At 35.6% G+C, this 60,993-nt stretch overlaps 1 protein-coding gene across 1 annotated transcript; it reads left to right on the top strand.

The window, feature by feature from the left end:
• Window positions 1-11,656: 11,656 nt before the first annotated feature.
• RASSF9 (Ras association domain family member 9) lies at window positions 11,657-42,924 on the top strand. Its single transcript, XM_030323334.1, is given in 4 exon segments — window positions 11,657-11,992; window positions 38,487-39,550; window positions 39,553-39,596; window positions 39,598-42,924. Coding segments are annotated over 4 exon segments (1,308 nt in total). The 5' UTR covers window positions 11,657-11,945; the 3' UTR covers window positions 39,751-42,924.
• The last annotated feature ends 18,069 nt before the right edge of the window (window positions 42,925-60,993 follow it).

Raw genomic sequence — 60,993 nt, 5'->3', positions numbered from 1 at the left:
AAAACTACAATGAGCTATCACCTACCACTTGTCAGAATGGCTGAAATCAATAGTGCAAGAAACCATAGGTATTGGTGAGGATGTGTAGAAAAAAGAACCCTCTTACACTGTAGATGGGAATGCAAACTGGTACAGCCACCATGGAAAAGAGTATGGAGGTTCTTCAAACAGTTAAAAATAGAATGACCTATGATCCAGCAATTATACTACTAGGTATTTACACAAAGAATACAAAAATAGTAACTCAAAGGGACACATGCACCCTGATATTTACAGCAGTATTATCTACAATAACAATCATGGAAACAGCCCTAGTGTCCATCCACTGATATATATCTGATATATATATATATATATATAGGCCATAAATAATGAAATTTTTCCATTTGCAAAGACATGGATGGAGCTAGATAGTATTATGCTAAGGGAAATAAGTCAGTCAGAGAAAGACAAATACAATATTCGTTCACTTATATGTAGGGGTGGGGGGGAAAGGAGAGAGAGAACCAAACCAAGAACAGACTCTTAACTGTAGAGAACAAACTGATGGTTACCAGAGGGGAGGTGAGTAGGGGGGGTGGTGGGTTAAATGGGTGATGCGGGTTAAGGAGTGCACTTGTGATGAGCACCGGGTGTTGTATGAAAGTGTTGAATCACCATATTATATGCCAAAATGAATATTACATGTATTTTAACTAACTGGAATTTAAATAAAAACTTTTTTAAAAATCGAGATTTTCATGAATTCTCTTGAAAAAAATTAAAAAATATAGAAATAATGGACCCACATTCTGCATAGTGATGATCCACTAGAGCTATCCAGGCCACTATATTCATTAGTATCACGTGCTTAACAACCTCAGGCATTGTCCTTAGCAATCCTTGATATATAGGGTAACTGGAAGGAAAGTGATTACTGCTATCATTTCTTCAAATTGTATATATATCTAACTTTTTATTTTTAATATTCTTGGAGTTATCTGTAATTGGAGTGACATTTATTTAAACATTCTCCTAGACTTACATGAAAATCTATAAGATCTAAGTCACTAGATTGGGGTAGCAGTGGAACGACATCTCAATATATCTCCTATTAATCATTTGAGTAAATGCCTATATTCATCATGAAATCTAACATCAGCTCTTTTTCCTTCACTTCCCTCCTCTTCATCTATAAAAACAAAGCAGACCTGCTAACAGAATACTGGGAAGGGAATTTTGAAAACGTGAATAGCTTACTTGCAGCTCTTTTTACCTGCCCGTGTTGCTCTTGCTCTCACAAAGTTTTGGCCTCAAAGACTGGATCCACAAAGTCACATCTGTGCCCACTGCAAACAAGCTCAGATCTCTGAAAATGTAGAAAAGGCAACTTTGAGAATCATACATTTCTTCCTAACCTACACTAAAAAACTTAGCTAGAATTTGAAAAGCTATGGCATCTGTGTCTAACTTTTCCAGAAGGAGTCTTCTCTTACAAGGCTGCATAGAGTACTCTAGTGAGGAGGATACAACCTGCAAACTTCCTGACAGTCGGATTTGAATCACTCTTAGCAACTCTGGTACCCTTTCAGTCCAGAATGGCACTTTTATTCATTGAGAAAGTCTATAACATTGAGTCTCAAAAAGAAGGTGTGAACCAAGAACCCTGAACAGCCCAGGAGGCTTCCAGATCCAGATGCCAACTCATCCACCTCTTCTCCCAGAATACTATTTGACATTACAGGAAGTAGGTTTTCTTTCTTTTTCCCAAAGGGGAAAAGATAATGTGATGTTCTTCCTAAAGGAAGAAGTTCATATGCTTCATGTTATTGCTATATTAGTCTGGTTGAACTGTCATAACAAAATATCACAGACTGGGTGGTTCAAGCAACAGAAATTCATTTTCTCAAGGTTCTGGAGGCTAGAAGTCCATAATCAATGTTATAGAAAATTCAGTTCTGGTGAGGACTCTCATCCTGGCTTGTAAACTCCCACCTTCTCTCTGTGTCCATATAACCCTTTCCTGTGTGTGCTTGCAGTGAGAGAGAGCTCTGTGTCCCTTTCTCTTCTTATAAGGATACTAGCCCTATAGGATTAAGGCCCCACCCTTATGACTTCATTTAACCTCATTTAGATAATTCCTTAATGCCCTATGTTTGATTAAGTCACATTGGGGATCAGAGCTTCAACATATTAATTTTGGGGGGACACGGTACAATTGGTATTAGTGTTTTGACACATATGAAGCTAATATGCTCTCCATATCAGAGGAAAGGTGGCTGCTGGTATAGTGAATTAAACTTGCACTCACACAACCTTTAATAAGTTTAAAAATAAAACATTCCTAATCTAATTAATACACATTTTATTAAATATCAATTAAGAAAAAAAATCCGAAGGCGAGGCGAGTAATTGTATTATAATTTTAAACCATTATTGTTGTCAAATCTATAAAATAGCAATACTAATACTTCCTTCTCAGACTTACTAAAATTTCTCTCAACTATCCTTAATAGATTTAATTGCTTCCCTCCCATGTCACCACTGTACTTTCTGAATAGCTCAATTCAAGCAATGATCCTTTATATTGTAATTGTTTTTCCTGTTCTAGTCAAGCTTTTTAAAAGCCGGAACTGCGCCTTCCCATCTTTGAATAGTAGGTTTTATATCAGTTGCTTCCAATACTCTAGTCATCCAATAAATATTTATTATATCAAATAATTAGTTAGCTTCAAGTCAATGTGTTTTTTAAAACATGAACAATACATGGTAAGAAGTAATGAGTGGTAAATTTAAGATTATGTTTGGATCTTTTCAACAGTAATAATTTAACTATTTTTAACCTTTGTTAAAAACCATTAACATCTAAGGGTGCCTGGGTGGCTCAGTCGGTTGAGTGTTGGCCCTTGATTTCAGCTCAGGTCGTGATCTCAGGGTTTCTGAAATGGACCCCCACATCGGGCTTGCTCAGAGCTGACAGTATGAAGCCTGCTGGGATTCTCTCTCTCCCTCTCTCTCTGCCCCTCTCCCACTAGTGTGCACTCTCTCTCTCTCTCTCCCTCTCTCTCTGCCCCTCTCCCACTAGTGTGTGTGCTCTCTCTCTCTCTCAAAATAAATAAACATTTAAAAAATCATTAGCATCTGTTATTACACAATATTCACTTCAAATTACCACAAATTAATTTTAATCTCTCACATGATGCATATCAAAGGGGAAAACCAGATATAAGATTTTTATTTTGGAATTAATAATATTTGAAGTAAACCCCATGGTCTTAAACCAACAAATGATTATTCTTCGTAACATATTTAAGTGCTCTATATTGAAGAATATTTAAATTATTTTCCCTGTAAAAATGCTTACTCATCTTTAATATTTACTGATGCTATCTATAACCTAGTCAGACCTGAAGACTGATCACCAACTTTAATTCCTTACAAGTAATAATTCTAGCATTTTCATGTGTGAATAGTTGAAGAGGTAAGAAAAGAAAATTAGTGATCTTAATTCTGTGTAGGAACAATCCATTCTAACATAATAATCTTAAACTGAATCATACAAACTCAAGGTGGCAGGAACTGCAGGAGATCGAGCTAACCTTTATTGGTCAAGTACTATGTACTTGGTCAAGTATTAAGTGTACTATGTATGCAACCTATTGCAATTTTCACAACAATAATATTAGGTGTGGATTCTATCCATTTGAGGTTAGTTAGGAAAATAAGGTTCAGAGAGTTGAAATAACTCAATGCCCCAATATCACAGAGCCACCAAATAACAGAGGCCAAATTCAAATTCAGATATGTCTGATTCCAGGACTCATGATCTAAGTCAGTAGGAATGACCTCATATGGCAGTAGTTCATTCTCTTAGTACATTTATTCCTTTCCTGAGGGAAGGGAATATTAACTGGAAGTTTTCTACTATCAAGTTCTGAGCACCCATTGTTATATTTTTAAATTTACATCAATCATATAATCAGACATATCCAATAGCTTTGCCTTTATTCAGCCTCTCTCCTTTGGAAGTATGTACCACGGTCCTGAATTGTTTTATCCTCACTTAGTTCATACATACAAGGTGTGTCTTTTGTCATTGTAATCTTCCAAATAGCAATATATTGCAAAACTACCAAATGTCAAATTGTGCATGATTTAATTATTCTCAGCTCCATATCCTTCTGTGTTTCCTCCTGTGCCAACAGGGTTAGAAGTCCACAAACTGTATTTCAGAGACACTTTGCCAAACTAAAGGATTAAGTGACAACTTACCCTTAAATTCTAACATTGAGAAATATTAGCAGAGGTTTGAAAAGCAGGAGGAGACAAGAACCATGCAAATATTGGCCCTTCTCTGTTGGAGTACCTACTTCAGGGCTTTTGAAAAGAGGAGACCTTCTAACAGGAGTGGAAGGTCAAAGAAGTTTCTCTAGCGCCTAAGAAGTCATTGCTGGCTCATGGGTTCCAGCACAAATATGCCAGCAGCTTCTTGGTATTCTGCTTCTGTTTCTCCATTCTTTACAACACCTTCGTAACCAATTCTCTGAATCAACCTTTTCTTGGCCTTAATACTTAAAGTAGTTTAATATCTTAAACTAGTGGTTTAATATCTTAACTAATATTTTAACTTAATATCTCAACTGGAAACATATGGTAATACCTTTTCTTTCCCTATCTATCCCATATTTGTTAAAGGAGAGTTATGAATTTTAAAATCATTAGTCTTTGACACATTAAAATTTAAAGAACAAATATCTAGTTTGTTTGCACATCATATATCTTTATAAGACTTGCTGTTTTTTTTTTTAATTGTACTAATGTTTCATGAATTCATGAAAATTCTTATCAATGGATTACAACTATTTCCTTTCTTTGTAGAACTGGAAATAGAGGATATTTAGCCCTGTGAAATTCACACCCATGTTATTTAAATACTTGCAAAGAGACTGAGTATATACAGTTATATAATTTAAAAAGAATACTGAGAATTGTCTTTCAAGCCTACTACTGTGTGAAGTGTGAAGTTTGGATATTCATTTATTCTCTTCTGAACTCAAAAACCTTTTCCTTAGTAGAAAAATGAGTCCTGGCATGGATGAATTGTAAGGTCTGCTTACAAAAATCCCTAGATTTTTATCTTGTTCTGTTTTATATGTTAACTGAAAACCTGTATCTGAGTTACTAACATAGTGCACAAGTTCTATTCTTGGTTCTACTCTATGCTAACACATGTTCATGAGCAAGAGCATTTTTTCTGAGGTTCAAATTCTTCATTTATATAATGAGAGATTTGAAACAGAGTTGATCTGTTTCTTACCTACCCTAAAATCATCTTTGATTACAGTTTAACTATTCTTTGTTCTGAGCAATAGTGAAATCAGTTTATCCCATGGCTCAAACCTTGGTTTACTTATTTATAAAATTGAAATAATATGTTCTTTTTACTGAGCAGATTATAATTATGAGATGTCAGGCATAAAAGTGATTTGTGCAAAGCACTACAACAGGATATAATGATTCTATTATTTTGTGTAGTAAGTGAATGTATATTTGAGGGTGTTCATACGTTGACATGCACCTATCTAATTTTATTAAAGTATCTGTGTTTCACAACACTTTGAACACTTTGAAGTTGAGCAATTTCCAGTAGCAACCACCCTTATACAGATTTGTCACTTTATCTCATTAGAGTTAATAAAAGCCAAGGCTAGTAAGTGAAGAAATTTGGCCTTTTATTTAGGACACAGGTATCTGGACAACACCCAACTAGTCAGCTATTCAAATACTGTTTAATTAATTAAAAGCTTGGAGCTGCCTATTGAAGCTGGATGACTAATTAGACGCATTATTATATAAGTCCTACAAAAGCTTAGAAGTGCCATTCTAAACTTTTCTGGAGAAGCAAAGGAATATAGAACTCAAGGGATGAAATGGAATCTCTGCTTCTGGGCTTTTCCTAAACTACACAAGATACTTATTTCTAATCTTTTAGATAGGTTATTTCACAACCCATAACACCAACCCCATTAATCAAAACATTGTGAGAAAAGTCACATCCATTCCAATTTTTAAACATGATTTCTATTATCAGGAACAACTAAGACAGGAGGGAAATTCAGAAGATGGATACTCATTGGAGCCGTCACAATTATATTAATAATAATGGCTCTGGAGTTCAGTTTAGCTACTTATTCTCTACTAACTTTTGGGGGTGGTTTTCTACCTTCCACTATAAACAATGCTCTAATGAGTAGAGTGCCCTTTGCCATGTCTTGGTAGTCCAGAGATTCTCATTCCAGGTCTGATTTTACTCTTCTGGTCAGTTTTAGTTATTTCTGAGTCTTCAGTTGTCAAAAACAAAAACAAAAACAAAAACAAAACAGGCTCCATATCTATTCTTCTGTTAATTGAGAATGGGCTTTTGAGTAAATCAGATAAACTGATTGATTATAGCAAGCCATGTAGTGTGTTATTTCCTCACAGATTACCATGTAAGTGGTGACAAATGAGCTCAGAGTTAAGTATCTGTGTATAAGCCAAGATCTAGCATCTCAGCTTTACTGTGTTTTTGTTTTTTTATACAGGCCCTGGGGAAAACTGGCTCTTACCAGCACCGATGTGTATGATAACTATACCAGTAAGCCAAAGTAATCATTAAAATGTGAAGAGTAAATTTCTGGTAATAAGAATACAACACATTGGCACAAAACAGTATTTTCAAAAAAAAATTATTTTAAATTTGCATCTAATGGAAAATGAGAATGCATTATTATCATTTTTTTTTCATTTTGGAGATCAGAAAATTGAGGCTTCAGTTAATTAATTTATCCATGATCTTTACCAGAAAGTGGCAGAGCTATGACATGGATCCCTGTCGACGTAGCTTCAAAACTTATGACTTTTAAATCCCTATATCTACTACTCTTTAAATGAAATCATATGTGCTAGAGCTAAAAGGCAGACAAGTTCACATAATAACAGAAAGCCTTGATGTGGTTATGAGAAATGAGGTGGGGGGCAGTGGAGGGAGGGGGATTTGGAAAAAGGTGGTCAAGAGGTACAAACTTCCAGTTACAAGATAAATAGGTACCAGGGATATAAAGTAGAGCATGATGATTTTAGTTAACATTGCCGCGTAATATACATGAAAGTTGTTATGGGAGTAACGCCTCAAACTTCTCATCACAAGGAAAAATATTTTTCTTTTTTGCTTTCTCTTCTTATTGTACCTATTGAGTTGATGGATGGTAACTAGACTTATTGTGGTAATTATTTCACAATATCTGTAAGTCCAACCGTCCCGCTGTATGCCTTAAACTTAAACTGTGATGCATGCCAATTGTATCTCTATACAACTGGGGAAAAATTCAATTAAAAAAAAACTTTCTAATACAAAGAGAGGCTGGGTTTATTAGACGAAGAGTTGACATACTTATTTTCTGTTTCTTCGTTTCTTTCTTTCTTTGCTCTTTCAAAACAGGTTTTCCATTAGAATACATATTCTCATACTGTTTAGCTATTGATATCAACTCAGCCACAGAGTACATAATCTTCCTTTGATTGGAGAGTATTCATTCTTTCGTTACATATAATGTACCATCTTCCATTGTTGATTTTTCATATGTTAATCTAAATATGTAAGGTAATAGCTCATTATTTTGCCTGAGCTTCATATTCATAGATGAGTGCAAGGACATTCTAACTATTCTATTCTCTACCATCAAAACTCATTTTTACACATTACACCTTTTAAGAAAAGTAGAGATTGCAGAGGTAAGTAACCATCTTTCTTCTATGAAAACTAATATTGGTTCAGAAAAAAAAAACTGATGCAAGCTTAGAGTTATTAAAAGTATAATTTTCAAAAAAACCTGAAATGTATGGGGTGCCTGGGTGGCTCAGTCAATTGAGCATTTGACTCTTGGTTTCAGCTTACTTAGGTCATGATCCCAGGGTCATGGGATCAAGCCCTGCCTAAGGGTCCTTGCTGGGCATGGAGCCTACTTGGGATTCTCTCTTTCTCCCTCTTCCCATCTCCTCCACACATGGTCTCTTGCTCTCAACAATAAATAAATAAATTTAAAGAATAAAAATAAAAATATGCTGAAATTAAAATAGGTTGGGTATAAATTTGGTTGATGTCCAAGACACCTGAGTGGCTCAGTTGGTTGAGCAACTGACTTTCCCTCCGGTTGTGATCTCTCAGTTCACAAGTTCGAGCCCCATGTCAGGCTCTGTGCTGACAGCTCACAGCCTGGAGCCTGCTTCAGATTCTGTCTCCCTCTCTCTTTGCCGCTCCCCCCGATAGTGCTCTGTCTTTGTCTCTTTTTCAAAAATAAACATTAAAAAAAATTAAATTGGTTGATATCCTATAGAGCAATAAAACCATAACCTGAACGAAATTCATTTGCAATATACCTTTAAAAACAAAACAAAGCAATTTAACACCTAATCTCACAGAGTCTGGGCCCAATCAATAATAAATAGTGAGTTTAAAAAAATGTGTTATTCCAGAGAATTGCAGAATCTTTGGGAGGAACTCTTAGACAATACTCCACTATATCACTAAAAGGATACACTTTTATTAGTTTGCCTTATTTTCAAGTTGAGATAATTTTTCACACTATTCTCTACCATGTACAAAAAATAGTACTTTGTCTAATACTATGTGTCAACATTTTGTAAATAATATATCATTTGGTTGTCAAATGAATGTGAATAAGCATAAGGTTTTTTATGAAAATGATTATTTCCTTGGGAAAAATTCATATGATATTAAACTTGGATAAAGGACTTCGAATATTTTGAAGGTTATTGATACATATAGCCAAATTCATTTCTACAAGGGATAGGGCTATCTGCACTACTCATGAGGAGTAGTCCAATCTGACCATCATACTGACAGAGTTGGGCCTCATCATTTTAAAAATCATGCAATTTGGTGGGTGCAGAATAAGACCTCATTTCAATCTATCCATATAATATCTGATTACTTATAAAGTTGATATTTTATTTTATTTTACTTTATTTTTTAATATGTATTTATTTTGGGGAGAGCACAAGTGGGGGAGGGGCAGAGAGAGGGAGCTAGAGGATCCGAAGCAGGCTGGGCACTGACAGGCTGACAGCATCTAGCCCATGTGTGAATGTGTGGGTTTGAACCCACGAACCATGAACCACGAGATCATGAGATCATGACCTGAGCTGAAGCAGGACACTCAACTGACTGAGCCACCCAAGTGCCCCTAAAGTTCATATTTTAGAACATGATTTTATTATTTTTTCTAATTTGTTACTTGCTTATTTTTCGATCTAAGTATTAGTGCCCATGTTTTCTATTCCTTTCAGCTTCTAATATCTAAAGGACATTAACACTTTGTGTTTAATTCTTACCCATCAAAGGGTTTGTCATAATAGTATTAATAGAATATTTTATGTGAGGAATAATAACATCCTAAATGAGATTCATCTGTGCTAACTTGAAACTCAACATAAGATTATGCTAATAAAGATGTAATGTTGTTTCCTCTTGTTCCATTAAAACTCTCTTAATGAAAAATGAAAACTGTATATACAAGTAATGTTAATAAGGGTGGAGAACCGAAACTACAGGAAACACAGAGATATTTGTAAATGCAAAATTCTTTGTAAATTGACTGCAATCATTATATTAATCAGTAACTATTAGAACTATCAGTAACAATTTAGAACAACTGGACAATCATCCATAATAGTTAAAATCATTGTTTTTGTGATGTGTTTGTAAAATAAAATAAAAAACTGAAACTAACGTATACTCAAGATTATTTATGTTGTATATAAAGTGTGTGTGTGTGTGTTTGTGTGTGTGTATGTAATATATATGTATAAAACAAAACATATCATTTCTGCTTTTAGTAGTTTAAAGGCTTTCTCTGGTAACACTACCATAGATCCATTTAAAAGATGAGTATATTTTTGGGGTGCCTGGGTGGGTCAGTCAGTTAAGCCTCCAACTTCAGCTCCGGTCATGATCTCATGGTTCGTGAGTTGGGCCTCTGTGCTGATAGCTCAGAGCCTGGAGCCTGCTTTGGATTCTGTGTGTGTGTGTGTGTGTGTGTGTGTCTCTTTCTGCCCCTCCCCTGCTCATGCTCTGTCTCTCTCTCTCAAAAATGAGTAAACTTTAAAAAATAAAATAGAAGATGAGTATATTTTCTTAAAATTATCCATTCTTCCAGTAATAGAAGAGAAAGTCATTGAATTGAGGGATTAGCTGTTGTAATGTTTTCTAATTTATAACAATTGGAATTTATATATAATATTTATGTTCAATTAGAAAAAATACATAACAAATTTAAAATAAAATAACGTCATATAAAATGCATATGTGTTTATATACATGTAGAAATATATAAAATATGGAGAACTGGAGAGCAATTATGATAGTAACTATTGGGGGGGAAATGATTTTTTTGAGCTCTGTGAAATCTTGTCTAAATCAATGCATATAAAACTTATAGAAACATTTAGGATCACTTTTGGTTGCTGTTGTTGGGAGTGAGGAGGATTCAAAGAAAGTGTATGCCTGCTTCTTTGCCAAGGTCCAGAGATCCGCTAGCTTGAAGTGTGAGCCAGAGGGAACCCACAGTCCTTAGACTTCCTTTCCCTGGCTCCCTCCCCTAGCCTGGGAAGCCTAGCTGGCGTTGGTGGGAGGAGGGGAAGTGATGGGGCCGGACCAGGGTCAGCAGGAAAGGAGTTGGTGGGGGGCCCGAAATCCTAGCGTCGATGTCCTTGGGGAAATTATGCGGGCCCTGGCCCCTGGACGGCGCTTTCCCACGGCGGCGTGGCGGGAGCAAGGGAGTTCGGTGGTCACTGCACCTTGGCCTCCCGCACCCGCGTCTAGTCGCCCAGCTCTGCCAGGTTGCGCGGGTCGTGGGTTCGATTTCGCGTGGGAACAGGTGATGCCTCCTCTCACCGCTAGACCTTCACTGCGCGCTTCAAGTTCCACGAAATCCTCCAAGTTCACTACTTGAGAGGCAGGAGCACACAGTTGGCTGGCTCTTCCTTCAAACTCACACAGCCCCCAAATCTCAGTAATGTTAAAGACGCGGCAGGGGTCGGTGTAAACACCCCAAATCCCGTCTGGTTCTGACTGCCCGTGCTGTGATCAGCCCTGGAGCGCTTTGGTCTTTTAGGTCCTTCAACTTTCGGAAAATGAACTTGAAAAGTGTGGATGCGTGGGGTTGGGGGAAACTCTTAGAATCTTGAACTCGGGGGCTCCTCTGAGTCCACCTTGATCCAGTCTCCGGCTTCGCTCCTCCTCCACGCATTTTAGAGCCCTGAACCCCCTCCCCCCCTCCTCTGGGCAAGGGATTTTGTGTCGAATCGGTAGACAGAAAGTTCTTGGCCCCCACTCTTGCTTGCTACGATCAGATTACTTCTCACAGACTGGAGCTGGTTGGGAGGTGGGGTATTTACTTTTAATCCTTTTATATGTGTTCAGTTCACCTTGTGTGGTTGGGTGTGGAAAGCGGGGGAGGGGGGTTTCCCAAGGGAGTGAAATTCCCATTCCATGGGTATTACCATGCCCGTGGGGTTGGCAGTTCTTAAAGTTTAACAAGTCTGCAAATAACTACAGAACACAATAGAGCCCCCCTCCCTTCCTCTCTCTCTCTCTCTCTCTCTCTCTCTCTCTCCTCTCTCTCTTTCTTTTCCTGCTTCCAAACGCCTTCTTCGAGGCTGAAGCTGGGCAGGTCTCCAAAGGTGCAGCAGCCACAACAATCCAGCAGTTCAAAGTCAGGCAGCAATTGCACAACTACCAGCAACTCTCTGAGCCTGCTGCTAATGAGCTGAAAGCCAGGACCGTCTGAGGAGGTGAAGAGGAAGCTTCCAGCCCTCCTCCCTCCAATTCGAAATCCAGATATCTCCACCCCCCACCCCAGATAACTCTGAGATACGGTCCTTGCTATTCGCTTGCCTGGGGGACCATGGCTCCCTTTGGAAGAAATTTGCTGAAGACTCGGCATAAAAACAGGTAAAGTTCAGCGTGTGTGTCCTCGGGGGCTTCTGTGTGAAAGTGTTATGTTTTGTTGCAATTAGATTGTGATGAAAACTGTTAGGGGGGAAAGCTCTAGGGAATAAGGTTTTGTATTTATACTCAACTGGTGAGGTTATTATTCCAGTAACGGGGATCTCAGTGGCCTCAAGGATCACTGAAAAGAACAAAAACAAAACAAAACAAACAAACAAACAAAAACATATGTATTCTTTTTGTTCCCCCTTTGACCAGTCCTGGTTCCACAACTAGCATCATCAGAATCTCTCTTTGTGTTGCAGGGCATATTTGAGAGTAGTGGGAAGGCACCTTTCATTTTGGTTCAGAGTTTTAGCATATTATAGGAAGGGTTAAATTTTTGATGAAGATAGAACTAGAATTTATTGGCCACTAATTAGAAGGAAAAACACAGCTGTAGATACAATCCGGAAACAATGCTTTGGCTCCCCTTTGAGTGGGGCATTCCTGAAACCTGGAAAGTTCCCAAAGTGAAAATACTTTGTAGAGAAACTTTTTGTGAACTGATTCTTTCAAGTATCTTTGGGAACTTTAGGTGGTTGTAGGCACCAAAGGAGGATTCAATCAGCTGTCCTCCTTTGTCTGCATTATTAGAATTTTACTTTGGTTTGATTTTTTTGCTATTTCAAGCCTGCAATGCCCATAGTGTAAATGTGTAAAAAATGTATTTCTCTCTTTGTTTTTCTCTGTCTCTCTGTCTCTGTCTCTCTCTCTCTCTCTCTCTCTCTCACACACACACACACACACAGATTTTCATTGAGTTAGTATGTGTGTTTCAGCCCTATTAAGTATTTTATTAAGACTTCATATGTTACATTTTTATGCCAAAACAATTTGAGGATCATTTTAGACATGGGCTTTACTCTTTTAAAATGTATTTATTTTGGAATAAAGGCTTTTCAATAAATCTTCTTTCCATCATGCCTGTTTGTACTTGTCATAATTTACTTAGGGTAAACTTAAAAGCATACAATTACATGGTAGGAAATGATACAATTATTTTAAGGTGTCTGCATGATAATATATAGTGATACAGTTTTAAAGTAAATCTCCATACTTTGAGCTTAAATATCTACCTGTTTTTATTCCAAATGTATCCATGATTTAGTTGATTAAGTTTTCTGAAGAAACTAAAGCAACAATAATTAGTATACAAAACTTTCTAAACCAGTTTTATTTGCTAATGATTTGGTAATGTGTCACAAATATGGCATTTCTGGTAATTAGTGAAACTATAGGTTACAACAAAGAAATATGTCTGATTATTTAAAAATATATATTAGTAATGGCTATTAAAAATAAGTTTGTATTTTCCTACTGTCAATGCATTAAAAAATATACCAGAAGGCTTCTCTTGCCAACAGAAAGTCTTCCTGCTTTTTAAGCGATTATTTAGTAGCACTGTTTGTGAAGTATGTTTGTTTAAATGCGATCAAAATATATAAAAAATCACTTGGGGAAAAGTTCGTGGTTTTATAAAACAAGTTGTGTTTTTGGCATGCTTTCTGAATACTAACTACCTGTGTAGTTCAGGGTTGTTGCATGTGTGTGCTTTTGTTTTTGATTTTGATTACTATTAATTCTAGAATTCTGTCAATGGTAAGCCAAATAACAGTTCAATATCACCTTGTGTGCACCCCTGAGAGTTTGCCCAGGGAAGTGTGTCCACTTTCGCTATCTCAATTTTGCCACTGTACCCTCTACCATTAAACTAGCTTTCATTCAGGGAGGTGTGTATAACAAACAGTTTTTAATATGATATTTTCTATACAAAATTGTGAGAAAAATGGAGAGAATAAAAAATGAGGAGTTTAATAGTATTTCAGGTTTCTCTGAGGAAATGGAATGGCGTTCCCAGTGGTGATGCTTTATTGTGAATGTGTTTTGATGAAAGCGGTAATAGGATATGTGTAAGTTGCTCTAATAATTGAGTGTTTCCTGTTACGAATTTGTATTTTTCCAAGCCTTAAGAGAAATTTAAGCCACAGCAGTGGTCAGAAAGATAAAATATGGATATCTCAAACTAAGCAGCACATAAACCATGTGGTGTTTTGAGATAGAATAAATATATATATTTTTTCAGTGTCCAGTATTGCTATAGATGAGATATTTTTATGTGTTTTTTTGTTCTATTTTTTTTTAACCTTTTCAAAGGTGAAACTACAGGTGAAACTTAGTTACATGATTAAGTCTATCATTTTGTTTACTGCATTCCATAATGGCTTAAATAATCTTACTTGGACATATAGGAACTAAATATCTTTCCTTATATGACAGGTGACTCATCCTTTGATAGCAAATATGATTGGTGATAAAACATTCATCTGATAAGCCATTCCTCAAATATATAGTATAGAATTCCTTGTAGAATGCAGAGGAAGAATTCCAGTGTTTGTGTATCTCCTGATACATAATTTCTACAAGTAAATTTCTACAAGTAAAATTTCTACAATTTGACCATAAATGCATCTTTGTCAGCAGGGAAAAAATACAGATTACTAGAAGAAATATCAGGAATTTGAGATCATGAAATTTTGGCAAAGTTTTGTATCAAACTTTTCCGGATCTGTTCTCTTTCTGTCTTTTCAAAGCATGAGGCAGAAAATCTTATAGAAAATATAAACTGTAAAGCTTAGAGAGGGCAGTGCCGTATCTGTGTAATCACCATTGTGTGTTGTGCGTAGGACAGTGCCTGGCATATTATGGATCTGTAATACAGTTATTTATATAATTTTATAAATTACCTTATAAAAACCTTGTTACTATTTTATTCTGTGCTCATCATCTGAGGTCAGCAGGTATTGTATAAAAGTGAATACTTCATAAAGGGTAAAATCTAAAACCCAAATAAATACACAAATAATTTTATAGATTTGGACACCAAGTTAATCCTACCCCACCAGATAATCTTTTCTAAATTTTTAGAAGCATTTAAATTTTTTAAAAAATGAGGTAACAGTCTCTTGGGAATTTGAGAATAATGTATGATCACAAATGATTATATTTTGGCACACAAAAATGGAGCCAGCCGAAAATCTTGATGTTCATAATCAGAATTAACCTTTTAAAATTTCTAATTGTAGTAACAATGCCACAAATGTTTCATCAGAAGGAAGAAATAACTTTTGCGGTTAGGATAAAAGTTGCTGGCAAGATGGATGTTTTCTCTGAAATTAGAAGTATGGTTATTTGTGAATTCAGCAGAATGGAAAGCTATCATGTACTATTTTATCTAACCTCAAATAAACACTTAAAATGTTCCTGAAATTGGATTAAGAAATGCCAGCTATTTGAGCATGTGCATCTTTTTAGTTCCCAGGAGTTTCTGAAAGAGATTTCCCCTGATGATACCTGGTAACTTAAGTAGTTCTTAGTTGGCAACAGACAGCCCATTAGGAACAATGACTGGAATGCTTTATCCCTGGCAAAAATATACCGAGAGCAGGGAAGGCAGTGAAATTGAGCTCTAGGTTAAATCTTGAATTGTTGCTCAAACAACTATCAGCCAACTTAAAAATCCTCTACATAAGATCTTGTATTATGTACTGTATCAGTTCATGAAACATGTCAAGGTGAAATGTTCTTAAATGGACTTTTTGAGAAAAATGTTTAAAATTATAGCTGGTTAACATTTTGATTTAAAGAACATCTTTATTAGCTGGACCACATTACAGAAAGTTTTGCTGTTATTTGATTGGTATGCAGTTCCAGGAGATCTGATAATAGTTCTAAAAATTCACAAAAGTGTGTCTCTCTTGTTTTCATTTTAGTTCTGAAAATAGAATAAAGTTGAGGAGGGGCATATATTTACCTCTTCCGGGTGTATGAGGATACCAGTCTTTGATAGGGAATTTCTTTGTCTCTAGCATATTGGGTTTCTGAAACAAGGCAATATGTTATCTGTACTGTTCAACATGCTTCTGTGCTCTAATATTCTTTAATGTATGTTTTCTTAGGAGTTTTTAAAGACGTGTTTTTGGCAAAAGACACACAACACATATAACATTTCCTTTTTTAAAAAAATACGTTGTGATTGTCATTCCTGTGTAACCTGTTATAATAATACACTTTCTAGACAACATTTGCATATTTGTTTATTATCATTTAAGAAAAATTATTAATGTGAATGGTCACCCAAGGGCAAAGTAATTACTTCTGTAGATAGAATAGAATCTTGGGTACATGTTCAGCAGTGATAAGCAACATATTTTAAGAATAAGAATGATCAATGAGGATAAAATATGCTGACAAACAAGGGAAATTATCCTCAATGGTTTATATCTGCAGGCTAGAATGCCCTCTGTTTTTATGAATAAAGTGACTTAAGAGATCTATAAAAAATTCTTGTTGAGTATACTCAGTAAGAACAGGGACCTAGATAATCAGTGAATGGGTTCTCAAATATCTGTTGATTGAATAAATGAATTCAACATATACTCTTCAAATACAGCTGGTCCCCATACAGTACTTGGATCAGAGTACATCAGTACATTTTCACTGAGTGGACACATAGATAACTTAAAGAATGAATCCTTAAATTCAAGGTTGCCTTCTCATTATACCTGCTCCTAGGCTCAGCTCCTCTCTTTCAAATGGTGAATGACCCTATTTGACAAATAGACTTTACCAGGCTTCTGATAGAAAACAAACCAAGTGGCAGGGTAACTCATTCTTCTCAAGAAAAGCTCTTATTTCCCTTCATGTTCCTTGAGTGCAACCATGTATGTATATGGGTGAGGTTTGGCAGATGATGGTGAATGGCTATTATAGATATCACTGCAAAGTGTGGAACATTGCCTCCTCTTTTTGAGATAACAGGAAACTATGATTGGGAACTATTTGTTTTCTTACATGATATGAGGATTTATTCTCTTTGTATGAGAAAATTGTAGTTCATGAGACAAACGGAAAATTCTAGAACTAGGCAGAAAAATAAGAATTCCAGCAGGGGCACCTGAGTGGCCCAGTTGGTTAAATATCTGACTCTTGATTTGGACTCAGGTCATGATTTCTCGGTATCATGAGATCAAGCCCTAATCAGGCTCCTAGAACTTGCTTGGGATTTTCTCTCCCTGGATCTCTGCCCTTCCTCCTGCTTGTGCTTTCTCAAAAGAAAGAAAGAAAGAAAGGAGGGAGGAAGGGAAGGAAAGAAGGAAGGAAGGAGGGAAGGGAGGGAAGGGAAGAAGGAAGAAAGGAGGGAAGAAGGGAGGAAAGAGGGAAGGGAGGGAAGAAGGAAGGAAGGAGGGAAGGAAGGAAGGGAGGGAGGGAGGGAAAAAGGGAAGAAAGGAAGGAAGGAAGGAAGGATTCCAGTAGGCATTGGGTTATATCTCCCATTTGCCATTACTAATTGTGTGCCCTAGGGCAAATATTTAATCTTTTTAATGCAAGAACAACAATAATGATAGCATGCAAAGGAAAATCCAAGTTTGACAATTGGAGGAGGATTGCTCTTTAATAGAATACACAATTATGAGTAAAAGTATTACTAAGATCATTCTGGGGAAAACAGCTATGCAAATGAGGCAGCACTTATGTTTAAGCTTCATTAGCTGGCTTCAGGGTAAATCCACCTTTGCTAGTTCTTCTTATAACACTATGTGCCACTGTTCTGAGTGGTTTACATAATACTTAAAATAATGCTGTGAAGAAGGTACTATTATTTTTCCTATTTTCCATTTGAGGCAATTAAGACACAGAGAAGTGCAACAAATAATAAGTGGCAGAAACAGGATTCGAATCCATGCACCTAACCATTATTCTGTATGGCCCATTTAGGACTTAGTTTTCTCATCTCTAAAATAGTGTTAATTCATAGACAAATGGAATAGAATAGAGACTCCAGAATTGGACCCACAAAAGTATGGCCAACTAATCTTTGACAAAGCAGGAAAGAATATCCATTGGAAAAAAGACAGTATCTTTAACAAATGGTACTGGGAGAACTGGACAGCAACGTGCATAAGAATGAAACTAGGCCATTTTCTTACACCATTCATAAAAATAAACGCAAAATGGACAAAGGACCTGAGTGTGAGACAGGAAACCATCGAAACCCTAGAGGAGAAAGTAGGAAAAAAACCTCTCTGACCTCAGCTGCAGCATTTTCTTACTTGACACATCTCTAAAGGCAAGGGAATTAAAAGCAAAAATGAACTTTTTGGGACCTCATCAAGATAAAAAGCTTCTGCACTGCAAAGAAAACAATCAACAAAACTAAAAGGCAACTGACGGAATGGGAGAAGATTTTTGCAAATGACATATCAGACAAAGGGCTAGTATCCAAAAACTATAAAGAACTCACCAAACTCCACACCTGAAAAACAAATAATCCAGTGAAGAAATGGGCAGAAAACATGAATAGACACTTCTCTAAAGAAGACATCCAGATGGCCAACAGGCACATGAAAAGATGTTCAACGTCGCTCCTCATCAGGGAAATACAAATGAAAACCACACTGAGATATCACCTCACGCCAGTCAGAGTGTCCAAAATGAACAAATCAGGAGACTATAGATGCTGGAGAGGATGTGGAGAAATGGGAACCCTCTTGCACTGTTGGTGGGAATGCAAACTGGTATAGCCACTCTGGAAAACAGTGTGGAGGTTCCTCAAAAAATTAAAAATAGACCTACCCTATGACCCAGCAATAGCACTGCTAGGAATTTACCCAAGGGATACAGGAGTGCTGATGCGGAGGGGCACTTATACCCCAATGTTTATAGCAGCACTCTCAACAATAGCCAAATTATGGAAAGAGCCTAAATGTCCATCAACTGATGAATGGATAAAGAAATTGTGGTTTATATACACAATGGAGTACTACATGGCAATGAGAAAGAATGAAATATGGCCTTTTGTAGCAACGTGGATGGAACTGGAGAGTGTGATGCTAAGTGAAATAAGTCAGGCAGAGAAAGACAGATACCATATGTTTTCACTCTTAGGTGGATCCTGAGAAACTTAACAGAAGACCATGGGGGAGGGGAAGGAAAAAAAAAAGTTAGGGGAGGGAGCCAAACCATAAGAGACTCTTAAAAGCTGAGAATAAACTGAGTGTTGATGGAGAGTAGGAGGGAGGAAAGGGTGGGTGATGGGCACTGAAGAGGACACCTGTTGGGATGAGCAGTGGGTGTTGTATGGAAACCAATTTGACAATAAATTTCATATTAAAAAAAAAAAAGAAAAGCTAGATCTGAAAAGTGAAAAAGTAATCAATCTGAATTGAAAACAATTGAAAAATAAAATGAAAATTAAAAATAAATAAATAAATAAATAAAATAGTGTTAATTCTAAACCACCTAGTGTGAGACTAAATCTGATTATATTTAAAAGACAGCACAGTACTAAGATAGTAATGAAATCTCAGTAAATATTCACTCCTGTTCAGGCCTGCAGGATTGAAATGCTATGAACTATATCTCTTAAGTTTTTAATATTTACACATGGTATGATATTTTGGGCCTTGAAATCTCAACTCAGAACTTCTGTATTACCACTGATGTCTTTTCCTCCTTAGATACAAATAAGTATATTATAAATTACTGAATATGATTAGAAATGAGTTTACCAAAGTTGTACAAAACTATCTTTGCCGGGGCACCTGGGTAGCTCAGTTGATGACTCAGTCAGATGTTTAGTCTGACTCTTGATCTCAGGGTCCTGAGTTTGGGCCCCATGCTGGGCATGAAACCTGCTTAAAAAAAAAAAGAAAACAAAACAAAACTATTTTTAGAGCTTGATGTAATATTTGAATTTGAACAGCTTTTAGGTTCAATCCTCACACTTCTTTAGAGCCAAATTAATGAGCCATTAATGATTTTGCAAGGTGTAACATACCATAGTTTAAGGGATGTTTCCTTATGTGTCTTTGAGAAGTTTTCATAAAAAGAAAGGATACATAATTTAAATATTTCTATCTTATCTTTGTCTAATAAAATGAAAGATTGAGTTAGATTTTTAAATCCCTTTAATTTCTAAACTTCTATGATTTTAAAATGTCCTCTGCAGAGTAGAATTTAATTCTCTTGCCTTGCTTTTACCTTAAGATAACTTTTAATAACAGCATTAAAAGAAGGATTTTTTTTTGTGCGTGTATAATTTTATTTTACCTAAAACATGATGCACTGCCACATAACCTCTACCACAAAATGTTGCCTTATGGTAAAGCTCAAAAGTGTTTATTTCCACTTATAAAAAAATGGGATTACTTTATAAATTATACTATCTAAGAATTATTGAGTGTTTGCTATTTGATATGCACAAGTTTTAGTTTAATAAAACAAATATATGAATGTTAAGAGTAGCTATCTTTTTATTTTAGCTCTTTAGGATTGGTAAACTCTGCATTTGGTATTGTACCAGACATGCAAAGACACAACCTAATTCCTAAGAGATTAAACTAATTGAGAGAACAGTACTGTAGTTAAATATCTCAAGCATGAACTTTCTTTTAAATCACCCTTCCATGGGAAACTGTCCTTGACAGGGTAGGTAAAATCACAATCTTTATGATGCAATTAAGAAGATGAGAGTATACTTGCTTGCAGTGGAAGAAGGCTGTTCCTTGGTACATTAGGTGCTCAGTAAATGTTTTTGATTGCCTCTAAGTAGAAGTAAGTAAAAGAGGAGTGCATGGAGGAAAAAAAATAATAATAAAAAGAGCATCATCATAATTAGATAGCATTTATTAAACTCCCACAGTTAGGTGACAGGCTTGGACAAGAGTATGGAACACAGTAAGATGTGTAAAAAGATGTAGGAGGGGGCTGAATCACACAATGGTAAGACTGACTAAGATAGGATAATCAAGAGATAAGGATCGAGAAGCAGACAGAAATATGGTCAGTTTGGCAAGAATCCATAATCTTGGTGGGGTTGGTAAAAAGAAAGCATTTACAATTGAGGAAGTGCACAGAAAAAATTTAAGGATGTGTCTATATAGCAGTATTAGATTTACAATCTAATAATTATATTACATTGGTCAGTGTATCAGTTCATAAAACTGAGTTATTCTGCTTTGTAAATATTTTAAATTTTTGTTAATGCGATAGTAGTCCAACTTTAGCAAGTTTTTATACTCACTAATTATGGTATACAGTTGACAGGAGTTTTGTAGCCAAGCCTTCCTGATATACTGCACAGTACATGCTTGTTCTCAACCAATGACTAGGATTTTTTACAGCCACCTCAAATACTTCTAGTTACTCTACTCTTCATTTACTCTGATTTTTTTCTGTCCAAAAATTCCCTGCAGCTATGGGTAACTGAGGGTACTTAAGATCCAATAGCAGAGCATTAGTTTGGGGAGACCATGGTCTTTCATAGTAGAGCCTGAGGATACCCACCCTCAAATCTGCACGTAAGGATCTTACATTTGCCTAGAAGCCGTGAAAGATGATATTGAAAATCCATGGGTAGACATACAATAACCACAATCTCATATGAAGAAAATAGTTGTATACAATTAGGAAAAGTACTTATGAGGTTATAGTGGATGTTTGAGATTCCATCCTTTTTAATAGTGTGGGAAGTTAGGCACTTTTTAGCAGTGGGCCACAATGTATTAGCCTTGGTTTCTTGGCTGCCTGGGCTATTCTTGTAGTGAAAGTCAAAGAATTTCTTCCCCGTGCTATTAATAATAGGCATGAGATTTAGACTAAGTTACTTTTTTAAAAAAATGTTGATCATCTTTTTTTTAAATTTTTTTTAACGTTTTATTTATTTTTGAGACAGGGAGAGACAGAGCATGAATAGGGGAGAGTCAGACAGAGAGAGACACAGAATCTGAAACAGGCTCCAGGCTCTGAGCTGTCAGCACAGAGCCCGACGCGGGGCTCGAACTCACGGACCGAGAGATCATGACCTGAGCCGAAGTCGGCCGCTTAACCAACTGAGCCACCCAGGCGCCCCAAAATGTTGATCATCTTTACTGGTTCTACCTTTAGTTAGGAGAACTTAACGTGATTATAGTTTCCAGGATTAAGTGAAATGACAGTGTGTGTTATATGACACCTTACAAAGTCTGAGCATACTACCAGACTACTACTTACTTATCTGCCTTAGCTTCTAAAAACAAAACATTCATCAACTATCCTGCTTTGTCAGATTTGGCAACTACTTACATATATTTGCTTTGTGATGACTCAAGATGATGGTTATTTGATGATTTTTAAAAATTCATAAATATTAAATTAACCACACGTTTTGGGGGGCATGATGAAAGAACAAAGAGGAATCAGATATGGATCATGCTTTTAAGGAATTTGCTGGTTAGCAGGTACACAGACATACATAAATTATTAAAGTACAGGGCAGGCGTTTTAAAGTATATTCAATGATAAATATTTATTTACCTTATAATATGTGTCACATGTTATTTTAGATGTTAGGGATGAAATAGTGAGAAAGATCATCAAGATCTCAGCTCTTGAACTGATGGTGTAGTGGTGGACAGGCAGGCAATAAACAAACAATAAATGAACAAGACATGTCAGATAGTGATTATTATTAAAAGAGTCACTACGGAGGCAGAATTTTTTAACTATTTTTATTAGTTTATTTATTTTGAGAGACAGAGAGTGAGCAGGGGAGGGGCAGAGAATGAGGGGGAGAGAGAGAATCTCAAGCAGGCTCCAGGTTGTCAATGCAGAGCCCGACGTGGGGCTCAATCCCACGAACCGCTAGATCAGGACCTGAGCTGAGACCAAGAGCTGGATGCTTAACCGAATAAGCCACCCAGGCACCCCTGGAGGCAGAATTTATACGAATTCAACACTGAGTGGATAGGGCAGTAGACAATATCAGGATGAAAAACAAAGAATCAATGATAACTATAAATTTGGGCTTGAGTAACTGGGAACATAGTGGTATGATCATAAAGAACAGAAAAAAATGGCAGACATAATTTTAGGAAGGGAAGAACATCAGGATGAAGAGTGAAAAATTCAAGGTGTAATTTGTGTGTTTCCAAATATTCCACCTCCAAACACCTGGTGTTTGGACACAACACACCTGAGTTGGGACTGTGAAAGCAGCCTTTCATCCAGCCTACTCTGCTGCCTCTTGACATCTATATGGGACTGATTAATATGGGGCATACCGCACCTGGAACAGGGCTCGAAAGGCAAAACATTGGTTTCCCAGTCAGGGCCTTCAAGCTGACTAATCCTATGTCAAACCTACTCAATCTCCAGGAAGCATTTAGTGCCCATCCTTTTAGTGATCCTTTAATTATCACCTTAGTTGAAATTACTTCCAAGCATTGCCATCACTTCTAAGGGATTACAGATTTCTTCTGTTTAAAGATTTGGTTATTTTGACCTTTATATCCCCTAGAGAGTCATATGTAGAATTATGTAGATATAGGAGTTTAAATAATGTCTTAGTATTTAGATAAATAAAATCTAGATTTTGGGTGCAGGTAAATCATCTAGGTCAGGAGTTGGCAAACATTTTGTGTAAAGGCCACATAACCAATGTTTTAGGTTTTGGGGGCCATAATGTCACCATCCCAACTACTCAACTCCGTCAGTGTAGCATGAAAACAACCACGGACAATATATAATTAAATGGGCATGACTATATACCAACAAAACTTTATTTACAAAAATAGGTGGTGGGACAACTGTAACTACCCGGCCCTAGTTGACTGAAAATTTCTTTTTGTTTACTTCCCCCAAACACACTTCTACCTCCCTGCTGCAAAATAATAATAAATAAATAAATAAATAAATAAATAAAACCAAACCAAAACAAAAGAAAGAACATTTAACATCGACTGTGTTAGGCACTTAGGCTTCAAAGATGAATGATTCAGTCCAGGACCTACCTGGCAAACTAGAAAAAAGAAAGGTAGAAAATGCTATTACTGAACGCATCAAGAAGGAGCACCCATTTCCATCTGGGGTGGCAGGAATGGGGTTATTCAGAGAAGGTAAGGGAATTTTCCTAGTGAAAGTGACATTTAAGAAGAGTAAGAGTTAGCTTCAGGCAAGGAAATAGGTTATAGAAAATCTCAGAATGAAAACAAAACCATGGCAGATGTAGTCCAGTCTAGAAATCCATAGGGTGATACATATGGCATCCCTTGGAACTATGAGAGATCAGGGAGAAGTTAGGGGTAGCTAGTTATGTGCATATTAATATGCATATCAAAGAGTGCTTGCCTATGATATGGGGGAATCTGATCACAGAAGGAATCCTAGGAGTAGGCAGGAGAGAGAGAAAGCAGGAGAGAGAGGGGGAAGGGCAGAGACAGGAGAGACGGGGAGAAAAAGGAAAAGAGAGTAATTGAAAAAGGACTTAGAAACCATTTAAAGATTTTAATGAAGGAAGGTATACTGGTAGACTTACAGTTTAAAAAGGGCAGCCTGGCAATATTGTGAAGCACAAATGTGAAGTGGGCAAAAGTTTGTAATAAGACAATATGTAATAACTTACTATAGTAACCCATTGTGAAACTGAGAGTTGTCTGAATCATAGCAGTGGTAATTGACATAAATGTGCATATGTGAGACATTTGGGAGAATGAATAAGACAGACTTGGTGACTGGTTGTTAAAGGGGGATGAGATAGAGAAAAGAATCTAAGGGAAGGGAAACAAAAATAATATAAAAACAGGGAGGGGCACAAAACAGAAGAGACTCATAAATATGGAGAACAAACTGAGGGTTGTGGAGCAGGGATGGGCTAAATGGGTAAGGGGCACTAAGGAATCTCCTCCTGAAATCATTGTTGCACTATATGCTAACTAATTTGGATGTAAATTTTTAAAAATAAAAAAAGAAAATTAAAAAAAAAGAAAAGAATCTAGAAAGATCCAAGTTTTTAAGCTTGAGAGAAAAGGTGGTGGGATGGTGATTACAGTCAGTAGGGTGGGGAATCAGGAGGTGAATAGTTTGTAACATGAGTGGAGAGGATGATGAATTAGTTTTGATCAGTAAAATTTGAGTTTCCTATGGATTATACACTATAAATATGAAGTAAGCATGAAAAATGGAGGTTGAGAATATGGATCCACAGCTCAAGGGCAAAATATTTAGATTTGGGATTATTAGCATACCATTGACTGATAAGGTTGTGGACAATATTAGACCTACCCACAAAATGTGTACAGTGAGACAAAAAATGAGTCACAGGAACTTGGGGGATTTTATTTGTATCAGCTATTACCTATTGCATAATAAAACATCCTAAAAATTAGTGGCTGAAAACAACTTGTTATTTGTCTTGATTCTTTTTTTCTTTGGAGATATTTTTTAATTTAAATTTTGGTTAACATATCATGCAATATTGGTTTCAGGAGTAGAACTCAGTGATTCATCACTAACATGCAATATCCAGTGCTTGTCACTAGTGCCTTACTAATACCCATCACCCATCTAGCCCATCCTCCCCTGCCACCTCCCTCGGTCAACCCAGAGTTTGTTCTTATCATCAAGAGTCTCTTGCGGTTTGTTTCCGTCTCTCCTTTTTTCCACTGTCTGGATTATTTTTTATTTTTATTTTTGTTATTTTTAATTATTTATTTATTTATTTATTTATTTATTTATTTATATGTCTTGATTCTGTGGGTGAACTGGGGGTGATTCTTCTGCGGGTTTCACCTGGGAAGGAAAGGTCACGGTGCATAATGTTACAAAGAGGTCAAGTCAGATCAGTTCCGGAAATGGCTGCTGGGTTTGACAGTTAGGAGAGCTCCGATAAGCCTAAGAAAAAATGTGTCTGTTGGGGGTGGGTGGGGCGGAAGTCACTTTATGGTGGGTTGCTATTACTGAAAAGTGAAGAACTAGAGAAAGTGACTGTGGATTCCTATTTGAGTTTGTGAACAAAAGATAGGTGGTGGGAATATGTGGCCAAAATGAGGGTGGTTACAACATGACAGGATAGTCGGAAGGGCCAGAGGAAAAGGTAGAAGATTAAAAAAAAAAATTAAGAAGGGATAAATTCTGAAGCAAAGTTCTAGAGGAGGTGGAGGCAGCGAAATTCGGAGCATATTTAAAATTTAAGGTTTGGGGAAGGTAAACGGATTCAGGATGCTTTTGACGTGGATGAACAGTTCTCTTATCAGCGATATTTTCAAGTATCTCCTTTTTTAAAACAAAATGGCATCACCGGCCCTGGTATGTTCATATTTCTACACGTAAAGTTGTTATTGCCCTTTAGGTAATTTATTTGCAACTAATGTGAAGGGCTGATTATTTCAGATGAAGCTTCTATTTGGAAGCTGTGTGCTATTACCTTTTATTATAGAATATGTTCAGAAAGTGGAAATCAAGGATAAAGGGTCTCATCTTGTGTTTTCAGCTATCCTATTGGGTAATTCAAATTCTTACATGTCTCTAGTGCCATGCCAACACATTTCAGAATACGTTTAGAGAGGGAAGAGTAGGTGGCTGCCGGCAGATGCGAGCTAAAAGAGTCACGATCATCAGGAAATATCTTCCACCAAGTAGGCAAAACCAATTATGGACTTAGCTGCCCACAGGAAAACTCATGTTAAAAGTTGACAGAACCACAACTATCATTAAACTAAATATTCAGGCTAAGCAATGTTCCTTTAATGAATATGCTTTCTTGTTATAAAATATTTCTCTGAAAAGTACAAATCAGCAAGGAAACTTAAGTTATTTGCCAGGCACAGGTAACACTGGGAAATAAGCATAAGAATTTCCAATGAGATTAGATATTTGCTCAACATTTCTTCTGGTAAATACTACATGTTAAATATTTATAGTTTGATTAAATCAATTTCCGGAATCCGAACCATGAACCTGGTTTACTTAACCCACATTGTCTCCAATACACATTCTTTACACATTCCTTTCCCTTTTGTCTGTTTATGGGAATTATGTATTATAGCAACCCTGCAATTATTTTATGTAGAGGGCTTTTCTTACTCCGCATGCTTGGCTTACTTCCTAGAAAATTAAACTAGCATTAGAACATAAACCTAGTGATTTTTTTCTGTGTGTGTGTGTGTTTGCGTGTACCCTTAACCTCCTGTGCCTCAGTTTCCTAATCTGTAAAATAGATTTAACAATACCACCCATATGGTAGGGTTGTTATTAAAATTAACTGAGTTAATGTATATAAAGCCCTTACAACAATGCCTGACATGTACTAAGCATTCAACAAAGTGAGCTATTATCCAATGTATCCTCTCACACACACACACCTCTCCCCAGTCACTCTACTATTTTCTAAGTACCTGTCCTTCAATTACCAAGTCCACACATAATCATGTGAAATCACTATTTGAAAGGATCTTCTTGGTGCACCTAGGTAGCTCAGTGGGTTGAACATCTGACTCTTAATCACAGCTCAGTTCTTGATCTCAGTGTTGTGATTTCAAGTCCCCTGTTGGGCTCCACACTGGGTACATACTTAAAAAAAAAAAAGTGTGAGGTCTACTTTACAGATGAAATCTTAAATATTTTTATTTATTTTTAAGTAAACTCTACCCCCAAAATAGGGCTTGAACTCATGACCCCAAGATCAACAGTTGTTTGCTCCACCAACTGAGCCAGCCAAGCACCCCTATGGACAAGATCTAAATCAACATATTGCTCAAATTAAATCTCTTGAACCTCTTTTATTTACTCGGACTTTCTACAAAGAGTTATAGAAGTGGAGAATATATTGAAAACATTGAGGTCAATTACTGTTTTTATTATTATTTATTAAATAGGACTTAAGTTTTGTTATTTTTTTTTTTAGGTTTTGGAATTCCATAGCATATTTGTTCAGAGTGTATCTCATGATTTTCAATATTGTTTAAGATGATATTGAATTTTCAAAATATCTCTTTGTAAGCATATCTTTGCTGCTTCTGAGCTATATGACAAATTCCTGAACATAAGGATCATCTTATCTTGCATTTTATCCTCCCCATTTACTCACATTAGCTAAAACTACTGTTTCATTGACAAATGAATGTTGAAGCAAGTTATAAAAACTCATACACCATAATTCAGAATGGACAGCTTATTTGGAGGATAGCTAACTTGGTATGGATTCAGTTAATTTATATAGAACTTTTTTTATTTTTAATACCTTTTTTTCTTTTGAGAGAGATTTTGTACTCAGGAGCCTGTGCAAGAAGGGATGCAGGGGACAGGAAGAAGGAGAGAGGGAGAAGGAGAAGGAGAGGGAGAGGGAGGGGGAGATGAAGAGGGAGGAGGAGGGGGAGAGGGAGAGGGGGAGAAGAGGAGGGGGAGGGGGAGAGGGGGAGGAAATCTTAAACAGGTTCCACACCCAGCATGGAGCCATCACCTGAGCCAAAAGTCACCCAAGCATCCCTTTTTTTTTTTTTTTCAGCGTTTTTATTTATTTTTTGGGACAGAGAGAGACAGAGCATGAACGGGGGAGGGGCAGAGAGAGAGGGAGACACAGAATCGGAAACAGGCTCCAGGCTCTGAGCCATCAGCCCAGAGCCTGACGCGGGGCTCGAACTCACAGACCGCGAGATGGTGACCTGGCTGAAGTCGGACACTTAACCGACTGCGCCACCCAGGCGCCCCCAAGCATCCCTTTTTAAAAATACATTTAAGCCTTTATCTTTACCCAATTTTGTTTCTAGATTTCTGTTTGTGTTTGGGTCATTCATTTACTCTTATTACAAAGCTGCCCAATCATATACAAAATAAAAATTTTCTATAACATAATAATGATAAAACTAAGTAACTTATTAGCTAAACTAGTTATAGTTGTACTGTGATAATTTTGATTATCGGGAAAAGATGCTATTAAATTTGAAAGTATGATATTTTATGTTGAAAATAGCCTGTGACTTATAATTTAACATTCAGCAACCAAATTGATTATTTATGGCATCCTCAGCATTTTAAATTTTATCATTGGTATGGAGTTAAGCTTGTAAACTCAAATATTAGTTTATAACCTTTGGTATGGAACTTAATTTGGTAAACTTGCTTTTTATCATCATCCATTTTTATTCTTTAATGAATTATATGCTTTAATTCAAAGAAATGTGAATTCCTACAAGGTATTATCAGACTTGAGCCTGAGATAAATATACTGAAATCAAATTTCTTTTCTTATTATTGTTTTGTAGCTCTCTTTTCTATTCATCATTTCTGAAACTTTCATTGTTGGGTTATTCTATCTCTATATGTTATTTACTGACGTGTTTTTAATATGAGTGCCACATACAGTGAGCTACATGTTGAAGAGTTAAAAGGACGGGACTTCATACCCTGTGAGAGTTATAATTTATTTGGGTACGGTGTTTTGCAAAAGAACTGCCTAAGAATGGTTTTTATAACTTCATACTCATCCATCGTACCTATAAAAAAAATCTATTATGAGGCATTAAAATCTTCTTTCTCCTGGATCAGAATCTCCTTGCAGGAACTTTTTTTTTCTTTCTGTATTGCTATTTGTATTTCATTTATCAGAATAGAGGACACAAAAATGAATGACATATGTATTCATACTGTATCAGTTCCAGTTGTGTTCCTTGATATGGCATGGAACTGCACAGTGATATCATAATAAAATTAACTCCTCTATCTTCTGAGGATTAGAAATGTGTTTTGAGGTTTAAGAGATAATTTGAAGGGAATATTCATAATGTTTGCTTTGTATTCAGCAATCGGCACAAATGACCAGATATCTATGTATCTATTTATTTATTTCTTTGTTTGTTTATTTTGATTTTTTAAAAATGTTTATTTTTGAGAGAGAGAGAGTGCACAGGTTCAGTAACTGAGCCACCCAGGTGCTCCAAGTCCTAATTAGTTTTAGATGTCAAATTTCAATTAAAGTTTAATGTCTACTATGTACTAGGAATAAATGTTACTCTTTGATTTATTCTCCTGTGCCTCAACTTCAGTGCCCTTTTCCTCTGGATAGCTGAATAAAGATGGCCAAAGTTTGGGGCACCTGGGTGGCTGAGTTTAAGTGTCTGACTCTAGGTTTCAGTTCAGGTCATGATCTCACAGTTGGTTAGCTCGAGCCCTGCATCGGGCTTTGCGCTGACAGCACAGTGTCTCCTTGGGACTATTTCTCTTCATGTTTCTCTGCTCCTCCCCATCTCTCTCTCTCTCTCTCTCTCAAAATAAATAAACTTTAAAAAAAATGGCCAAAGTTTATCCATTTATCTTCATTTTTCTCTGCTTTCATACTGAATTTTTTGTCAGTAAATATATATTTTCTGAGATCTTCAAGTTGGCATTGTAGTATCTTCGTAAATTCTTTATCTTAAAACTTCCTGATTGAGACAATTTATTTTCTGATGCTTTGTGCATAATTACTCAATAAAATTATTGAAGAAATAGTTGAGTGTGTGAATATTGCATTTGTAATTACAAGCCAACTCATCATAATTCTGTATAATTGTTTTTGTGATGTTAATATTAATTATCAATGGAGAAATATTTTTAATTTCCGGTTTGACAGTAGAGTGAATTCAGAATTCCAGTATTTAATTTTAATTATTATTTCAGCGTGAATATGGAAAAGTACCTATAAGTGAAGTTAATACATGCTGTTGAAGAATTTTACTTAGCATAGAAATCTTAATTTTTTGGTGATATCCCAAAAAAGGCACACACTGAATAATGAAATTCTTGCAGAATAATATATATATTTTAGTGTAGTGCAACTCATTAGCACAATTTTAATCAAAATCAGAGAGTTATAAAATGAGAGAAAGATTAAAAGCATTCTTGGATCATCTGTGAGCTACAGATTATATTAATGATGTTTTTAAGTGTTTCTTATTAGCCAAACAGTTAGTTATATTGGAAGTACACATGCAAAAAAAAAAAAAATTGACAACTGGAAGCAGGTGGAAAAATATTGTTAGACAGGTTGGAAAGTATTTGTAAAATAATATTGTTAACTACTATAGCAAGGTCAGTAAGATTGCTGAATAAGCATACTAAAAACACTACGCCCCTCTCTGCATTAAATAATAACAGTAATTTTGTTATTAGTTTAATAACCTGTATTTACCCAGTACATTTTTCACAATTCTCTAAGCTCTTTTACTCATTCTCTTATTTGATATTTGTAGCAACCTTGTGAAAAATGTGAGTCAGATATTACAGTATCACAGTGAAGGGTACAGAGGATTAGAAAAAAAATGATTTCTCGGAATTCACAATGACTTAGTGATAGCTAAGATGAAATCATAAATTGAAAATTTCAGGTCCATTTGTTCCCACTACACTTTTTTGCACATCTTCACAAATAAATGTTATTAATGTTTCAGAGGGAAAAAATTTGAAGCATGTGATAAAATGCTGTAAATGTTATTTTCTTCCGTATAAATAACTAATTTTCTAACTAGTTTAAAATAAATTAACCAGAGGTGTGATAAGTGAGAAAACAGAATATTTTCATGAGAATCTTGGGGTATATGCAATATTATCATATTTAATAAAGTATTAAAATACATAATTAAAAACAGTATGCGAGTAAGAAATGTCATGTATACTACATAGTTATAGACATAGTGTAATATATATTTAGAATATGTAGTAAAATCTGTTGAATATTTCAATTTAGTTTTAATTCAGTTTCCAGTGAGTACAACATAGTAAAAGATGATTGTATGAAACAGTTCTGTATTGATGGGAGTCACAGACCTTAGATATTTAGATATTAATAGCATTTTCCTCTATTTCTCATTAATCATTCTTGAAATAGACTAATGAGTTCAAGTCAAAACACAATATAATCTTATTCAATTTTTCAAATATATTTCATTATACAATTCCTTAATTTTTATTGATCTTTCTGTTTTTAATTAGAAGCAAAATTTGAGGTTCACTACTTTATGTAAGGCATTTAAATTTTTTTTTATTCATTGGTTTTGCTTCCTTAAAGTGGATACCATATCATAAATAACCTTGATACATGTGAAAATATGATAACTGATTTACATCTTCCTGGTTATATTATTTATTCAGGAAATTTCATTGAAAATAAGATATGAGGAATGTTTAGTACCATACTTTGAAGTTTATTTATATATTTTTCAGTAATCTCTACATCCAACATGGGGTTCGAACTCATGACCCCAAGATCAAGAGTCAAGAGTCACATGCTCTTCTGACTGGGCCAGCCAGATGCCCCACTGAGTACTGTACTTTGAAGCCATGATCTGACTAAATTCTGGTTTATAGAATTTCATATCTTCTTACAGTTTGTATGAGTGAACATTTATCAAAATAACGGAGAATTTAGATCGGTGTCAATTAAATGTGAGCATAGTAGTTATTTTATTCTTATACATGTACAATTTTTGAGTAAATGTTTTTACTTTACAACATAATCTAAAAGTTATAAATTTTAAATCCTATAACCCAAGCAAACCCCAGTTTATAACCATTTGAACTACATGAATAATATACACTTGCAGTTATGGTATTTTTATATAACCTCTTATCTGGATGTCCACCTGTTGGTTACTCCCTCCTAGACTATCTAGAGAGAATCATTCCTGCAGCCTCCATCCATGTTAACCTTACCATCTGCCATTAATCCCTTTGTCACTACTCCTTTCATATTATACACTTAGATACATAAGACTCTCTCAATACTTGCTTTTATCCTAGAAAGTCAATGAAATAATTACAGATTTGAAGGAAGGCAAATTTATATTTATAAATGTATATTTATAATAAAGCCAGGAGTTTGATTATACTAGGTGGAAAATTAATTTTATATGAAAAATGCATTGAGCTTTAAGCAATTAATTTAAAAATAATTTTAAGAATGTAAGCAGTTCATAAATAGGGAAATATTTGTGAGTAGGTATTCATAATGGCTATTATAATTTATTTTCAGGGATTAGTCATAAGTTAATATCAAAAGCCAGAGTTGGAAAGAACACTTCTACCTTCTAGTTTTGTGAGTTTTGGCAAGTAACTCAACTTCTCTTTGTCTCAGTTCCCTCATCTGTAGGATTGGGATGATATTACTGTCTACAGTACACATGAGTTCTTAAAAATCAAGGGTGCTGCAAGTCAAGAAATGCCTAAAGTAAAAGTAACTTTGTTGGTTTAAAAATACCAAATACTAACAAACACATTTCCAATATACAGGAAAAAAAAATAATTTGTGCTCTTAAGTAATTTTGAGTGAGCAAGGGCAAAGTATAGAGAGCTGAGAAGAAAAAGAAAAAAAATATTGTTAATCAGATTGACAATGTGTCTATTTATAAGTGAAACTAAAGCACTGCGATAAAAATAGAAAATAGACATGAATTATTGAGATAAGGCATTTATAAATTAAAGCTCTATTACCTTTCACTTTTTGTGTGGTTATAATATGTTCTCTGTAAAGTTTCAGGTCCAGTAAAATTTTTATCCCTTATTTCCCCAATAAACATATACAAAAGCAATACAGGGGCACCCGGGTGGCTCAGTCAGTTGAGTGTCCGACTTCAGCTCAGGTCATGATCTCGTGGTTTGTGGGTTCGAGCCCTGCGTCGGGCTCTGTGTTGACAGCTCAGAGCCTGGAGCCTGCTTTGGATTCTGTGTCTTCGCCTCCCTCCGCCCCTCCCATGCTCATGCTCTGTCTCTGTCTCTCAGTAATAAATAAATGGTAAAAATTTTTTTTTTAAAAAACGAAACAAAGTAAAACCAAATAAACAACACTCTTAGGCATGCTACTTGTGTATTTCTTTTGCATTAAAATTGGAGATTATGTCTCAACTACTAGATTTGAATCACTAGGTGAGAACTGTTTGTGACATTATATTGCTAACAAACCAGTTTTTCTAGTCTAAGTTTGTATTTTTAACCTTTTGTTGCATATGTATTTGCAGATGTCATTACTTATACTAGATGGTGAAATCACAAAAGTTGGGAAGGGAATATTTTAAGAGTTCTAGTCCTAGTATTAAATTCTTTATATCACATGACTATGTCTGTTGAGTGTGTGATCAAATGAAAACAATTATTTCTACAAGGTAGTGATTATTTAAGACTCCTAAATTGGTGTAATTTTGATTAATATCTATTTTATAAATATTTTGGCAAATTACATTGGCCTGATGCTGGGTGCCATCAGGCTAGCATTTAGAAACCACTGATGAAATAATAATCTTAAAACTACAACTGACACGTATTCCCTTCCCAACCCTACTATTGTTTCCCGCAATAAGCCAGGAATACTGCCTTTGAAATTATACATGTCTTTTTGTCATCTGCATTTCCATGATTGTGTTAACCACAGAGGAGGTGTCAGCTAGTATTTGTCAAATAAATGGATAGAAATTCAATTGGAGCTGTACTATAAAATAAATACAGTACTTTTAAATACTTTAAGCCTGCTAAAAAGTATAATTTAAACATGATGAATCTTCTACTAGGTATGGAAGGTTTATTACTGAAATTCACTGGTCATTACTTTTAAACGTGTTCAATCAAGAGGCAGAATTTTTAATATTATCAAGTTTGAATAATGGTTATAAAAATTCCTCAAAATATTTAGAGATAACTGGCTCTAAATATTTAGAGATAACTATCTGGGTGGCCCAATTGGTTAAGTGTCTGACTCTTAATCTCAGCTCAGGTCATGAGCTCATGGTCATAAGAGTGAGCCCCACATTGGGCTCTGTGCTGACAGCACAGAGCCTGCTTGAGATTCTCTCTCTTCCTCTCTCTCTGCCCCTACCCTGCTTGCTCTCTCTCTCAAATAAAGAAATAAATATTAAACGACAAAAAAAGCAAGGTTTGGAACCAGTCAGAATGTGAGGTTATCACAAAGGCACTAATTTTCTCATATGTGGAAATAATGCGGAATTAATAATATGGAATTAATAATGTGGAAATAATGTGATCATTTTTGATTGTGCAAAATGACCATAAGGGTTACGTTATCCACATGAGCTGAAAATTAGCAGATATCTAGGGGAGGCCACAATAGACAAACATTCCATCCTTCCAAAAGAAAAAAAAGATCCCAACTGGAGTAGATGTGGATATGGAGTAGATGTGGATGTGGATGTATTGGGGAATTGTCATGTACATCATCATTCTTATTCTTGGTAGGATACCAAAGGATTTCCTGACCTCTGCTTCCCAGTCTTCTTCACAGCTGTAGTGTAGGGCTGAAGAGTTTATAGGTCATGTGTCATTCTTTCTTAGAGACCCAGAACTTATGTTTCCCATCCAAAAACTGGAACAGGACATGGGGACTATTCAAAGACAACAGTAAGGACTTATATATATGAGTTTTGTCAGCCAACAGAGATGCCCAGACCTGTCAGAAATCCTTTAGTACTGCATCAGAGTAGGGACATGCTTAATAAGGAAAAAGTGCAGAAGGTAACATAGTCTTACACACTTTTCTCTATAGCTGGCCATTGGGAAAAGCCCTCCCTTGATCAACTGAGTGTTCTAATGGCAAATTAGAGTTCCATTGTTCCATTCCATTCTGGAAAATTTATATAATAAAGTTCTTTAAAAAATAGTTTATTTTATGATTTTTTTTTTTCCAATTTAATCCACATATCTAAATCACCAAACGAGACGTGCCTGGCTGGCTTAGTCAGTAGAGCATGTGACTCTTTATCTTAGGGTTGTAAATTTGATCCCCATGTTGGGTATAGAGATTACTTAAAAAAAAATCTTAGAAAGAAAACCATCAAACCAATAAACTTGTTTTTATAATATCAAGGTTAGACCTGTACTCTAGAGCTTGTTTTCTTGCTTGGGTTTAAATTCTCAATGCACCACTAACTGACTAAATAAGTCATTAAAAACCCCTGTGCTTCAGTTTCTTTGTCTGTAAAATGGTGACAATATTATTACCTACCTACAGATTTGTAAGGATTAAATAACTCGATAAATGCAAAGAGTTTAGAACAGTTTTATTTATTAAATGTTTTCTGACTGATGGTTATAATTAGTGCTACTTATTTTTAGTAAGATTGTTTTTAGAGTTTAACCATGAACACTAAAAAATAAAATAAAGATGCCCTACGGTCTTAGTTTTAATGTAATAGCTATTGACGTCATCTGACAAGGTAGATAATTACAATTACTCAATTTTGTTATTTTTACCGTTACTTACAAAAAATACATACTGAAATAGTTATAATTTAACATACAGTAAGTGCATGGAGTGTGCCTTACTTCTTTTCAAATCATGTATTTTAGTAAGTGAACTTCTAGCTTCATAAAGTAAAAAAAAAACAAAGTTTGTTAATTTTGGGTATTATATATACACGATCAAAACAGATGAAGGTAATGATTAATGTAGAGGCAATTTATGCTGTAGACCCATGACCCAGATAGTAGTTAGTATCAAGTTACTTTGAGTATTTATTTGTTTTTGCTTAGAATGCATTTGTGTGCTGTTTTTATACTAATTGAAATATGAAAGCAATTCTGTTATCCTAAATTCTACCTACTTTTTGACTGCTTCAAATTATTAAATGAGTTGTAGATATTATCAATATCACATTATTCAATGCTGGGTCATTAAATGTGAAATACTTTATAAGAGAACAATCATAGCCCAGTATGATTTTTTGAATATTTGTTTATATAATTTGGATACAATTGGATATTTAAATTGTACTGGGGACTCTTTGTCATTTGGTGTCGGTGATTTGTTCCTTCATCTTATAACCTCAGGAGAGTCAATAAAGATAATAATGTAGGATTAGTTACTATTGGTACTAAAACATAAATACTGTAAATTCTAAATGTTAAAAGATTCTAGAAGTCAGGGAAAATTTCTTCCATACATGCCTCATGAGTCATATGCTTTGAGGGTGCTACATAAATAAAGTAACATAACTCACAACAAGCCAATTCTATTCAAAAATCTTGTCTCCATAAATCATATTGTATGATAACTCACTTTATATCATCTTTTCTTAACGTTCTTTTAAATAGATATAATGAAAGACACGGTCAATTTGATTTACACTCATGATGCAAATATCATCGCAGAAATTCTCTACTAGGTGTAGCCTACAAACCACGGAACTTTCTTGCTTCTTTTACTGTGTGTTTTTTTTTTTTCTTCAGAAAACTGATTTTTCCCCATCCCTCTTTGCTACAAAGGAAATTATTAGCAAGTCTTTACTTGTATGTATGTCCCAACTTTGACCACATCCTAATACCTCTGCAGCTAAAACCCTAGTCCAGGCAATTCTTCTCTCTTTCTTATATGTCAGCACTAGGCTTTCAACTAAGTCTTCCTGCCTCTGCTTTTGCTCCTTTTTTTCTTTACAGTCCATTCCAAAAATAATCCAGATATACTTAAAGCATAAATTTGATCATATCCCTCCTACACTTAAAATTTTCCCATGGCTTCTCACTAAAACTGGAACAAAACCCAAATTCCTCATAATGGGTATGCCTTTCTGCTAGATCCCATCACCTATCACTTGACCTTTCCTTCCCTCCAGCAACAACCCCTGACTCTACTACCCTCAGCCTCCAACTACCTTCCTGTTCTTTCTGTCCCTAGAATGTACCTTGTGACATTTACACTTCTGTTCACTCTAGAATTCTTCCCTTAGGTCTCTGATTGCCTTCTCAAAATGTATGCCCTTGTTCGAGTGTCATCTTCTTAGAGAAGTATCTCCCAAATACTCTGGATAAAATTGACTTCTCTTTCTTCCGAATGATTCCCTATATCTTCATCCTGTTTGATTTTCTTTCTAGTATTTACCACTACCTGTTATTATACTGATCACACATTTATACCCGTTCTCACCTTTGTGTACTGCTTTAGTATTTTCAGACATGTCTGGCACACGGTTGACATATAATAAGCATTTGTTGAATGAAAAAATGACTGTTTTCAATAATGGGCTTTTTAAAAAATGTTATTTATTTTTGAGAGAGGAGAGAGAGAGAGAGAGAGAGAGTAGGGGAGGGGAAGAGAGAGAGGGAGAGAGTAGGCTCTTCATTGTCAGAGCAGACCCAAATGTGGGGCTCAAACCCATGAGCTGCGGGATCATGACCTGAGTCGATATCAAAAGTCAGATGCTTAACTGAATGAGCCCCCACGTGCTTCAATAATGGGCTGTTTTTAACTCTGTGATTCTCAGCATCATCCCACCATTCCTTCCTATGCTATGTTTCCATGGTCTTTAGTCCCAAGGCTCCAACAAAACTTACCTTATTTTATCTTCCCTTATTCATTTATACTTTGATTATTGTTTTAACTCTAGAAGTTCTAATTGTAGTTATATCACCTCTGGCTTCTATAGATAAAATGGCCTCAGTTGTCTTTGATGACAACTGCTCTTTCCAGAGCCCGCTAAGAAATAAAAGGAAGTTACGATATTTTCCTTGATTTTTTTTCTTGCAGTAAAACTTCTGATTCTTATGTAGTCTCAGCCTCAAATGCATCTCTCATTAAGGATAAAATCTAGAAAGGGTATTAAAGTTAAACCATCTTTCTGAGTTTACACAGGTGATGACAGAAATATAATGTACTTTGTTTTTCTTTCAGATCTCCCACTAAAGACATGGATTCAGAAGAGAAGGAAATTGTGGTTTGGGTTTGCCAAGAAGAGAAGATTGTCTGTGGGCTAACTAAACGCACCACCTCTGCTGATGTCATCCAGGCTTTGCTTGAGGAACATGAGACTACATTTGGAGAGAAACGATTTCTGCTGGGGAAGCCCAGTGATTACTGCATCATAGAAAAGTGGAGAGGCTCAGAACGGGCTCTTCCTCCACTCACTAGAATCCTGAAGCTTTGGAAAGCTTGGGGAGAGGAGCAGCCCAATATGCAATTTGTTTTGGTTAAAGCAGATGCTTTCCTTCCAGTTCCACTGTGGCGAACAGCAGAAGCCAAATTAGTGCAAAACACAGAAAAAGTGTGGGAACTCAGTCCAGCAAATTACATGAAGACGTTACCACCAGATAAACAAAAGAGAATAGTCAGAAAAACTTTCCGGAAACTGGCTAAAATTAAGCAGGACACTGTGTCCCATGATCGAGATAGTATGGAGACATTAGTTCATCTGATTATTTCCCAGGACCATACTATTCATCAGCAAGTCAAGAGAATGAAAGAGCTGGATCTGGAAATTGAAAAGTGTGAAGCGAAGTTCCATCTCGATAGGGTAGAAAATGATGGAGAAAATTATGTCCAGGATGCATATTTAATGCCCAGTTTCAGCGAAGTCAAGCAAAAACTGGACTTGCATTCGAATGAAAACCAGATTCCGGACGACCTGACCGAAAGCGATGGAATTGTACACCTGGAGGAGCAATTAGCATATTACAGAATGCTCATTGATAAGCTTTCCGCTGAAATAGAGAAAGAGGTAAAAAGTGTTTGCACAGAGATAAATGAAGATGCAGAAGGGGCAGCTGCGAGTGAACTTGAAAGCTCTAATTTAGAAAATGTTAAGTGTGATTTGGAGAAAAGCATGAAAGCCGGTTTGAAAATCCACTCTCACTTGAGTGGCATCCAGAAGGAGATTAAATACACTGACTCATTGCTTCAGATGAAAGCAAAAGAATATGAATTCCTGGCCAAGGAGTTCAGTTCACTTCATCTTAACAACAAGATGGATGCCAACTGAAGGAAAACAGAGGGAAGGAATCTGAGGGTCCCCAACAGCAGTGGGGACGGTCCTTCCCTTACTCCGAGAGCACTTAACTTGTATACAAATGACACAGACTCAGACACTGGTATCAGCTCTAACCATAGTCAGGACTCAGAAACAGCTGTAGGACGTGCTGCTTCTGTCAACGTAATTTGAATGGCTTCTTTCTGAGCTACTGCAACGTTGTTCACGGTTGTTTAATAGGAAACCTTATTTTAAACATCACGTTCCGAAAAATGATGTAATTCATGTTAAGTATTCGGAAGTTAATAAAAAGCTAGAGAAATTTGTAAGTTTATTTTTGACTTAAGATTTCCAAAGTGACCTCATGATTACAAGTTTAGACGATGAGCTGTTTATTAGGAATGCAACACAAATAGCGTGCAGGTGTATAACAGAATGATTTGATGGGAATTATAATATTTATAGCTTCTGCAGGAAATGATTTATACAAACAAAACTAGTTCTTAATAGTGCAGTCAGTATATTGAAACTGTACACATGAACAAGTAAAATTAAAATGTGCTGTACTATATTTTTTCAAAGCGCTATCATCGGAATTTTTAAATCTGTAAACTACATGAAAGCTATTGTATAGTAAGTGTATTAATTCAAGTCTTGGTTTTTTTCTCATTGATGCTTAGAATGTACATCATCTCTGTTCACTTTCTGAACCTCTCTACTTGTTTAGACCTAGACGACAGGAGGTGGGAAGGGCTGCCTTTGGGACATGTGCAATTCTGGCAGTGAATGAATGGATGGATTGGATGAGAGAGGGCCAAGTGCTGCATTACAATAGCAGTTTTTCTAAAGAAGCCTAAAATTAATAAAATTGAAATATGCACGGCCTTTCTCTGACAAAGCAAATCTGATCAAACAAATAACCTGTGCAGGTTTGTTTTATGAGTGAGGTATGATGTGGGTTACCGAGAAAATCACAGGGTCACAGTTCTCTTTCTTTATGCCCTGTCTGCAAAAGTCGAAGAGAAGCAACTTGGGGTCCTTTGTGTGGTAAAATAGAGGTCTATATGCCATAAGTATTAGCATTTGTCTCTGAACCTACAGAGAGGAGCTCACATGGACAAAAATCTTTTATTCTAGTACACTAGAATTCAGATTATGTTGTAGAACTTCATCTAAGGTGCAAACAAACAAAAAAAGTACTAGTTCTAACCCCACTCCTCCCCCAAGGTTGCTGGTAAATGTCCAACAAATTGAATGGCTTGTTTCGACCCTTCCTTCAGTGACACTCATTATAGTACGAGACTAGGTTTGGTTTCACCTGGTTTTTAGGTGGGAAGATTTTTTTTTCTCTCTCTCCCTTCTTTGCTTCTTGCTAGTAAAACATGATGTAATCATATTGAAAACAATTAGTTTACTGTTTTATTGTACTGTTAAATAAATACTATTGCAGTTTATTTTTTCTTTACCTGACACTTTTCCTATATGTCAGTGCACATGTAAGTAAGAACATTATCTTACTTAGTTTGAATATATGGATATTGGTGAAGATCCAGGTATTTCTTATTTCTTCCCTTTATTCCCAAGCTTACTGTAGTGCATGTTTAACTCAGTTTCTTAGCCTACTTTTTTATTACTCCATCCTCCAGGCTTTCACCAATCTTTGGGAAGATACATAGAATATTTTAGTATTTCACTTTTGGGGAGCATCTGTGTTATCATTTCTTGCACCAAGATAATGCTAAAGGCCTTAGTTGAAGTTGGCTGGTAAAGAAAGTACGAATTTCCATTCCAGAGAAAATATAGTGATAATAGAGTAAGTAATAAGGCTAATACGGGTTTAATAGGGGAAAAAAAAAAAAAGCAGGTCATTGAATAGTCATCTGAGAAAGAGAAAATTTCCAAAAATCCCATTAAATCATTCAGCAATGAGGCAAATTACTGATTATTCATTGTTCACTACTGGGGATTAAATTCAGAAGATCATCATCAATGATAAACCAATTGCAATGTTGTTTTTCCAAAAGTGAAAGCCACTTCTTTGGGTTACTGTTCAGTGAGAGAATAATAAAAAGAACATTACTTATCTGCTATATAATATAATTAATTGTCTGAATTCAAAAGAAGTTCTGATAAGAAATAGTATTAGACTAGATTTTAGAATATTTGAATTCTGCTTTTATATAGTTAAGCACAGTGATACATTCTAAGAATTACACTTCTATATTTCTACAATAATTTATGTTAAAAACTCTTTTCAGAAAGCAGAAGCATTGACTTAAATTCACTTTAGATTTCTAGTTGTTCTTTTGTTATACAAATGTGTCTGTGCTTCTGATTCACCATGGTGCACCTCTAATTTAGAATAATAATACAAATAAATATACTAAACTATAATGCCCTCATCTCTGGAGACGGAACTATTCTTATTAAATTGAGAATCTGAATTATAAGTACAGAACTTGATAGAAACATTAATGTTTTAATCATGTAGAGAATCTTTAAAACAAAGTGTTTATAAATTATTGAGTACCTGACAGGTTAACTATGAAAATTGGTGTATGCAGCTAAGAAGTAGCAAACCAAAGCTGACTATTCTTCCTTCATGGAACTTTGATTTTCATAGACTGAACCTTGTTCATCCTTCCCCTCGGAATGCCTCTTTTCTCCTCGATCTGTCATCTGTCCATCTGTCATTGAGACGTACCCATTTTGTTCTTTTAACATGTTATTTCTTCTATGAAACATTAATTCTGTTCAATCAGTTGTGAGATTTCTGAGCCCAAAAACTATTTTAGATGTACTTTCATAGAGGAGCACATATATTACGGCTTAGCTATATTTATTTATGGACTTCCCCCTACCATGTATTTTTTATCATTTTATCACCTTATCTTCTATCTTGTTAACCATACTCCCTCCAATCAACCTCTTTACCTCCTTGCCCATACTGAATTTTTGCATTGAAATGCTAAATTTTGAAGGCTGCAACCATTTTAAAAATTGTTTCTAAAACATAGTAAATAATGGTCATGCATTTTATATATAAATATGCATCTTAGCAGACTTAAAGCATTAATAGTATCCGACTTATAGATTCTTTAGGGGAGACACTAAGTCTTTGTGTTATTATGAAAAAAAATAAATTGGCAGTTTTTTTTTAACTTTATTTTTAATTCACAGTTACTGATTTAAGGGAATGCAATTATGTCTTTTTAAAAGACCCTAAATTGTTAAATTATGGTATTTTCCTCTGCATTGTATGCGTGTAGGGCAAAAAATATATTCTGTAGAACTGAATATAGTAGTAGACCAAAAAACCCTGAAATATCCTAGATGAAATATCTATTTTATTTTCTCTTTCTAATTAAAAAATAAAAAAATAAATGGCCATTCAGTATGTAGAAGCTATTATAATGCATTAAAATTTTATTTTTATATTATTTAAGTATCTACTGTGCATGACAAAATATATTTCTGTGGCTGCATTTTATAGTTTTTCAAAGTAGAATTATCATTTTGTTAGAGTGTATTTTTCTAGTGACAAAAGGAATACCTTTTAATCCAGATATAGATTTTTTAAAATATTAGGCTATTTCTTTTTATACTACCTGATTGGTTTAAAAATCTGATGTGACAAATATAAAGTATATATAATTTCTTCAAATGTAACTAATCCAGAATAATAAAAGAAATAGTTATACCCTTTTATGTGATATTGTTTGTTTTTCTGAGTATGTTATATGACATATTAAAAATAAATTTTCTATTATTTGGAGTTATAATTACTGACCTAAACTTACACAAGTTAAGATCAGGTATTATTTCATAAGAATACCTAGCAAATGAGACCTAATAAAACTTTTTATTAGGTTTCATACATCTCTGTTTCAATTTGTCATGAAAAGTGTCCTCATTTATATATTGGATGGCTGGTTTATGCCTGATATCTTGCTTTCTAGAATGAAATCCACTTTAATGTAATAATATTTGATTGTAAATCTTCCCTGCTATTATTTACTTCGCATCAGGTTCTGTGCCAAGCATGGAGCCTGCTTAAGATTCTCCTCTCTTGGGCACCTGGTGGTTCCATTGGTGTATGACTACCGCTCAGGTCATGATCTTATGGTTCATGGGTTCAAGCCCCACGTCAGGCTCTGTGTTGACAGCTCAGAGCCTGGATCCTGCTTTGGATTCTGTATGTCCCTCTGTCTCTGCCCTTCCCCTGGCTTATGCTCTGTCTCTCTCCCTCTCTCTCAAAATAAATAAAAAATTAAAATAAAAAAAGATTATCTCTCTCTCTCCCTCTGCCTCTCCCCTGCTTGTGTACTCTCTCAAAAATGCTTAACCTGTTAATGTTCCTCAACATTAGCTCTCTTGGCATTTTGGCAGCAGAGTTTTGGCATGCAACTCATTAATTGCAGAACATTTAGCACCCCTGTGTCCTTCTGCTGGATGTCAGTAGTGCACCTCCAACCCTACATTGGGAGAAACAAAAATACCTTTATTAACCCCTCTGGGAGAGGGTGATATTGTCCTTAGTTACAATAAGGTAGTAATATTGGAGTTTGATTATTATTAAAAGAAAACAGCCTTTATCTTTTAAAAATAAAAGAAGAACCAATATTGACTACAAATGCATAGAACATTCCACTAAAAAGGTAGACATGAGGGTGGGGTCAATTTAGGATTGTTTTGTAATAATTGAACCATCTGCATTTGTCAGAAATTCAGCCAGCCCAAGTTGATTTCAAGATTTAAAACTTTGTTATTATGCTTCCAATAGGTACTGATGCTTGAGAAAAGCACTATCAAGTTACCAGTTTTTGAAACCACTGTCGCATTATGACTATTCTGTAGTTTCTGCTACAATGAAATCAAGTTCAAAAAAAAAAATGTCAGTGGAGGGAAGCATCTTCCCTTCAGTATTGTTTAATCCTTATCTATAGGGATGCTTGACAATAGGTTCAAACACTAGTATTCTTCCGAGATAAGAGAATGTTGCTTACAGAAGTTACTATTTGAGATTCCAGACAATGGCCAGAAGAAAAACAAAAAGGTAGAGGATTAAAGAACCAACAGTTACTAAATTTACCCACAGTGACTCTGATTTCTATCAGGGTTCCTGGTATATAGTTCTTAGGCTTCTTGACATCATTAGGATTCAAGCTGATACCAGGCACCAGTTCCACCATTCAGATTCCTGAGGAATTTCCACTTGGAACATAAAATAAATGAAATAGTCACCTAAATTTACTTATGATGATAGCTATAAATCATTAGAAAGTAATTTGGAAATATTGGCATCTATCAACAATCCACACTTATTATAATTTTCAATCAGTATTCCTATCATTCATCATAAATGAAAGAAAATCTTTCAGAATTTTTGAAAACAATGCATTTAGGTATTCATCTAGCTTTATGTATAACAGCAAATTAAAGCACGATCATGAATTTAGTTTAAGTTCTGAGGTATTATTTGGGTGAGAAATTGTAAATATTGATGTTGATGAGACTATACCATAATGTAATCCAGTTGAAAAGAAAGTAATTAAATGTATACAGAGCACCTTTTTTTTAAGTTTATTTATTTATTTTGAGAGAGAGAGCATATGCGAGTGGGAGAGGGACAGAGAATCCCAAGCAGGCTCCACACTGTCAGCACAGAGCTCGATGCAGGCCTCAAACTCACGAACCTTGAGATTATGACCTAAACCAAAACCAAGAGTCAGATGCTTAACAAACTGAACCACCCAGATCCCTTCAACTATGTTTTAAAAAACCCATGCATACCAAAGAGCAAATACATATGAAAATGGAAATGCATAATTTTTGCTGAGAGTTTTTAATTAAAGTGATAATTTGGGCTTAGTATATTTCTTGTCACTACAAGTATATTTTAGGGACATCTGGGTGGCTTAGTCAGTTAAGCAGCCAACTCTTGATTTCTGCCCAGGTCATGATCTCAGTTTGTGAGCTCAAGCCCCACATAGGGGTCTGCATTCACATCGCGGAGCCTGCTTCAGATCCTCTGTCTCCCTCTCTCTGCCCCTCCCCCCACCTCTTTCTCTTCTCAAAAATAATAAATGTAAAAAAATTTATGATATATTTTAAAATATAGAACATTTAGACTCTTATCTATAGAGGTTAAGTGAACTGATGGTTACCAGAAGGGAGGTGGGGAGGGGACAGGGTTTGGGAATGGGTGAAGCAGGTAGAGGGGATCATGATGAGCACTGAGTAATGTATAGAAGGTGTTGAATCACTTACTGTATAACACTGTAGTTATCTACTAATACACTATACACTAATATAACACTGTATGTTAAGTATACTGGAATTAAAATTTAAAACCTACATAGAGCTTTTATAATTTAAACACATTAAAAATATTTCCTGTGTATGATATCCCTCTTCTATCTTTGCTAAGGCTCTTTAGAGCCTTTTACAACATCAAACAGCTAGAGAGTGATGTGTAATGAGAAGATCATCTAACTGGGAACTAGAAGCCTAAATGCTGTAAGCAAACCATTTGAATCCCAGAAAGTCAGATTCCCAACTATATATGTTTTTTAAGACAAGAAAAAGTTAAAAAATCAAATTAGATAACCCTTACAGTTTTTCTCAGCTTGGATTATAATAGGTAATGCATTCAATGGTTTGGTACATACATAACAAATACTAGATATTTGCTTATTGTTCTTGGCCTTATTCTCTTTATCTCTGGTAAAGCTCACACATGGTTAAATTGAAATAGCCCACTGACAAAAGAGGGAGTTAAAACTCAAAACTCTGTCTCTGCCAACATTTTCACTCTTATCTCATGTATTTCCAAATTATTTAGGGTGGGACTATAGCATTATTAGCACAGACCTTGATAGACAAAAAAAGTCACATTTATGTTAGCTAAACAATATACGGCCAGGAAAAAGAGAACACCATTTGTGTTTCCACAACAGAAACCCTATGCTGGAAATAGAGGTGGAGAAAAAAACCTGTTTTATTTTTATATTGCCCAAGTGTCTAACAGAGATTAGCACGTAGTATTTGCCAAGAGGGCTAGCACAGATTTTGGAACATAAGAGTTGTTCTATAAATGTTAACTATTATTATTGTAAGTAATGAAATAACAGTGAAACTTCTATTCTTGAGAAAAATATGCTTACAAACTAGATTCAAAATGAACATACCTCTTTCCCTTCCTGCAAATCCATTCTTTCCTTATTATAATTTAAGTATCTTGGAAAGTACATATTATAGTGTCTATCATTCAGCACAAATACACTGGCATTCATACAGGTACATATTCAAAGTAAGGTTTTTCCATTCCAAGTCCTATTTTTAAAGGTTTTTTCCCCCCACTCTAAGTAGCATTTGTCATACTTCAGACAAGAGAGTGGAAAAGGTTTTATACCTTTTTAGAATTGAAACTAAGATTTTAAAATGCTTCTCAACATTACCTTTTATGTATGTGAAATTTTCATGAGTCACTCTCCCCTGGTTATGTGCAGATATTTGGTATAGCCATTGCTAATGATTTTTCTGCTTTTCAAGTATAGATCATTGACCAAAAACTAAATTACCTTAAGGACAAAGGGCCCAAAAATGAACAAGTAGGCTATATCAGCATCCAACAACACTACCCACTCCTGAGTCCATCTTCCAGTAAAATGTACAGTTGTCAGCTAAAAAGAGGACAGATCACAAAGGCTGGATATTTGTGAGGCCATCCTGAGCCATGAGTCTCTCTGTGGTAGTTCCCAAACCTGTCTCCACAACAGAATCACAAAGAGTGCTATTTAAAATACAGATTCCTGAATTTCACCCTGGAGAATGTGATCAAGGAAGTCAGGAATGTGGCCCCATCTTTTGTGTTTTCAAATAGCTACCCAAATGATTCTAAAGCAACGCCATTTGAGTGTGGTTTATGGATTCTAGTAGAGCTGGTGACTAAAGAGTTCATCAAGCTAAAATAAAAGGATGTGAAGAGCAAGCATTCTCAAGATGACCAAGAGAGGTCATTGGCTTTGAAAAAGATGTAAAAGTTTCTAGAGTCCCAAGCCAAAGGCAATCTGAAATTGGAAACTTATTAAAAGTCAGCTCTAGAGACTGTGGGTGCCCAAGGACAGAGGGTTATTGTTTCATTTCTAGATAGTTCTTAATCGGAGGTGAAAATGATAGAAGAAATTAGGCTATTGTGGGACTACTATTGTCATATGAGTATGGCAACTATTTTTGATGTGACTTATACTCTTTTCCTCCAAAATGCCAAGAAGATGGCTTGTGTATTAAAAATGATACACTTCTGGGGTGCCTGGGTGACTCAGTCAGTTGAGCGTCTGACTTTGGCTCAGGCACAGCTTGTGAGTTCGAGCCCCGCATCAGGCTCTGTGCTGACAGCTCAGAGCCTGGATCCTGCTTTGGATTCTGTCTCTCTCTCTTTCTGTACCTCCCCTGTTCTCTCTCTCTCACTTTCTCTCTGTCTCTCAAGGAACAATAATAAACATTAAAAAATTTTAAAAAACATTGAGCAAATATGCATTATTGTAAGTATAGTACATTTATTTTCTAACAAATATTTTATAACAGATACATCAAGAATGACATTATCAAGATCCCAATTTCCAAAAGAAAGCATCTTCCTCTAAATTACTTTGCTTTAGTTGAGCTAGAGAAAAGACAATTTGTGAGTGAACTTTGGCCTGGAAGGAATTACACAGTGGGTGTGATATAATCGGAGAGAGACCAATCTGACCTTCTTTTCAAATGTCACAAGTTTTAAAAATATTGTTTAAGCAGTTAATATGTTGGAGATGGGGCACCTGGGTGTCTCAGTTGATTAAGTATCCAGTTCTTGATCTCAGCTCAGGTCATGATCTCACAGTTTGTGAGATGGAGCCCCAAATGGGGCTCTGCAGTGACAGTACAGAGCCTGCTTGGAATTCTCTCTGTCTTCCTCTCTCTCTGAATCCCCCCTGCTCTCTTTCTTTCTCTCTCTTAAAATAAATAAATAAATAAATAATAAATAATAAATAAATAATAATCTTAAATTTTTTTAGATGTAATGGAGATAAAAGGGATAAAAATACCATAGGGGAAAAATCACATGACTATTACATATAGACAAGTATTAATACGTGAGTGAGAATGAAAAATTATCAAATCGGCTATTAAGAGATAAAGTATGCTACTTAGTTTGCCAACTTAAAATATTTCACACTGGTCATATACATACAAATAAACAAGGAGCTTTCTGTAGATAAATGGAAATCAGAGTGGTGTGATCAAGATTAAAGCCTTCATGCATCACGTGCCATTCCAGGTAGACTTTTACAGCATTTCAGGTGGGCCTTTGTCACCATGAGCTCAGCTGAAACTGGCTGTGTAATCCTTTTGTCTGCACCTTAGTGCACTAATATCACCATTCCCTGAGGATCATGGGTGGGTCACTACTTTATGCTTTACCCCCACTATCTCACAATCATATTCAAGCCCCTGCTTAGTATTCATCATTCCTTGTAAATACAGATTAAATGAGGCTTGAAGAGTGTATGCTTTCTCCATACTAAGTGAGTAATGAGTTTTTATGCATTATGCCAGGGGAATTTTCTAGAATGGTGGAACAAGAACACACAAGTCAGAGACAGAAAAAAAAAATGGTTATAGCTCTCCCAGGCAATCAGTGCTTAATTGTCAAACATGTGAATCACCTTGGTTGCTGCTTTCTCCTCGTTTTGCCTGCTTTTGAGGGAGGTAACAGTGATCTAATGTCCTCTAAAACTGTTACCTGGGTATCTGCTATCCCAAATTGGAACCCTGAGATCTCCTTAGATTCCCATTCTACTAAATCCTCATATTCAATGTTTCCAAATACCACTGCCTTTTGGCATCCATGTATTTCTCAAAAATCTCATCTTTCTTTAATCATGGTCTTAGTACAGTTGGGGTCTGAAACCAAACTTAAGAGATCGTATGCTCCAAATGTCTTATCTTATAAAAGAGTAACAGAGTCCCAGACAACTGAAGGTTTATAAATAGTTAATAATGGAATTGTGACTGAGATTCGGGCCTCTGAACTCTGAACTCTGAAAAGTGTCCTTTTCTTTTCTTCCACATATTGTCTCTAGGAAAGGGACTTCCTCACAGTCTTTGCATTAATGTAGCCTCTTGGCGTTCCAATTCTAATTTTCTAAGAATATTTACTTTAGTGTCATTTTCTTTTGGGGTGGGGGGCTCAAAACCCGGGAATGGTGAAATCATGAACTGAGCCAAAGTCCCATGCTTAACTGACTGAGCCACCCAGGCCCCCCTCGCATTGGTTTTAAAATGCTTCATTGTTGTTTGTTGCCTTATTGCAGTCACTATATTTGATAGACCGCCTGAGATAAATGTCTCAAATTCAGAGACAATTGTCTCTGATAAATGATAAGTGATAAATGTCTCTGATAAATGTCTCCTTAGTGAAGAGTATGAATTACTACCATCTTTCTTCTGTGAAATGTATTTATTTATTTCACGTTCATGAAGCCTCACGAAGTAAATCTCATTTATTCATCTACTGAACAAATGTTTGCTGCTGGAGGCTCTGACTTTGTCAGGTTTTTTCATCCGTGAGAAGGGAATGACCCAGGGACATTGCAGAAGTTACCTGTGAAGCTACCCTCTGCAGCTTCTGGTCCCTGTGAGGACTCAGGTGGCCTGCCTCTCCTACCCTACCCTTTCTGCCACTCCCAAGGGATCGGAGAGTTTACTCAAGGTGACAGATCCCCAAAGCAATTTGTTTATTTAGGCTCTCCAAGTAACCCATTATCACAGATAATTGAGAGTTTACTGTACTCTAATCATAATAAAGACACAGTCTGAAACTTAATGCATACAACCCTAGGGGTGGGTGAAGAAGCTGAACTTGGCTGAGCCTCAACTTGAGGTAGCACATTCAGCAAGGGAGGCAGGGGAGGAAAGTAGATCATATCATGTGTCATGAATGATATGTAAACATAAAACTATGACTAATAAGAAATCATAAGAATCAAGCAAATATTAGAAATCTGGGAAGAAACACATCTATACAATATTATGGTATATACAATGATGATCTCATTTTATGTATAGTAGTTCTTTGAAATTTTACAAAAGCCTTAAAATTTCTCTGTATTTGATATTGTCCTATCACCATAACTCACATGAAAGACAGTTAAAAGAGAATTTACCTACATTTTAGAGATATTAAAACTAGGGCACACCAGAGTATTTTCCTCCCAATATTACTATGTGGTTAATGTTTAGGCAGAGAATAAAACCAGAGTTTGACCTTCTCATGTCAGTATCTTGTCTTAAACTGTATACATATTTTGCTTTTCAAAAATAAGATTTTAATCCTTCCTTCCCTCCCTCTCTCTTTCCTTCCTTCCTTCCTTCCTTCCTTCCTTCCTTCCTTCCTTCCTTCTTCCTTCCTTTGTGTTTTCTTTTTAAATACTAAAAGTTAGGTGGCTTTTTTTTAATGTACACATTAAGAGTTCCCATGAGATTCTTCACAATTAAACTTGCAAGATTTTGATTTGTACTTCAGTAGAAGATTTCATAATTTCTTTAGCAAAATCCATTCAACAAATATTTGATGATCCTAACAATGAATGTAATACATGTTAAGTACTATGGTGGATACAAAAGAAGTACTCAAGGCAGGGGTGCAGCCTCCTAAGAGCTTACTGAGGAATCAAATGATGATTTTAATGGAAACATAACAGAAATTTAAAGAAGGCCAATATGGGAAGGAAAATCAGTTAGGAAAGGAAGCTAACATTTTGAGGATCTAGATTTAGCGAGAGACTTACAATCATTGTCTCATTTCAGTTTCACAGCCCTGAGAGATATCATCTCAACCTTACGGATAACAACAACAAAAAAAATGTCAGATTTGAAACTAAATGCATGAGTCAAAAATCTCATTCTGGATCCTGAAAGACTTGGAAAGTTATAACTAGAGAGAAAAGGCATAAGCAAAGGAATAAGAAGATTAATGACTAAGCAAGAGATCGGTGGAGTCTAGTCTGGCTAAAGGAAACGTACTTGGGAAAAGCGATTTTAAAAAGTATCTCATTTGTTTATATTTGATTTGAATAGGCAATAAATTGGCAATAACATGACAAAATTTTTTGAGATTATTACTGTGAAGGGTATACTGCATAGATGCTATTGCAAAAGCGTAGGCGATGAGGCAGGAGGCGATGAGGCACTTAAGGGTGGCTGCAGTTGGGAATATATAGGAAAAGATATGAGAGATGTTCAGCAATATGTGTAAGAAAGTGTTGAAAACTTGAGTCATGGTTGAGGAAGGAAACAAAGCTATACAAAATTGTAGATCAATTGAGATCCAGTACAATCAAGAACAGGTAAAAGATAAAAGATTCTCAGTCATTTCAGTGTTCTCAGTCACTTCTGCTCAGGTCATGATCTTGGAGTTGGTGAGTTTGAACCCCTCATTAGGCTCTGCACTGACCGCATGCAGAGCCTGCTTCAGATCCTGTCTCTCCTCTCTCTCTGTCTCTCCTCTGCTCACATGCACACACTCTCTCTCTCAAAAATAAATATTAAAAAAAAAGATAGAATATTCTGACTTGCTGATTTTAAGGCATTGTTAGAATTGAAAAACTTGTTGCTCTAACTAGGAGAAAATACACAAAGCAGTGGCCTTAAATCTAGGCTGTTCATTACAATGACTTTTAAAAGAGTTCCAGGGCCACTTGGATGGCTCAGTTGGCTAAGCCAATCTTGATTTGGCTCAGGTCAATATCTCACAGTCCATGAGATCCAGCTCCTTGTCTGGCTTTGTGCTAACAGCATGGAGCCTGCTTGGGATTGTCTCTCTCTCCCTCTTTGTCTCCCTGCCCCTCCCCCCATACCGTATGCTCTTTCTCTCAAAATGAATACACATTTTTTTAAAGAGTTCCAATTGATTATATTGATAAACAAACCCAAGGTGGAAGAAAGAAGAAAGAAGTACATTGAAATATGGACTGTGATGCCTAGTGATTGGAAATTTGTTCAAATCAAGGAGAGAAGTGAGAGAGGTGGGACAGAAGAGGTGATAAAAGAAAATCTCAGAGTTGAAGATTAAGCAGTAGAAATTGATGTTGAAATACCTTGGGGACTAACGAGTAAAGGTTACTGAATTTAAGAGTTTAGTCATATGAGGTTATCATGTTAGAAAATTTGCATAAGGCTAACAGTCCAACTTAGACCACTAAATAGAAGCTACAAAATAGAATGTGCCAAGCATACAAAAAGAATGTCAAGAATTTTTCACTGAAGGACTAGTCAGATTTTCTAAATATAGGGAGTGGAGAAGTTCCTTGGCCAAAAGTTTGGGGGAATTATTGCATCCTACTTTCCATTACTGGACATTTGCAGTATACATTTGCATATTAAAGGATCTAGAGAGTCTGGGGTGTCTGGGTGGCTCAGTGGGAGAGCGTTCAACTCTCGATTCAGCTCAGGACATGATCTTGTGGTGCGTTAGTTTGAGCCCCGCATTGGGCTCCACACTGACAGTGTGGAGCCTGCTTGGGATTCTGTCTCTCTCCCTCTCTCTCTGCTCCTCCCCCACTTATTCTCATTCTCTCTCTCAAAACTAAATAAATAAACTTAAAAAAACAAGAAAACGAGCTAGAGAGCCTGTATTAAGAACAAAAGAAATACACACTAAGAAACAACCATGACAAATAAACTCCTTTACTTAAGATACCTATGTCCAAACTTACCTAGTTACTAAACTCCTTTCTTCTCTGTTACACCTAAAAAGACCAACTGACATAGCATTTTATGAAACATTTTAGGTAACAGTGGCTTATCTAATCCAAATTAAAATGTAGTTTTAGCAATTATTTTCTCATAGTCATTGAGAAGTATTTAGCCCAGAATCTTTAATTTTTTCTAATTTTACTTTATTAAGTAGTCAGCTAATTTTATTTTGCCTTGAACTCAGTAGATAAAGCCTTGTTTCCATTACATTTGATTTTACATGAGTTGAAGAACACATTTGCATACTAGATTCAAAGGGATATACAGATGTTCATATTTCTAAAATAAGGGGGCAATTGTTAATAGGTTAGTGTTTGCCCCAAAATGTTCATAGATGCAGAGGAGCAAAAGATAGATACTACAGTACTAAGAATTCATGAAAGAGCATGTTAACATAAGGTATGTCCATCACCATCCATTTTTTTTTCTATGCAACTACACACACACACACACATACACACACACACACAAATAAATAATGCATTCACCTATATTGATTTATGTAATATAGGGGAAAAAACTAGAAGAACATACATCAGAATAGTAACAGAGGTGTTCTAGGTAAAAACTTGTTTTAATTTTTTCATTTGATCCAATTATATATTCCAGTTCTCCACAGTGAGCATATGCTATATCTGCAATAAAAAAAAAAATGAAATAAAAAATCAAGTTGGCCAAAGGTTCCACCGATCACAAGAGAAGCTCAGTCCTGGTAAAAGGCTGAATCATGTTCTTATAGAAAATCATACACAGCTGAACACAAATATGGGCCTGTGTCAGCTGCAGGCGCACCCCTCGGTCAAGAGGCAGTCTAGTTGGCGTTATATATAATATTATGTTGCCTCAAGTCTAGACATATGCTGAAAATGTGATTATAATTAAGCTTGGAAAAGATGAAATCTCTTCTTACGCAAACGTGTTCAAGGTGTTTTAAAAACAATGTGGGAAACAAATATTCCTTTCAAGTGAATGATAACCCAAATGTAGGCTAATGTTTCTTAAAAGAATAATTGGAAATCAAGTATTCTGCTAGGTTCAGCAATATAAAATTACTGCTATTAAGCCATTTTTTACTTAAGAACTTTGTAGTCTCACTTGGCTCAAACTAATACTTGAACATGCATGAAATCAGGATGTTAATCATTTAAATAGAACATATCTGCTAAATTGGGGGTTAGTTCCTGTGTAGAAAATAACTTGTTATTTTGTTGTTCAGGATTGAAAATTCATTCTGTTGTTTTTTCTCTCCTATTTTCTTATACCTGAAAGTAAGGACTTCCAAGGACAAATAATTAATAGTTTGACTTGCATTATATTGAAGACACATAATTATGCTCCAGGGTATAGTTATACATGGAGACATATCACTAAGTCATGGGAGGAAAGAAATATGGTAGTTTTCTTTCAGGAATTTAATGAGATGAAGGGTATTCCTCCAGGTACAGCAAAACTTTAATTATATAGAAATGTAACTCACCAGTAGGAAGAAGAGGCACAATAATTGCTTTCTTTCTAGCATGAGACTATCTTAAAATCTGAAGACTCCATTTTCAAACCTCATCTGTTGAAAACTGAGTATATTTTACTTGATCCTATGAGCTCTTTTTAGTCAGATATTGACCACCCACTTCTTTCATGGAGGTTTAGATACAGAAATTCTGGGTCAATGATGCTTATTTTGTGACTTCTAAATTCTATTAGCTTCAATTCCAGTCTGTTCTTTTTCTCCATAGAAAAGCTCCTCTTGAGTTTCATGTTTTTACAATGACCTACTATTGTGTTTTAATATGAATATGCTAAGGTGACTTCATGGAAGTATCACATTATGTAAAGTCTTAGTGGTCTAGTGGCTTGTTTTGTTGATGTTGTTGTTTTTGTTGTTTGGAATATAAGGCCTTAATTACATCAAGTAAAATAAAAAAGTTAATATATCACTCTGAGAAAAAAAAATTCCGGTAAATCAAAGGAAAACAACGGTGAGTCAGGAAAGAAAAAAAAAGTGAACATAAACTTAGATGAGAGATTCTGTAGGCAAAGCCTCATCCCAATGATATGGCAAACCCAAAAACAAAATAAACAATCAAAAATGCTCTAGAAGAAATAGGAAATGGAAAGTTCCACAGATAAGCAATTTCTTTTAGAAACAATGAAATATATTATGTGGAAAACCAACTGACCACAGAAAATAACTCAAAGGAATATGTAACCTTTACTTGTAATATGTGATGGAATGATTTATCTAACATCTCCTCTACTGAAAAAAAGAAAAGTGTTTTCAAAAAGCTTTGATTATTCTTAGATCTGAGTGATGATGGCTATGAGGGTTCAGAAAAATTTATTTTGGAAGAAACTGTCCTTTGCTAATGATAAATTCGTGCACTGAAAAATTTAATAAATAAATAAGTAAATAAGTAAGTAAGTAAATAAATAAATAGTGTTTAGGAAACACTAGGAAAAAATGTATCTTTCAAGTTCTGTGCACAAATAAATTCATGCAAAATTTACTTCGTCTGATTAGTTATTGATTGCAGGAGAACAAATTGTCTCAAAACTTAACAGCCTAAAAACAATACAAGTTTATTACTTCACCGTTTCTGTGGGCCATCAACCTGGTGAGCTAGACCCCTCCCTCAGAAGCTCTCACAAGACTATAAATAAAGTGGACTCGGCTGATAGTTCAAATTGGAAAGGATACACTTTCTATTACTAGGTAATGGAAAAAAATACAAATATGTGTCATATTTACTTTAAAGTCACACATCTGACTCCAATGGTACAATTCGTCGAAATTATTTAGAATAAAAACAGCAAACTTTGAAATGAGAATGATTGAAGTAATGGCAATAGATAGAAACACTTACAGATATTCTTAAATGTTTCAGTAAAGAGTATAGATGTTACTATTCCATTCATTTATTATTTCATTTATTTATTATTTCATTCAGTAGATAGTTTTGAGCCCTCATTTGTTTCTGGGGATATGGCAGTGAACAAAACAATGTCCCTGCCCTCATGCAGCTTATATTGTAGCAAATGGAGATAGAAAATAAACAAATAAACTTTCAACATATTAGCTGGTGATACTTGCCATGAGCTAGTAGAGCATGTTACAAGAGTGTGGCTAATATATATGATGGTCAGTCAAGGTCTTTGAACATGCAATATTTGCGTAAGGATTTGACGGAAGTAAATAAGCAAGGTGGATATATTACAGGTCACAGAGCATTTTGGAGAGAAAAGAGAGTACATCCCCTGAATTATGGGCATGCCGGATGTGTTCACAGAACAGTCAGGAAGAGTGGGTAGTTGGAAGATGGTGAAGAGCATCATGGGAATCTGAGAGGTAACTGCTAGATTGTGCAGACATGATAGGTCATCATACAGGCTACAGTTTCTTTAAGCCAAGAGGACATAGGAGGAAGGAAATCTAAGCTACTTTTTATAGGATCCCTATGATACTGTATGTATAACAGAAAGCTGGAGGTGGGGTATATCAGACAGTAAAACACAGTGACTAGTTAAGAAATAATTCAGCTGAGAAATGATGGTTAACTGTAGGTGGTAGAAATGGAGGAAATAAGGACTAATCAAACAGGATATGCTTTGATGTTATCGTGAACTTTTTATTGAAAAATTATACGTGGTATATGAGTTAAATAAAGAGGGGATTTTTTGTTGTTGCTATTGTTTTTTGCAGATGCTAAATACAGTAGATGAAATTAATACTTAATTTTGCTGATGGAATTTTCATAAAAACAGCTTAAACTAGATGTTTTTTAATAAAAATATTTTTACTCAAAAAACCCCTGAATGTTACCTTTTTAAATTTCACGTACTCTTCATATGATTTAGAATTCTTTATAACTTTAAAGTATTTACACGTATTTTTGAACGATTTCATTTTTCACTAAGTACTCTGTGAACTGCTCATAGAAAATATTGCAAGGCTGATTCACATCAATGTTCACTGTTTATTTCTAATAAAGGAAAAAAATCTTTAAAACGTTTCAATGGATGGTGCTCATAGTATATAACTAGGGTAAAGGTCAAAAACTAAAGAATCATTTATGTATCCTGGAGTGTCATATAAAAGTCTCACTCTCTTCATCACTTGATTTACTTTATGTGGGACAAACGTAAATGTATAAAAGGAAAGATATCTATTTTTTATAGTGGTTAGAATTTTAATTCCTGGGATCATTGTTAAAAGCAGAAGCATTGTTAAAAGCAGAAACAATAAATATAAATAATAGAATCTATGAATAAATGGAAGCAATGACATTAATAAAGATGATGAAGTAATTTTATGCAATTTCTTGAATTACTTTTACTTGGATATTCCTTTTCTTTTTTTTTTTTTTTTTTTTTTTTTTGGTCCTCTTGCCAGTGTAAGGTTGAGAAGATGGTCAGGTACCATGTGATCTTGGTAAAATTTCATCATTTGGGACCTATATACTCCATTTGCAAAATGATTACACTGGGCTTTATGCACTGCAATCAAATACTATAATTCATAATTTTATTATGAGGAAAAAGTTAAATATTTACAGAAATTTATTATTTCAAAATTTATAATTATATGTAATGTTTAAATTGCTTTCTTTTAAAAGCTTTTCTAAGGCATCTGTTGAAATATTTATTCAATTATTATGTATTACTTATTGTGTTAATATTTTGTAGAATCAGATATGAGGCACCATCGTCTCCCTTCCTCCTCCCCCACAGTTTTCAGTCTTTTTTGGGGAATAAAATAAGCAAATACAATAAAACAGAAAACAAAAGTGCTCTGATAGCATGTGGTCCAAGGTGGGCAGTGTTATTAGGACTCTGGTTGCAAGGACAGAAATGCAACTCACTTGCTTGTAGGAAAAAAAAAAAAAAAGTAACTATGTTGGGAAGTTAAAGGAGAAGCTCTCACAATGGAAGTTCTATAGCAACCCTGATATCTCTGGGCACCTCAGGGTTTCGAGAGGAATTCAACTCTGCCAATACTATCTTTCTATCTGTGTTTTCTTTCTACTTGACATCATTCTATACCCTACGGACAGGCTTTTTCATGTGATGAAGAATATGGGCACTGTCTGACCTAGGTTCACATGGTTCCTGTCATATGTGCCAGAAAAAATAGTTTCCTTGTTAATACAAAAGAAAAATGTCAGCAGAAAGGGACTCTGATTGGACAAGCTAAATTCATTCTAGACCAATAACCATTGCTGGTCAAGTGGGGTATTGTGACTGGCCAACTTGGGGCCATCCGTCTTTCTCTTTCTTGTGAGAAGTAAAGAAAGGGATCTGAGCAGAAAACAAGACTAAAACAATAATTATCCCAGTGGCTAACGCAGAATATGCAATTTCAGAGGAGAAAATATTTGAATCTTAAGGAATGAAGAGGAAGAGAAAGAAAAGGGTATGGAAACATGAGAGAATGTTAGCACTGCCAGAGTACAACAAGAAGTTGTAAAGGGCTACAGTGAAGAAGGCAGGGTGCTGGTGACAAATAGTAAGAAATAGGGGTGGAGGGACACCTGGGTGGCTCAGTTGGTTGAGCATCTGACTCAGTTTTGGCTCAGGTCATGATCCCAGGGTCATGGGATCCAGCCCCGTGCTGAGCTCCATACTGAATGTGGAGACTAAGATTCTCTCTCTCTCTCCCTCTACTCCTCTCCCCTACACACTCTTTCTCTCTCTCAAATAAATAAAATGAAAAAAAAAAAAAAAAAGAGGGCGGCCTGGGTGGCTCAGTCAGTTGTGTCCAGCTTTTGGTTTTGGCTCAGGTCATGATCTCATGGTTCATGAGTTTGAGTCCCACAGTGGGCTCCATGCTGACAGTGTGGAGCCTGCTTGGGTTTCTCTTTCTGTCCCTTTCTCTCTGCTCCTCCCCTTCTCGTGCACATATGCTCTCTCTCTTTCTCTCTCAAAATAAACACATACACTTTAAAAAAAGAAAGAAATACAGGTGGATATGTGTATTGGGTCACATATATAAGACCTTTATATTTCATTCTATTTGGAATTCCCTGACTTTGACACAAGATGATTGAGAAGGGAGGCCAGGAGACAATCCACACAAAGCTGGTGACAGCTTGAGGTAATGCAGAGATTTTGGAAGGAAGGGGGTAAGGAGGAGATGGAGAGGGAGTCTGAAGTATAATCATTGGGCTTCTTGCAAAGTTATAGGGACAAGAGAGAAGGTAATATCTAGAATAAAGCCCCAGATTGCTATTCACATTGAGAGGATGGTACCATTGACACTGAGAGAACATCAAAGGAGCAAACATAATTTACTTAGTAAAACATGTTCTGATGACTTCAGAATATGAATTATTCTTAGGCATTTGGGTTAGAAGTCTTACCCTCTGCTTTCAACTTGGAAAGTATGGTAGTTTTTAGTAGTAATTTCTTTCATATTCTATAGCTCACACATTTCACTATTTTTTACTGAATGTATCCTTGACTGGTTTGATATAGTAGGATTCCAAATGGAATATTTCAATCTCTGAGTTTTACTACTCAAAACCTTAGAACAGGGAAGAGTGTATGAAATGGTATCAGAAGACTAGTTGATTCTAATATGGGATTAACTATTATGATTAATTGTATGACTCAAAACCAATTAATCATTTTAAATTGAGTTATTTTATCTGTAGAGTGATAACTTAAATTACTTTCAAGATTTAAATACTTTCTGAGTACAGTTGACCCTTAAACAACACAGGTTTGGACTTCATAGGGCACTTACACATGATTTTAAAAAAAAAAAACATAGCACAGTGCTGTAAATGTATTTTCTCTTATGATTTTCTTAATACCATTTTGTTTAGTTTACTTTATTGTAAGAATACAGTATATAATACATATAACAAATAAAATATGTGTTAGTTGGCTGTTTATGTTATCACTAAAGCTTCTGGCCAACCATAGGCTACTAGTAGTTTAGCTTCAGAGGGAGTGAAAAGTTGTATGTGGATTTTCAACTTCAAGGGGGGTCAGAACACCTAATCCCCGCATTGGTCAAGAGTCAGCTGTGTTTGCTTGGAGTAGACTAAGGTCTGATACTAGACATTGAAAGTGGACCCATAGAATACTCTAAAAATAGTCGGGAAAGAGGAAAAAGAGCAAGAAAATAAAAGTCTGGTCCTTAATTGTTGTCTCCTTGCAAGCTCCTGGAAGGTTGGGTTTTGATGGGAATCACTACACTTGCTAAGTCTACTTCTTTGAGATTGTCAAGTTAGTCATTAGTCACCCACATTTTTTGTCTCTGATTTAGGCTGATGCCTTAAACTTTATTTAAAAGACTCCCTTCAAAGAAAGATGCTCTGGGCACCTAGGATAGGGATAAGCAATATGAACACAACACCGTTCATAATATGAACCAGGCACTGTTTTAGAAAGTTTTGCATATATGCCACCATTTAACCATTTCAGTAATGCTATGAGGTAGGTTTTTTTCCCTTCTCATTTCTGTCTTTTGGAAGGTAAGTACACTAAGGTAGATACTTCAAGAGATTTGTCTAAAGTCTTCAAGGCAGGGAGTGTCAGAGTCAGTGTTTGAATACAGGTAGCTATTTCTAGAATCTGTATGGATAACCACTGTGGAATTCTACCTATGGACAGGCAAGAGGTTAATGCCACTGG

This window comes from Lynx canadensis, chromosome B4 (genome assembly GCF_007474595.2).
Source record: "Lynx canadensis isolate LIC74 chromosome B4, mLynCan4.pri.v2, whole genome shotgun sequence".
Lineage (NCBI taxonomy): Eukaryota > Metazoa > Chordata > Mammalia > Carnivora > Felidae > Lynx > Lynx canadensis.
This window is presented reverse-complemented; position numbering and strand designations above follow the sequence as displayed.